We start from the raw sequence: 72,089 nt of genomic DNA, 5'->3' as shown, positions 1-72,089 counted from the left end.
AGAATGTTGAAGCAAGATGTTAAATTCAAACTTATTTTGGGTGTTTGATAAATATGTCTTTTATTCATTTCATGTTGTTTGTGTTGATTATGTTAAGTGTGATTAATGTGTTGTTATTTTTTTTTTTTAATAGATAGCACCTTTAAGCTTTCCTGCTTTTGTCATTTAATCTGCTCTTGGGTAATTTCCAGTCAGGAAAATGAAACAGACAAATTGGACTCAGGCTGGACAAGCAACAAGACACCAGAGACTGTTGTCTTACAGAGATCTGCTCTACCACAACATTGCATCATTGTGTTGCACTTGATGTGTAGACCAGTACTGAGCTGACAGGACACAACAAGCAAGACTCCAACAGGAAAAGGGAAGAAGGACTGTCAGACTTTTAATGTGAAGATGTCGACCATATCATCATCATCATCATCATCATCATCATCATCATCATCATCATCATCATCATCTCATTGCTGCTGTTTATAGTCAATGACAATGTAATGTGACACCACATTATAGAATGCACTACAGAATAATTTCCTGTGTGTTTTAATTTAGTTTATTTTATTTTATTTACGTATATCACTCGTTCTTGAGGATTTAGACAACCCATGTCCTACCAAAAAAACTTAAATATAAAATATGTAATGTATTAAATGTTTTGGTTTGCTTTACTTTTTTTTTTATCTCTAAACTTGCTCTGTGCCAGAAACTGCCCTTGTCCCACACAAGAATTCACAATTTCAAACAATAAAATTCAATTCAAAAATTCTATTACTGTTATTATTATTGTTAGGGCCGGAGCAGTGAAAAGTGGGAGGACCCTATTAGATTTGATTAGATTCTTCTTCTTTTTCTTTACACAGTATGTAAAGCTGAGATGTTAACACATATCATTCATGCTAGAGCTGAAAAATAACAATCACCTTCACATTAGAATGTTTAATTATAATTTATGTTGAGTGTAAAAAAGGAGGCCAGCACTGGTGGTAATATAGTGTAAGGACTGTATTGTCCAGATATTATGTAGGATCTTTTTTTTTTTTAACCTTTATTAGCAAATTTACAAAACAAATTGGCATAGTACAGTGTGGTACATAATTAATTAATTAATAATTAAAGTCATAGTAATAACAAATTAAAGCTGTATAAAATAAATAACAAAAAGGTCCATAAATAAATAAAAGAAATAAAAGAACTTCAGTAGGGAATAAGAGAATAGAGCTAGGGGTTCTCTGTAAGGTTAAGATCCTCTGCTAACTTGCAGTGTTTCATTGCATTCTTTTTCTCCATACATTTCAGTGAAGAAATGTAATAACACATTTCCTTGTGAAAAATAGAAATATTATGCAGGATCTTGTTTGCAGTACACACTCCCCACACATTGTTTGCTAAAAAGCATAGTAGAAAAGCTTAACGATCTACCGTCTGGATGTACGTATTTATTTTTTTAATTGTCTGATCTTACATACAGACACAAACCAATACAAACTTACAAGTACACAGGGGGTACTGTGCATAACAAACAGCAAACTAAAAACCAAAGGAAAAGGATTTTACAGATCACTTCCACAAAATTTCTCCATGATAGCGTATGTTTTGGCAGCTTTCTTATTTCTAATGTCCTTGATTGTGGCAGCATAGCAGAGCAGTTCTTTTCTAAAGAGTACAATGTTTGGTTTAGAATTGGCCCATTTGTTTTTATGGATGTGAAATCTCCCCAAACTCAACATCAACTGACAGAAAAAACTCAAGTCTTTGTCTACAGTCCAGTCATCAAACTTAATTAAAATGGTTTTTTTTTTCCTGGAAACTGATCGTTCTTCCTGTTTTTTCTTGTACAAAATGCTGGACATCTTTCCAAAAAGTTCTACTGTAAGTGCATTGATAGAATAAGTGAGCAATGGTTTCATCCTCAAGTCCACAGAAATCACACAAATATTCAATGTCTGGACGTACTGTAAAGATGGACCACCCAATAAGTAACAAGATACACCAAGAAGACCAACTTCCGGTTTCGACTTCCGGCATGGAGTAGAGATATGGCGGCGCCCTTGTCCACCATCTTCCCTGCATACGGGTCCCTCTCGGCTAAATGTGCTTGACAGCACATGAAACTTGGCACACGTTAGTTGTGGTAAAAAAATTTCTGTCCGATATAGTTTTTGGTGGTGGGTGTGGTAAAATGGCTTGGCCACACCTTCTAAACATCAACCCCTGTGGCACATTTGACTAAATGCGTGAAATTTGGAGCACACATGTATCATGCCCAGACACACAAAAAAGTCTTAGGGACTGACGACCTAAACCCAACAGGAAGTCGGCCATTTTGAATTTAGTGGTCAATTTTGGTGTTTTTTCAGGCATTGTATTTTAACAAACTCATCCTACAGAATTCATCATACTGACTTCAAAATCAGTGTGTCAGAGTGCCATCCAGACCCGTTTGTGATCAAAAGTTATTAAAAGATTTAGCTATCATTGAAGGGCATGGTTGTGGTATGGTGTTGAATTTGGATTTCCTGCCATGACATATGAAATTGCTGACTTTAGTATAAATGATCCAATCTATATAAACTTCACGAGTCCTGAACTGAACACATCTACATGACAATATTCTGTCATAGTCATAGCGCCACCTACTGGCAACAGGAAATGACATGTTTTGGGCTCTGTCGTGCTCCTCCTAGCAGGTTGACCATGTCCAACTCAAATCTGTCAGAAAGGCTTGACAATGCCATATTGTGAACATTGCAGCATATAGTCAAACAGCGTTGTCATGATGACATGGCAAACTTCTATGTTTCGCCAAAAGACAGGAAGTTGTATTAACTTCAGTGTACATGGTTGAATCTAACTGAAAATTAAAAACAATTTTACCATATCTTTACCATAGAGTATCAAATTGCTGTACTTTAATACTGTGATACTGACTACACTTTTTAACAGGTAATTAGTAACTGGAATACATTTTTAAAGTAACCCTCCCAAAACTCTGCAACTCACCAAAACTGTATAGATGGATAAATAGATGAGAAGAAAAAATTGATTTAGGGATGAATGTCCTTTTAAACATTTCACCACCAGTAGTTTTACCTTTTTTGGTACATTTCTGTACATAGTTGGAGATGCAGAGAATATTTTGCTGCACTGTATGAATGGTGTCTTTGAAAAGAGTGCTAAATGTTTGATGACCATAGCCACACACGCTAACAGCCATGCTAACAGCCACAAATGCCTCTTTTGTAGTTTTCCCAAATGTCATTGTGTCTCTGGCCTAAAGTCATGTGTGTAGTTAAAGCTTTTGACCAGTCTGAACAAGATAGACTTCATCATACTCTGTCTGGTGTCATTTAGTTTTCCTGAAGTGTAGTTTTAAGTGTTGCATGTTTATCTTGGCCAATATGAAATTACATGTTCCACTATTTCCTCTAGTTCACAATGTCCACATCAGCTGTAGCAGGTTTTTACATGAATGTCCTGCTGAAACCAGTGTGACCAGATGTCCTCCTTTCTACTTCTATTGATTTCTCTTGTTTCTCCTACTTTCCTTTGAATGCCAGCTCTAAACCTGAGGTAGATGCTGGGGGGTGGGTGCCCCCCCTTTTTTCATCTTAATACAAAAGGTCAAAGGTCAACTTCACTGTGACATCATAATGTCAGTGTACTCCTGTTTAAAATTATTCAAAGATTTGGCAGTCGTTGAAGGACATCACTGTTGTGTGGCATCAAGAATCAGGAAATTGCTGTAACTTTGTGTGTCACTGTTGAATCTGAATGTAACATATTTGATAAGATACCTAAATACAGCTACAGGACAAGATTTAGTCAGTGTTGCAAAATGGCTCCATTGCACCCCAAACAATATTTCAATGAAACAGCCCCCTTGCTACGCACATGTATCATGTCCAGGTGTACAAAAAAGCCTCTTGGAGCCACAGCCTAAACCCAACAGGAAGTCATCCATTTTTTAATTTTGTGGTCAATTTTGGTGCTTTCCATATGTTGTATTTTAACAAACTCCTCCTAAAGAGCTCAGACTGACTTCAAAATTGGTGTGTGCCATCTAGACTAGTTTGTGATCAAAAGTTTGAACAGATTTGGCTGTTGATGAAGGGTGTGGCATGATGTCAAGTTTTAATGTCTCACCACAGAACAGGAAGTTACTGTAATTTGAGTATGAGCCTATTTTTTTCCTCACAAATTTATAAAATAATATTGTTTTCATGGAACTCAACCATAACATGTCAACTCTGTAGTCCTTCTAAATCAAAGCTAAATAAAAATGATGGATTAAAAATGTGTATTTTGATTAGCATTAAAATAACTCTAAGAAACTTTATAAAATAAAATGGCTGCTCACTACTACTATGCTGCAAAATGAAAAAAAAGTAACATTTTGTCAACTCTGTAAGACTTATATAAAATATTTTCCAAGCATAATTGAAGAGTAAAAATCAAAACCCTTAAAAATATAATTTTGTCCCAGTTCTCAAGAGTGAGTGATATTTGTTGTATGTGAGTCTATCATGAAAGAACTACAATTCTCATTTCTTTGTGCAGCCTTGTGTTGTCTTATGATGATGGCCAATGGCCTTGATGTCTTGATTTGGAAAACAAAACTAAAATTGTGCAAAAAAAGTGCTTGGAGAAATATAATGTCCCGTGGATAGACATCATCTGCTGAGGATGATCCTGTGATACAGGACATCTATGAGGACCTTGTGATGAGACTAAAATGTAAGGTTGAGCCCTGCCACAGAGCAGAGTCAGAGGAGGAGTTCTATATCAGACTGGGATATATTAGGTCATCTTTATCATGTGATGTTCTGTTGTAAAGAAAAAAAAAAAGAATTACCTGCACTGAGAGATGGTGCACAAGTCTCTCTCTCTCTCTCTCTCTCTCTCTCTCTCTCTGTGTGTGTGTGTTGGGGGTTGTTGGTTGTGTGCACAGTGGGGTCACATTTCAGGTTGCACTCTGGGAAATGACAGGCCACCTCAGCTTCATAAAAACTTGATTGTTTTCGGGGGAAACTGAGAGTGCTGGCTGACAGGTGAGTATGAGGAAAGCCGGGGTCGTGATCACTCTGTTCTCCTTCCTGTCTGACCTCATTCTCGCCTCCTTCCAGCCCGTAAAACAGCAGCTCCCAGCGAGGACACACTCCATTTCTCTGCTCACCACCTCGTACAACTTTTTATTTGAGTGTTTCATGAGCTTGCACTGGTGATTTACACCACTATGCCTTCCAGGAAGACAGTTTTACAAGACCCTTGTCTACCAGAGAGCTCTGAGGTAGTTAGGACATCACATCCAAACATCACTCCTGCTTTTATTTGAAACTGGTATCACTTTTGACAGTTCAGAAAATCTCTAAGAAGCAAGAATGGGATCTTTCTTTCTTTCTTTCTTTCTTTCTTTTTCACCTGTAGGCTTTTTCTCCCATTTATTGGTCCTCTGTGTGATTTGGACCTTGGAGGTTCCAAGTGAATTGCTATCCATAAATACCACTTCAATACAATAGCCTTCTCTCTAACACTCCTGGGGCACTCAGCTTCACACACATACACATGCATGCACACACACACACACACACACACACACAGCTTAATTCCCTCCCAGTGGAACTCCACAAAATCAGCTAGCACTCTTATCAGCTGGGATTAGTGTGTGTGTGTGTGTGTGTGTGTGTGTGTGTGTGTGTGTGTGTGTGTGTTTAAGGTCAACCATCACTGTATTTATATCATCTATATAGAGACAAAAAATTGTGACAGTGTGGTGGAACTATGAATATTTGCTGTATTATCATCTGCCATAACATAGCGTGGGAAATGGATCACTAATGGAGTCACTCGCACACTCACCCTTATGCTGATTGAAGGTCAGGTCAGTTTTGTTAGTCCACAAAACACTGCTGGAATTTCACAATAAAACAGCGTTGCAGAATCTGCCAAACAATAGAAGTAAATGGTGACCGGTTTTCAAACATGAAAAACAGCAGAACCCCCCCCCCCCCCCCCCACACACACACAAAATGCTTCCATACTGCTCGTGTGGTGTAGTCCAAGTCTCCTAAAACCCCAACATGTGGTTCAGACACCATCACACCACACACACCCAGTTCAGACAGTGTGCATGTGCCTCCAAGCTAAGACTCTACAATGTAGGTTTAGGCTAAAAACATGGTGTAAATGATGCGTTTCAAGTCAACCTGGCAGGTTGAGGCGCTATGAGAGTGCTGAGTGGTGTACTACAAAGCAAGATTAATGGGTTAGCGAGCTATGTTGAGTCTAAATCCAGGATTTTCAGTGTCACGAAGGTGGCTCTCTTTTAAACTGGCTAGATCACCATGGTAACTTATGCTAAACTCATAACCTGGTCGGCAGCAGGTTATGTTCAGAGTTTATGATTAAATCAACTGTAAAAAGTGACGTTCTTTTACTAATTATTGTCCTAACAAGGTTGTTTATGAGTGATATAGCTTTTAAACTGAGGGAAGGACGTTAAAAATGAAAAGCTCCTGAGCTGTATGTTCGTAATATCACCAAGGAATCCATATAATGTAAAAATGTAACAGCGGCACAAACTGTCTGCATCGCGCTGTCATGATGGTAACATCCGTTTGGTGATGCAGAGTCATTTTCCCCGTTTGCTCCAGATCATATTAACACTTTAAATTGACATGGTATATAATCCACACAGTAAAATAATGATGAAACAACTACAGACACTTTGAATACTTTTTACTGTTATCTGTTTTGTCTCGGTGATATTGCAGCTCAGATCACTGATTAGAAAAATCATCATCATTTATCACAGACAATCTTAAATCAGTTACACTCATTTTACGTTGGTTTGGTCAAAAACTTATGTGATGTCCATGTCTGTCTCATCATAGGACAGTGTCAGACAGACTTCCTCATGTTTAAAGCTGCTGCTTTTTTTATTGTTTAATGTGCAGTTTTCATGTTAGAATAAACGGCAGCATTAAGACCACATTTAGTCGATCAGTAAGCATATTCCTTTCCTGCTTTGTTTGCAGCAACAATGTTGCTTTTTGCCATAATATATTTTGTATATTTTCCACAGCTCATAATTATAACAACTTGATCATTTTGACTGAAGTAGGAGGCTCGCGATCGCTTCATTTCATGTGGAAGAAGAGTCAAATGATGCAACAAACGCCCCTTTTTGTGAGCGCGCACAAAGCCTTAAGATGAGAGCCTGGGTTAACAAAGTGAGTTGATAATACCCATTGTGGTACCAATTATCTCTGATTGCAGTTTTAGGCTTTATCGATCCGGATCATGCAAAGAAAGCCTGGATGTGTTGAGCTTGCTTCGTAGTACAGCCCTCAGACGAGCAGTATAGAGATTTTATGTTTTTATTCTGTCACTGGTTACCGTTCACTTCCATTGTTTAGGAGATTCTGCAACACTGTTTTCCTGTGAAACTCAACAGTGTTTTGTGGACTAAAAAACTAAACCATACCTTCAGTTGGTCAGAGGATGAATAGATATTGACTGAATTTTCATTTTTGGGTGAATTATCCCTTTAACACACTAAATGAACAAATGGAGCCAAGTCGCACCCACAATGGACCTTCTCTGGAGTAAGACCAAAGCCTGATTTGCCTCCAAGCAAGCTGCGGTGACGTCTTGTCCACCACAGCCAACCCATGATAACCGTCCTCCTCCCCCTCAAACAAGCATCTGTTGCAAAACTACTAATCTGTGCATAATAAAAGTTTTAAATCACAAAATAACTGTAGACTTTTATTACTTAGAATTGGCACATTTGCTGATCCTGGTTTGGAGATGTGCAAGTCATTTCTAGCTGAAACCTGTATTATTAATGTGACCAGGGAGGGGGCGTCTGACCCAAACCCCTGACTACATGGACCTGACAACGCCACTCTGGGAGTTTCACCCAGAGAATAAACACTCAATAGGTTCACACATCAGTTCTTGAGTGAGAAAGGGGGACATGCATTTCAAGTTCAATAAAGAATAAGTGATTAAAAATCAAAGACAGTTAATTTTAGTATTGGTTCCCTGTTAAAAAGACTATTTAAGAATATATATTTCTTTATTACAAAAATAAACTTTATAATTCTAAAAACGGTTGCAGGGGTTGTATTACCAGTGCAGGGGGGTGGGGGGTGGGGTGGTGCCAAGGGAACCCACAGGTTGAGGTAAGTGAGAGGAGAAGGTCAGGGTGCTTCACCACCACCACCAGCATGTGTCATGCAACTGCTCCCATTCAACACTGCAAGACAAAGGTCAGCGAGGTTAGCAAGGCACAGCAAAATGGCATGCAGTACAAATATGTATACTCACACTCATTATTATAAAAAATGGCACACAGATTAAAAACACAACAGAGGTACATGCAAGGAGGAATCACCCACCACCAGTGGGCCGAGCCGCCCGACCAGCTTGCTACTAGCAAGACACCCAGAAACACAAAACTTTCAGACAGTTGGTTTAGCACGGAGATAAAATAAAGCCCTCATTCACCACCAGCAAAGCGGGCTGTGGTTCAGGCCTTTGTTATGATCACAACAAATAAACAAATTAACAAACAATAAAACCAAAAAAAGAAAATCCTAAGTAAACGACAACAAACAAAATCAAAGAAAGTAACCACTGGTGCCAGCAGTGGCAACAAGGCTCCTCCTAATAAAAGCAACCCCCCCCCCCCCCCCCCGCCACAATATTAACTACAGATTGATACAACAGTGGGCAAAATAGATTCCTAGGAGCTATACTGCATTACCTCAGGCAAATAGAATGGAGCTAAATCATCTGGAAGCCATCGCCATGCTACCCTGTTCCTATTATAAGAAGCACACATCAGTACTCATAATATGTATATGAATTATAATTGTTATAAAAAAAAAGGGTGTACCTTTAAGCTGCAAGTTACATGTGATCATCTGGACACAATAGCACGCCACAATTGTTGGCCTACATGTGTGTGGTACAAATGCGTTGGGGGAAGCTAACGCTAACACCGGCTAGTATGTCCACAAACAGCACCTGCAGGGAGGCCAGTGAAACCCTATTCAATTCAACATGCACAGATACATCTACACAGAAACCAGGTAAAAAGCATAACTTAGTCTGATGTTCACCCTTCAACAGCAGTAACAAAGTTAGGAAACAGCGAGGCAGTGCTCATCTGGCTGATGTAGACTCCTTTTAAGGGGAGGCTAGATTAGAAACTGCTGATGTCTGTTTACTTCCTGTTATGACTACGGGGTGGGACAAACGGGGGAAGCTCCACTCACTACATTAAAACGCACACCACTATCGCCAGTAACCACAAGAGTGACCAAACCAACCAGAACTGAGATCTGAAGGATTGTAACTTCAAAGATTCAGAAAAGAGCTAACATTTTGGCCTGAGGGTAGACTTAGAGGAAGGGACAGGAGGAATAATCCTCTGGCGACAATGAATATTCTCTGAAAAGATCAGTAGTTTGGTTTTTCATAAGTCCTGTAGTAGAGAAAAGTGTTGGACTGGACAAAGTGGCCGCTCTGCTGACTGACTGACATCCCTGTCCTCAGGTACTGCCAGCAGCACAGTAGACGTCTTCAGACAGGTCCATCTGAATGTACAATGGAGGAAGCAGAAAGAGTCTCCATTCAAACACCATCCCTTTGCCCATTTGTCCTTGAGATGAATGATCCACTTCTGAGTTCATGGAGCTATTTTGGTCATTTAGAGCAGCTCCAGTTTTTCAGCATCTCTTTATGTCTATGTCTCTCTAACAGTGAGTGAGACATCGAGAGACAGAGTTTCAGTGGCTCTCTGAGGACGATAGGAGTTCATATTGAATACATATCCCTGAGAGTCGACGAGGAGGAATCAAATTAGGCCAGACTGTCTCTGCTGACACACTGAAGGCCTGACCTTTCTACTGATGACTGCTGGAGCTTGTAATCTGCTGCTCTCAGACTCTCTCTCTCTCTCTCTCTCTCTCTCTCTCTGTCTCTCTCTCTCTCTGTGTGTGTGTGTGTAGGCAGGCCATCCTTCTCCTGCTAATATATCCTCCCCGATGACGTTTTTCCATTTTGCGTGAATGTGTGGTAAAGGAGTATGTGGTGTGAGAGAGGAACATGCAAGGAAGTGGAAAGTCAATCTGACAGCTTGTGTAAGGAGAAGAGAGAGAACAGTTTTTGAAAACGAAAGATTAAAAAGAAGAGGGAACAGGAGAAAGAAAGGCAACACACGTGTGACAGGGAACAGAGAGTCATTGTTCGGCCTTCAGCCACCTCTCAGTGTGTGTGTTTGTCTGGCAGGTTAGAGTTTAAATGGCCAGAGACGGGGCAAAGGCTTTCATGTGCCCATCCAACAGCCTGAGTCGACTTCCAGATGACTAACAACAAGGTTTCATGTTCTGTTTAATTTCTTCTTCTGCAGACAACTGAATCTAAATCTAACCTAACCGTTTTCCCATTTTCCCCAAGTTTGTTTTGTTTGTTCCTCATGTGTCCCTGTCGCTGCCAACTCCCTCTGTTGGCCAACCTTAAATGTGTTTTAGCCCAATTACTACAAATCACATGTTCTTTTCACTGCTGACAACTTTCCAAAGAGAGTTGTTTGCCACTTTCCAAAGCATCCACTGACTTCATTTCCATATTATTTATGAAAACAAAGTGAAACTTAAGAGTCAAGCTGGATCCCACACCCTTCCTGGCAGGTAAATACCCACATTTTTCAAACTCTGCCTCCATTTTGTCTAAGCCCAGTCCATCATAATTTCTCTCCAGAGCCACAGAAGACATGAGACGGCATATTCTTCATGACATGCATCTTTATAGATAAAATCAGTCAAGTGTCTCTATAAAACTTGTTTGAATTATTGGTGATTATTGGTGAACTTTCAAGTGCAAACTGTCTCTCTGGTGAAAAGTACATTATCATTGCTTTGCAACAGAGAAAGAAATACAATGCCAGGATGTTATGGGGAGTGGCCAACCCTGTGTGGGGGCACCATCTAAACGGTGACACGGGAGTGGATTTTCACTCCTGTCCCGTCCCACTCCCATAAACGTAACTGTCCTGTCCCAATCCCATGATGGAGTAAAATCCCACAGGAATCTTGTAAAAATGTCAGCCTCAAGTGCACCCAACTCTGCTGCATGCTAAACTCTGTATGTTGTCTTTCCAGTGAATGTGTTTTGGCTAACAATCACTCCATTATCTATTTGTGCCAGTGATAGCAACTCTTTGGCTGTTTACCCTGGATTAGCTCTGTAGTTTAGCTTTCAAGAGCTTCAACATCTCTGTAGAGCAGAGGTTGTGGCGGATCAGTGAGTTACAGAATCAGGCATTGCAGCAACAATGCAGGCCTTCTCATTCATTTTGAATCAGGGTTTGGTCTGTTTAGGCTACAGTGGTGGGGGCTGCTGGAGATGCCAAAAAATGCAGCAACATATGGTGAAAAAGTTGAAAAGGCTTTTGGAGCATGTATTCTGACTCACCGGATGCACACTGCATGTGTATGTCCTGTCACTTCCTTCAAGTGGCATTGTGGTGTCCACTATCTATATTTTCAAAGTCCCTGGGAAACACCCAAACACCAAATTCCCCCGTTGCTGCATCCTGGGCTTAGCTCCACCTAAGATGTTTGTGATTGGTTTAAAGAAATGCAAACAAGGCAGGGAATTTTTTCCCATATAGCAGAATGTGCATGTGTGCAGCCGGACCTTTCTCCAGTGCTGAGCGCTGTGGAGGGATATCTGGCTTTGCAAGACTAGGAGCAATGCAACCCAATGTCACACTGCAGTGGCCAATCATCAGTGGACTGTTCCACAGTCAGCCCAAATATCACTGAGTCAAGGTGATATCCAGGCACAGTTCATGGACCAAATGATGCCTCTGGCATGGTTTATTTGTGTACTCAGCTTCTGTGTCTGGCTTCAGCTGATGCTGCACAATAGTGATACCAAGGAGCTTTCTTTGGTTTGTGTCCATTTGTTTGAGAGAGGGAGTGCAGTTGTGGTCATGCGAGATACTGAATGAGGTGAGGGAGCACTCTTTTCAAGAAACCCTTGAATCAGAGAGAAAAAAAACAAAAACTAATTGCTGCAATGCCAGATTGTGTCTTGTCTTGTGACTTTCCCTGCTGAGACTGGGATCTGAATCCTGACCCCTGTGACTATTCATTTTAAGACTTTGTTTACTTATTCTTTTCAGTTGTTCTTTTCTTTTATTATTATTTTCAGTTTTGGGGTAGGTTTTGGCAACAGAAATACTTGGTCAGGTTTAGGAACAGGTCATAGTTTATGTCTGCCATGTGGATGTAGATGGCAAATTGCCCATTCACACCCCTGCTCCAAAAAGCATTGCGGGCTACTAACACCTGGGTCTTAAAAAATTGCTTCTCTGTTGTCTCAGGTTAATATTCTCTTATGAATTCAAATGTATTGACAATATCATTCATTAGCAGCGTCATTCATGTATGCACATGTATGTGTACATATCCCCCTACGCCACACCGCCAGAAATAAGGTCCCCCAAAAACCACAGTGTATTTCAAATACTGATTGAAACTGAGACATACATTTGACTTGTGCATTAAATGTTATATATTCATAGAAAAGAAGTGTGGAGTTTTTGACCACTAGTAGTTCTCTGGAGCAATGTGTTAACTAGCCAGGAAATACAGCAGGAAAAGACAAGGACGAAGCCCTGCAAGCAAACATGGATGTGAACAATGCAGATTCAACTAAATCCAAAAGTCAGCTCTATAAATAGCCTGGGAATACGTTGCACAGTCTGTGATCTCTCAGTTCATCTCTCAGGATCTCTCAGGCCAAAATGCATCTGGATGCAATTGGATTGACCTGCAGCCAATCAGAACACCAAAACATGTACGTTATCGCTGAGTGACGTGCAAGTTGTGGTGGTGCTTAGTCCGGTGTCAAGCAGGAAAAATGGTAGCCTGGTCTCAAACTTTCTGAAATTACAGCTAAACAGTACACTAAAATATGTTTCTAAAACATCTGAGGTGAGAATACGCAATGAAGTAACAGGATCTTGATTCATGTTTGATCAGTACAACGATTTGATTGTGAGCCTGACATCACTGACATTACTTTTCTAATCTAGACTGGTGATGATGCTCCTGTGTCAGTCATCACATCATCCAATATTAAATAAATAACTGTGATTGGCCCGAGCAGACCCAGGATGATTGGAAATCTGTCAGAACAGGAAGGGTCCAGAAAAATCTGCCAGAGCAAATGAAACCAGAGCTCACGGATTCATCTGGTTCCCAGGCTGCTCTGCAAATATTTGTCGGAAAGAAGTCCTTATGAGTAACAGGGGCACAATTTCTGTAAAAGACAAGATGCTTGTGATTTTTTTTACATTTCAGTGCTGTGAGCACTCAATCCACCTCACCTCCATTGTACTGTATTGAGTTGGAGGCAGATCCCCAAAACTGAAAAAAAAATATATGCATGGACAGATGCCACTATAAAGGGAGAAAATACTAATTGTTATTTAGGTGAACTGACCCTTTAAGACCCTATTACACATTGAAGCTGATTTCAATTGAATTTTGAATTCTAACTAAAAGGATACACACCTGCAGTTGTTCAAAATGCCATCCTGTCTGAGCAGAGGAGGAGTGAGGGGGAGTGTGTGTGTGTGCGTGCGTGTGTGTGTGTGTGTGTGTGTGTGTGTGTGTGTGTGTGTGTGTGTGTGTGTGTGTGTGTGTGTGTTGGTGGGTGGAGGGGGTGGAGGGGCAGGCCTCACAATGCCATGTTCACCCCTGTGAGGGTGACTGGTGCAGGCTCGTTTTACCTCTCTGTTCATGGAGACAAAGGAGTCTTTTGTGGGCCAAAAGCCCCCCTAACACCCCTCAACCTCAGAGTCTTTACTCCCCCCCTCGCTGCAGCACAAGGGAGGCACAGACAGCAGATTATATGTGTGGGCCTGGCACCAAGAAAAACATCTCTTACACACAAAAAAATGGCTGCACGGCTCTGAACAGAAGGGGGGACTTTCTATGACCAGGATTCAAATACCATGTGAGCGCTGGTCTGAGACTCTGCACTGCTGCATTGTTTAACACTGCGTGTTAAACTGCATCAGAGGAGGATGGAGCTGCATTAGAGGAGGATTTATAACATTGTAGCTTATCAACTTAAAAATCACCTTAATAAAACCAGGGGGTTAAAGTGGACTTTGACTCTCAGCCCTGGCACAGAGGCCACTGCTCCTCTATTTCATCAAGAATGCTTAAAGCAGTTACTTTTACACTTTTCTTGGTCTTAATAATTCAAGCAATGACTAAAACACATTTTCTTCATAGAGTATAGGCCAGAATGATGTGATTTTTCCTCTGGCCTGTGGTGCTTTTTATCCTTTTTCATCCTATACGATGCTGTTTTGGTGTGAGTTGCCTAGTTTTGGAGATATTAGCTTCAGAGATTTCTGCCTTATTTTCCAATACAATGGAAGCAATGTTTTTTTTTTTTTTTTTCGAGAAATCATGACCTGGGTGCCCAAATTATTACCTGTAATGCACAGGGGTGGAAGTAACTACTTACAAATACTCAAATTACTGTAATCAAGTAGTTTTTTGGGGTAGTTGTACTTTTATGAGTAGATTTTCAAGTCAGTACCTTTACTCGTACTTAAGTATAAGTACTTAAGTATATTACAAGATGTAATCTACTTAGTTTCTTTTAAAATCATAGTTGAGTGCTGAGTACAATTTGAATTAATATTCAAATCTTTCTTCTGCATTTTAATAAGGATATCTGATAGCAAACAGGCCAATGAAAAAAAGGGCATACAAACCAAACACAAAACAAAACGCTGCAGTAAAACATTTGGAGTAAGGATGTTGATGATTGATCTTTAATTGCCATTTAGAATTTAACCAGTTAAAAATGTATTCATTGATATTTAATCAATAGTCATGGCTGTAACTGGACCTCGTTTAACTTTGACTTTTTTTTGTCTGGTATAGACATTTGTTGAATAAGGAAAATTAAACTTAAGACTTAAAATGACATAAGATACAAAACATGTTTTTCCTCATTTTAATTTTTTAAGTCATTAATGATTAATAATCTTTATCAACTAGCGATTAAGGTAGAGGTCATTGTGACATCAGTGGTTAAAAGTAACTAATACTCTATTTTTTGCAACAAATACTTTGTATTTGTACTTAAGTATATTTCTAACATCAGTACTTTTACTCCTAATTGAGTAATATTTTAACAATGTAACAGTACTTGTACAGATTTTCAGTACTCTCCCAGAACTTCTTTCTATCTGATAGAAATAAAGTAGTTCCTACGTGGAACTGCTGACAACAAGGTCTCTGAATTGTCTTGAGGGTCATGATTTTTTGGAAAGAGATATTGTTTTTGAACTTTTCTTTTTCAGGTACTTTGAGCACCACAAGCCACATGCCAATTACTGGAGAGAAGGCAGCCAATATCTCCAGAACTCACACCAAAAAAATCTTCATGGATAAACAGAACTACAGGCCAGAGAAAATAAGTATTTTTTATTCTGGGGGGTGAACTGTTCCTTTAAAGATACGATTGCAGGTTTGTTTCATCAGTTATTTGTCAGTCAGTCACACACCGGAGAAAGCAGAGTGATAGGTGGATGGTAAGGTAGGGAGAAAAAGAACTGACAAGTTTAATTAGAGAACCTAAATTGCTCTGATATTCTGCTTAAACACTGGGCCTCATGCAATAACCCCATGTACAAACAGATTTATTCTTAAGTGGTTTGTATGAGTGATTTAGTAACATTCACCAGCTTTCTTGTGTTTTGAATTTTCTTTTTGGTACAAATGCAATTTATGAGGTCCAGACCTGTGGCAGGAGTCCTCCAGTCAGTCTGCTGGTATCTAAACAAAGTTTGTCACTAATGGTTGCGTATTTCATTAGCTTGAAGACATTTTGGGTTTGAAAAATAAAATTACACATAATCATGTTGACATCATCCTGTTTAACCCCACTTTTCGAATTCTAGATTCACAGAACCACTGCTGGGGGGCATCGAAGACCAGGGGAAATATGATCTATGTATGGGAAATAAACAGTCAAGAGTTTGCTGATTCTATGCTGCTATAATTCAACTTCTGAATCCATTTTTATCAGTTCCACCCCCAGTGATAATATGGGATGATATGATAACGAGTGATAAAAAAGAATGGGGGTGGGGGTCACAAACTTTTTTTGGCTTCTGAAAAAGAAAAGGTTTGTGAACCACTGGTCTAGTTTAGGTTTAAAGCTATCTAGCACATAGCCTATTGAAGTCTATCAGCACTCAGAAGAATATCAGCTGAATATCAGAGCAACTGGAATTACACCATGACACAGACTAGTTTGACCATTGTCCAAGAATAATCAAGGGAACTAAAAAAGAGAGAAAAGTCATTACATCACTGGCTAACACTGTGCTGTGCTTGGTGCCAGACTTTGTTGCCAGTTCTATTGAAGCCTATGGGAGACAAATGGAGACTAAAACCTAACATGTCAACACCTTTGATGAAAAAAAGTCTCTAACAAACAACAGAATACACTTCATAGAACAGTATACTGACTGATTTTGTTTATTGTAAGATTATATTGTTATCAGTAGACTGCCAACAGCATCTAGAATGACTGTGAGAAGTGTTTGTGTTCAGAGCAGAGGCTTGCCGGCGGTTTGTCAAATGATGTCAAGCAGATTTTGTGGTCTGACTGCAGACGCACATACCTGTGGCAACCCTGAAACCATGGAACCCCCCCCCCCCCCCCCCCCCAACATAACAAATTCCAACTTAACCCCTGATAAAACAGGCTGTAACACTGCAGTGTGAATCAGACTTTTTGGGACCTTTTTCCATATGGTAGACCAATATTTTCTTGGGCGATTGATTGGCATGTAATTTAAAAACATATCACCTTATGAAATAACATATGGAAGAGGTAAAATACACTCTGATGTAATCGTAGGTGGGGTCAACATCCACCCTATTGATGTGTTTTGTAACCTACTTTTTTGTAACCCTCAAGGTGTCTGTTAAACAAATGTTCATGTTCTCAAATCCTGTTTTGCAGTCATCTGTGGGGGCTTCTTGGATTAGTGCAAAAAGAAAAAGGACATGAGTTTTGAACTGAACATCATACAGAAGAAAACAAAGCTAAAAAGCCTCTAGTGATGACAGGTTCTTCATTTCATTACCTTAAAATAACAAAACTTGTTTCTTTTGTGAAAATAGATTGAAGGAATGAAGGTCGCTTTCTTGTAATAACAGAGTATTTATTTTTCTGAAGTTAACAAAAGTTGTTTTCTTGTGATCTATGAATCAGTCATCATAAATGGATTGTCAACAAACTGCTGACACACAGGAACCCAAAAAACCTGCTCCCAAGACCTGCTCACACCCGCAGGTTCTCAGATCAATTCTTTGTTCCAATATTTTTATTAATGTCTCAACACTGAAGCAATACAAAACAGACACCCACAGCTTAGACAAAAATACACAGAGCACCACTGAACAAAGACACAAAGAACCACAAAATCAATCAAACAAACACACAAAAGGTAAGAAAAGTAAAAAACAAAAATAAAAAAATAAAATTTAAAAAATTAAATAAAAAAGTAAGCAATAGGAATTGTCACAACCAGGGAAGATTACAAATTCTATATAGATCTATGTTTTAATTCTTACTGCAGTAGGTATGTTTCTATTAGGGACCAGTCCTTTACAAACTCCTCATGAGTGCTTCATAGCACATCTGATCATTTCTCCAACTGCAAGAGAGAAAGTTTTTCATACCATGCTGAAATATTGCGATACTTTGTCTAGCCATTTTTGTAATATTGTGAGGTGTGCAGCATACAAGACAACCCTAAGAATGTACCTGTGTCTACGTTGATAAGTAGAGTCTAATCCCAGTGCAAAATGATGTGGATTTAGAGGTATACAGTGCCGTGCAAAAGTATTCATCCCCCTTGGCATTTTTCGTGTTTTGTTTCCTCACAACCTGGAATTAAAATGGATTGTTTGAGGGTTTGCATCATTTCATTTACAGAACATGCCTACAACTTTGAAGAGGTACTTTATTTTTTTTATTGAGAAGCAAACAACAAATAGGACAAAATAACAGAAAACTTGTGCATAACTATTAACCCCCCTAAAGTCAGTACTTTGTAGAGCCACCTTTTGCAGCAATTATGGCTGCAAGTCACTTTGGATAAGTCTTGAGCTTGCCACATCTAGCCACACAGATTTTTGCCCATTCCTCAAGGCAAAACTGCTCTAGCTCCTTCAAGTTGGATGGATTCCACTGGTGAACAACAATCTTCAAGTCTGACCACAGATTCTCAATTGGACAGATGTCTGGGCTTTGACTAGGCCATTCCAACACATTTAAATGTTTCCCCTTAAACCATTCGAGTGTTGCTTTAGCGGCATGCTTAGGGTCATTGTCCTGCTGGAAGGTGAACCTCTGACCAGAGCACCTTCCTCCATACATTTGGGGAGTCTCCCACATGCCTTTATAAAGAAATATTCTTTCTTCTTCTTTTAGGGTTACCTTTGGTCTCTGTGTTGCCTCTTTGGCTAGTGCCCTCCTTGCCCGGTCTGTGATGTTTGGTGGCCAGCCCTCTCTTGGCAGGTTTGTTGTGGTACCATGTTCTTTTCATTTGATGATGATGAATTTGATGGTGCTCTGGGGATCATCAAAGATTTTGATATTATTTTATAACCCCACCCTGACTTGTACTTCTCAACAACTTTGTCCCTGACTTGTTTGGAGAGCTCCTTGGTCTTCATGTGTTTTTTTTTAGTGGTGCCTCTTGCTTAGTGGTGTTGTAGCCTCTGGGGCCTTTCAGAAAAGGTGTATATATACTGACAGATCATGTGATACTTAGATTGCACACAGGTGGACTTTATTTCACTAATTATGTGACTTCTGAAGGTAATTGGTTGCACCAGAACTTTTTAGGGGCTTCATAGCAAGGGGGGTGAATACCTATGCACACACCAATTTTCAGGTTTTCATGTATATATGTATATATATGTATATATATGTATATATATATATATATATATATATATATATATATATATATATATATATATATATATATATATATACATTTAATTTACATGTTGTAATGTAACAAAATATGTAAAAAGCCAAGGTCTATCCCAAATTCTTTATCAATCTCGTCCAAAAATTTTACATTTTTTGGGCATGTCCACACAGGATGATAACACGTACCAGAGCTGTTTTTACATTTCACACATAGAGAAGAACACATAGGATAATATTTATATATTTATTGCTGTCATCAACAACAGAACGTAATCTTTTGCCACACCCTTGGCTTTTAATAAACAAAGGATTGAGAGGCCTTTGACAATGGTCTTGTGCTGATCTCCGTCCTACCCAGTGACACGTTAAACTTTTATCTCATGGACGTGGCTGATATCACTTTAATCTCAACAAGTGTTTTACATTTTGCCCACTTGTACTATTAAAGGATCTCAAGGTTTAAACTGATCACCCCACGTCTCATGAACTGTTCATAGAATAGTCACACACCAGCCTATGGACCTTTGTAAATTACTGATATACACTTTTCTTCTGCCATATTCACCAGCTAAGATTTTAGGATGTGGTGCTCACAGCCAGGGCTGTACAAGGAAAAACAGAATCATACGTTGACTGCCGCTTTCCACAAAGTCTCAGTAATGTTTCACTACTGTGTACTTTTTCATATTTCATCTATTGAGTTAGTAGCTCAATTACATTTTCTACAATTGTAATTATTATAATTAAGCACTGCTAATAAACTCCACTAACTACACTCAAATACAAGTTTCAGAATGTAACTTTTTTTTATCCTAGAATTAGTCTCAAGTTCCATAACTCTTTTCAGAGAAACACTGAATCATTTATAGATTTATTTTGTTGGCCTAAAAGGAATTAAGATTGTGTGCTGACTGGAATTGGAGGTGGGGGGGTGGGTCACAACATGATTGACAGCTGTATGGGTAGAAACTTGATTACTCAGACCAACCCTGATCACTACTGCACAGATTCTGGCTCCAGATGACGTCACCAGCACAAGATGGTAGCACTTGTATCAGCACTCGTTTATTTTGGCATCATTTCTGTACAGTGAGAGGAACTGGAGACCATTTTTATTTACAGTCTGTGGTAGAATCTAATACCCTCAGCTACCCACTAGGGTTTCCCAGAAAAAATCACATAAAATACTCACAGTACTGAAAAATGACTTTTGAAAATGAAAACATTTGCTCTCTAATAACAGTGTTGCTGCTATATGGAATAATTTACTGCTGAGCATAAACAGAGCCTTTAATGTCTGATTTGTTAGCTTTGTCCTGCTACAAGTGTCATTCCATATCCACTGGCTTTCACTGCTCTTTATCAAGGTGGCATGTTGACATACTGAATGTGATTAAGTGTTATCATACAATCATAGCCTATTTGTGTGTGTCTCAGGTGAGTGTAAAATAGTTCAGAGTGGAGGGGATCTGTCTATGGTTAGTGCATGACTGCTGAGTAGACTGCTCAGTGAAGCTAAATTCAGTTATTAGTCACTACCGACAAATAAAAGGCTATTTCTGGAGAATGAGCCTGCAGGGAGACATCTATTTTTTTCAAAATGGTTTACTCTGACTACCGTGCTGAGGATTTATTCACTGGGCACCACAGACTGGAAAACACATCCAGGCTACTGGAGTTTATGGACGAACCACAACCGTCATTTTACTTTAAAGGCAGGATACTTGATGGTCTCTTAAATGTCGACAGGCTCATATAATAACCAACACTTCCAGTATAGTTTTCTAGCAGAGTCCTGATGGCTGACCATCACACTGCTCTTATATGGACCACCCTGACCCAGAGACAGACCCTTGAATGCAACACAGGAACTACCTCCATCTGAAAAACTACAAACTCTATCATCTCTACATCCAGTGATAGCAGAGCAGAGAACTAAAATCTGTAAACTGAGACCAAGCACATCAGCAAATCATTTAATATAGATTTGATTATTTCCTATCTTTTTATGTTAAAAAAAATTAATTCAATCCCAGAGAAGAACTTGGTTTAAATTCAGTAGAAATAAAACTACAAACCAAGCTTCCCCACCTGTGTACCTGTACTGTACCAACATGGAGGACGTCACAAACTAGTAGAGATCACTCAGTAGAGTGCAGTGGTGGACAATAACAAACTACATTTACTTGAGTAGTGTACTTACATACAGTTTTTGAGTATCTGTACTTTACTTGAGTATTTTTTCTTTTTTGGGGGGGGGGGGGGGGGGGGGACTTCTGCCACACACTGTGTTCCTCACAGAAGGAAACCAATCACAGTACCTGCTCTCAACTGGGATTGATGTAAAAGCAGAAATAAGTCATACAGGAGCTCTATAACAAGAACAAGCAAACTCTCCCTCTTTCATTCAAACAAAACTCAGTAATGGTGACGGCAGGAGAAAGACTGAATTAAATCTCAAGATGTTATTAGAATTAGAAAAAGAGAAATAATTCTGGGTAGGCTTTTAATGTTGGGTTGTTTTTTTCAGGGTGAAAAAAAACACATAATTCATGTATATACTGCCCCTGAAGACAAAGAAATCTCAATTATTTAACAGACTTGGAGAACTCCTTACAGTTCTAATTTTATGTGGTAAATTTTAGACTGATGAGTCCAGTAGTGTCTGAGATTAGCTGCACACATGAAACATGCAAATATGCATAACCTATCACATTATCTGTGAGAACTAAGCTAACTTTACAAATTTAGCAGCATTATATCCGACTCTACTCCACTGTACGTCTGAAGTATGACAGGTTTGAAAACACTGGATTGAGTGAGTTGGAGGACCTTCAGCTTAGATGGTCAAACAGCTGTTTCCAAAGTTGAGAATGGACTTTCAGGACAAGAACTTGTAAAGTCTGAGACCAATGGAGAGTTTCAACAACAACAGTTCCATGACTGTGTGATATTATTATTGATATTCCTTCAAAAAAAAAAACCCCAAAAAACCCCCAAAAAAGCTACTAAGTGGACTTCAATTGAGTGGTTTTAGAGTCACCAAAATCAGTCTGAAAAGTTAGTGATGTTTAGTTTAGTGATGAATTACTCTTTTACATTTTATAGCCATTTTGATTTGATCTGTCTAGACTTTATTTTCAGATATTGTTACTTTAGATTATAATTTTGTCTTTTGTCTTTTTTTCACTGCAGTGCTTTGTGTGTTACCATACTGCCATGCAACTAATGTGCACCAAAGTGGACTTGGTATTTGGACAATACTCGAGCATTGACTGATTCTGTTAAGATCAAAAGACCAGACAGACAAGAACACACAAAGAGAAAAACTTCTTCTGGCTTTTTTTTAAACCCTATTTTCCCATGGTGTTTTGTGTTTAAGTGCCTAATGGGGACAACAGTTTCTGAAATCGGTGCAGTATGCAGACCGCTGCACCCAGCAAAACAGGCTGCCATGCAATCTTTATGGTCAATGGTGAACCATCAAAGTGCGCCCAACTAAAAGTGCTTATTTTGTGACTGACAGGCTCAGATTGTCATTCTAAGTGTCTGACAACATTATGGATCCCTGCAGAGATAGACCTTTTTCTTCAAGAGGAAGATGATTTTGTTTAACCAAAAATAGCCAATTCATTGCTCTCACCAGAGCCACCCGACTCGAGAGAGAGATAAATTTTTATCATCATTGTCATCATCTTTATTTAAACTGGACAGAAGCAAAATAAAACTCACCAAAATGTCTTGATTTGTCTTTCCACTGTTCAAACAATAACCAACTGTAGTTTGGTTGAAACAAACTCTTAATTCATAGAGTTAGATGTGAAAATATCAAGAGAGGAGCGAGAGGAAGGCCTGACATGAGAGAAACAGTGGAGAGAAACAGTCAGAATATTTTCACATTTAACGGAAAGATGAATCAAGATGTTTTCAGTGAGTTTGATTTTGTTTTTGTCCAATTTGAATTATGTGTGTTTTACAATGATAAAATTACTGTATCTTTTAATAGAGTCTAATGGCTTTGAACAGTGTGATGTAACAGCTGTTTCTGGTTAAATAGAATGTATCTTACTCTTTACTCTGTAGGGATCCTTTCCATAATGCTGCCAGACACTTAACATAACAACTTGAGCCTATCAGTGGTAAAACAAGCACCTTTAGGAGACCCAGTAACAATACATGGGAGAGTAGGGTCCAGGCTGAAAAACACCAAAATTACCCTTTAACCAAATACAGACTGGGTGATCACAGCCTGGTCATTTAGACTGCTTGGATGCAGACACACATGGTGAGCCAGAAAAGACTAAATCAGTTCTGCCAACAACAAGAGAGACAGAGAGCAAAATGTCCTTCTACACTGCAGTCTTCAGAAAGACACAAGAGCCAAGATATTTACCAAAATAAAACTCAAATAAGAAAAATTAAACACACTGAAACTAAAAGTAAATCCACCAGTCACTTGGAGGCGAAAACTTACTTTGAAAGTGCAGCAGCAGAATGTGTCAGTGCATGTCTCAGCCTGAGGGCAATCCGTAAAACCACTGAACGCCTTCAAAAACACACAGACTCCTCCTTTAGGCTGTGTTATCTTCTATAGGCTCTCAAACATTCCTACCACAACCACTTGTATCTACTGTATATATCCTTATAGGATATGACAAGGAGGAATGTGGCCTCCAGATGCTGCATAACATCAGCTAAAATCAAAGGTGTCACATTGTGTTGAAAAGTGATGAGGGTTAGGGCTTCTTCAACATATGCTATTTTAAGCAGTGTAAGTGGAGGTGTGAGGTCAGAGTAGATGAATATGACGGTCAGGAAAAAAATGCATTATAGAGCTTCAAAACAGCACAGACTGGGCTACTACAGAGTCAACAATGTGAAAGGACTCTGCATAAAAATACACAACAATACTGACCGCACAAATCACCAGCTCGACCAATCAAACAATGCCAATATCACATCTACTGTAGAGAGCAGCAATAAAGATATTAGGGCTGCAAACTGTAAGCGCTGTCTTTAATCGATCATTGGTAAAATTAATGATCAATTAATCAATGAATCATACCTGCAAAATGTTTAACATGTTGTATTTACCAAACAATACCTCAGTCAAAGTTTTATTTCCACAGCAACATGTTCCACGTTCTCTGACAGTGTTACATACACCCTTAGAAATAAAGGTGCTAACTAGAACCATATAGGGTTCTTCAGGCATTTTATATAGAACACATGCAGGAGGTTCTATGGAGAACCTTTTTATATTCTAAGTGTGTAATCTAGAACGCATGCAGGAGGTTCTGCTGAGACCCTTTTTATATGCCAAGGGTTTTATGTAGAACACATATTATGTAATAAAGAACCTTTGATGAACTCTTGATGAAAGAGGACCCTGATTTCTAAGAGTGCAGCCTATGAAACATATAAAGAGCTACATGTTTCAGATGTTTATTTGATAGTAGATCAATAAAAGTTTACATGATCAATCAAATTCTTAATGACCAATCAGTCAATCACTGATTAATTGTCATCATCCCTAAAAGATATAAAATATGAGTGGTTTAATATGACAAAATAGAAACAAGGAATGACATTAACATTAGTTAGTCATCCAAAACTAAACCTTCAAAATGATTAATACCAACACAAAGTTATTCTTTAAGATATTATATGAAATTCATGAAATGTTTTGTTTTTGTTTCTAAACTTGCTCTGTGACAGAAAACAGCCCCATCCCAGACAAGAACTGACAGCTTCTAACTATTAAAAAATGTGTTAAAAACCCTCAAAATATTAAACTAACAATACCTCAGACCCTCCAGGATTTCGCAGGCTGTTTTTGAGATTGTTGCAGTCTAAAATGTATGATTTCATGGCAGCTTTTCTAAAAAATTGCAGTATATGTTGCAGCGTTTTTACAACACAACATCACAACTTCTGGGAGGGACTGATGTAAAAATGTTCTGTTATAATCATCTGTGTTTTCAGATTGATTTTTTAAATGTTGGTCCTTTAAAGTTGTGTCTCAGATTTCCATATCAGATTTTTACAAAAACATATTTTAATCAGGCATAAAAAGGGTTAGCTATACACTAAGGACCCCTGTCTCAATTCCTGGTTTTAAAATGGCAAAATTCAAACCCCCCTCAAAATACCCTACAGTTTTGTCCCAGTTCTCAAAAACAAGTGTAAAACAGTCCAATCACTTATTTATTTTATTGTTTATTAATTCTTTTAAAATATTACACAATTAATTCTTTTCACACAATTAAACTCAAATACCACTCAAATGGAGGAGACATTAGTAATTATTACTGCCTGCAGCACCGTACTGTAAATAATAAAACCTGCCAGATAAGACTCAGTGATCATGTTTGCAAACCTTGGGCTATTTCTGGGTGCAAGCTGTTTTTCCAGAACATTTTTTAATCAAACTGTGCTTTTACAAAGTAATGGTGATGAAATCAGCCATTTAAAAAAGTGTTGGGGATGTTTATGGCTAGAATAGTTTGTGTCTTAAAGGGACAGTTCATCCCCAAGATTAAAAGTACATATTTTCCTGACCCAGTTACTTAAAACAATTCACAGACCTTGTTGTGAGTGGTTCCATGTAACTTTTTTTTCTGCAGTAGAATTCACTGGAACTGCTTTCTTTCTATTAGAAAGAAAGCAGTTCCTACATGATTTCTAGAAGGTGGCATTGCTGTTGAGTTTTTAAATAATTTTTTTGTTTGGTGCTCTGAGCACCACAAGTTGAGTGACATTTAGTCCCATTATATTAAAGAGAAGGCAGACATCTGAATGCCAATTATGCAAAACTCCAAATATGTCTTTTTGAATTTGGGGTGAACTGTTCCTTTTCGTGAAAATAACATGAACTATTTTCTTCTGAACTTTTATACTTTAACTGTAACCTTGTCCAGCTTGCTCCTCTGTGTTAAATTAAGGTCATGTCAACGAAGCAAACTTGAATCTGACAGAAGAGGTTGAGCCTACAGCTCTCTCTCTCTCCTCCCTCTTGCCTAACGTCTCTCGACCTCTTTTTCCCTCTCTGAGCGTGAAAGTGATGACAAACCAGAGAGAGAGAGACACGGAGACACACACACACACACACACAGAGACAGAGGACGCAGACAGGTCGGGACAGGACAGTGATCGTGGAGACAGTCGGGTCGGACTCGGCTCGGAGCGGGACTATATATGAGGGGTTTGTGGGAGATGCTGTCCTCACCGCTGAGATGGAGCAGAGAGCAGCCTGTGAGCTCCGCAGCCTCGTAAGTCCGCTCATCTTCTGCTTCCTCTGTTCACTGCACCGCGCTGTTAGAGCGTCTGTAGACCGTGAGACAGCCTGAATGTCTCAGGTCATCATTCCTCAGTAAACACCATCCTGACTGCTGACTGACAGCTGCTCTAATGTTTCCTCCTCACCGACACTCAGCAGCTCTTCTTCCTCACTCTCCAGACAACTACTGACGCTCCAAACTCAACTCATGCAGGCTCCGCTCCTCCGTATCATGACTAACACTTCTGTTGTTGACGCGTACAAAGTCACTTTCAACTGTATTTAAGTTGCATAAGCGGTTTTAAATCAAAATGCCCGGGCTCAGTCAGGGTTGAGAGGGTTGCTTTAAAAATGTATTCTAATATAGTTAATAATTACCTTTTAAAATCTGTAGTCAGTAATGAAATTCAAGGATCACAATAATAAAGTAATATAACTTGATTACTGTACGCTACTTTTAGATTACCTCAAAATAAAATATGGAAAAATTGCCAAGCCTGTGGTTTTAGGGCTGCAACTATAATCAAATATATTCAGTTTACTGTCAGAGAGGAGTGAAGAAACCAGAAAATATTCACATTTAAGAAGATGAAATCAGAGAATTTTCACTTTGTTGGTTGGTAGGTTTATTAGTTTGTCCAGCTGTTCCTTCCTTTGTTGGTTGTAATTGATTGATTGATTGATTGATTTAAAGACAAAAATGTTGAAATTTCCACCCAGTGAAGCATTTTTTCACTAGCGGTCATGATAATGAATTGATAGCTGTGTGTGCACTGTGCATGGTAGGATACCGTTCTTTATTTTAAAATCTTAACCCTACTAATAAATCTGTAATCTGATTATGTCTTGTTAATTGTAACTGTGATGGAATACAGTTACAGTTACAGAATCTTGTTACATGTAATCCATTATTTCCCAAGCCTGGGCTCAATTGAGTTAAAAGTGTGTGTGTGTGTGTGTGTGTGTGTGTGTGTGTGTGTGTTTATTTTGAGCTGAGATCTGAGTTGTAGTGCTGAAATGATCAGCTGATCAATCGATTAGTGGACTGGCAAAACATGAGCTTTCAATAGATTTTACAATCAATATATTACATATTATTTATGAAAGAAAACTGACCTCTCTTTTGTTCCTCCTTCTCAAATATAGATGTGCTGCTTTCCTCTGGTCAGACGTCCCCTTGGACATTTAATGGAATAAATGATCAATCAGTCAATCAGTGCTCCCTGGTATTTAAATACCAGTGAACAGATGTTATTTCTAAAGAAAAAAAATAGATAGAAACAACAGAACAAACAATAGAAACAATCGGACCAACTAGAACAGTGATACACATGATATAGTTTACAGAGATTTTTAAAAGCAAATTAAAATGATCAAGCTTCAAAAAAAAAAAAAAAAAAAAATTAAATACCATACTGGACAACTCATGGTTAATTCATTTGTTGTTTTTATTTTATTTTATGAAAGCGCTGCTACTGACTGCTGCATTGTTTGTGTACACACATAATTTAGGAAAACATTTCTTGCCAAGGGAATTTCAGCCCAATTCTTTGCACATGCTCAGATCATGGCTGCTTTTTTTTTTTTTTTTATTAATTTAATTAAATATAGAAAAGTAGGAGCAATTTAAGTTAAATGAAAAACAGATTTTACATGAAGTAAAATGCTGTACATAAATCGAATAATAAAAGGACATTTTTCAATTTATTATTTCTCTTTGTTTTTTTTAATATCAGGATATATATTGCATCATGGACTTTATATCCTGCTATCATCGTACCTTGAGTTGGTTATCGTTACATCCCTGTCATACAGCTATCATCTCAGTCTAACCACTTCCAATAAGCCCGTCACTGACAACACTGATAAGAAAGGGATATCAAAAAACTGTCAAAATAATAATAATAAAACCAGTTTACACAAAATCAAATGTTTAATATCTCTGATCTCAGCAAAAAGTGTCTTCATAAGTTACTGGGATGTCTGGATTGTTGTGTGAGAGATGAACCAGTGCTTGTGTGTTGGAATAGTTCTCAGATTTTCAGTGTGTCAGTTACTTTATGGTAAACTGATTAAACTTTTATTTGGGAATATGCACCATGTGAACATCATATAAACTGAAATGATAAATTCTGCTGCCAGTCATGAGTTCTGTTTCGACATGGTTTTCTGTTGTCTTTGACTTTTTTTTAACCTGTCACAGGTGCTGTAGTGCAGAGCAGGGTAGGAAGTCGTAATCAGCATTTTATTAGTCCTTTTCCACACACGTGTGCTGGCTTGGCTTGACTTAGTTTGACTTGGCAGCAATTTAAATTCCCAGTTAAATCGGGGCTACCTGCCTGAAGGCGTGCCTTTCATCGTGGAGCTGATAGTTTGTCTTTCTCTTTTCTCTTTGCTTTTCTTGAGACACAGTTGGAACTAATAAAGTATCTCCTGTGTCATAGCAGTGGATGCTTTTTAAAGGGATAGTTCACCCAAAAATGAAATTTCTGTCATTATCTACTCACCCTCATGCTGATTGAAGGTCAGAGTTAGTTTTTAGTCCACAAAACACTGCTGGAGTTTCACAGGAAAACAGTGGTGCAGAATCTCCCAAACAACGGAAGTGAATGGTGACCAGTTTTCAAACATAAAAAACAACTGAAAAAAAGCCTCCATACTGCTTGTCTGTAAAGATGGTGAACTATCCCTTTAAGGATGTTGCTGAAACATCATTGCTGGCCCTCCTGATTTTCCCAGGAGATTCTCTTTTTTCATTGCCCTCTCCTGGTTTCCTCCCAGCATCACAATTCTTCCAGATTTCTCCTAATGTCTGACAAATGTTTACACCTTTTTTTTTTTTTATTATTTTTTTTATTTTAAAGAAGAGGTTTACAATTTTAGGAGCAGCCTAATATATAGCCTTAGAAAAACATTTGTAAAATGCTCATTATATGTGTGATTACAATCAAATTTGAAATGAGAGTATTAGATAAAGCTAAATGCAGCAGTCCTAATGTGTTTTTTGTAACTAGTAACTGTCAGCTATGAGTCATCTGCAGGCATCTGTTTGCAAAGTTTGTTGATTCTTTACAAGTCAACAAAATGCAGGAAACCACTTATTCCGGAAAGGTTGCAGAGGGCTGGCGCCTATCCCAGCTGACATCGGGCGAGAGGTTCACCCTGGACAAACTAATACAGGAAACAAAGTCTATGAAACGCTTAACTTTTTGGGGGAGACTTTGAAGTCTTCCCTGCTTTTGAGGTCTCAAGGTTAGCAAGTATGACTGCAACCTGCCACTCTACATGGTGGGGGATTGAATTGACTTTGACAGGACTCTGGAGGGGGTCCACCTCCAGAGGATTACTCATAATAACGTTAATATTCCGGTAATGGAAATGTACATTAACGCACCACTGCATTTGGAAAAGCCCTATAGAGAGACTCTTTACAATTCAGCCCTCACCATTATCAGAAAATATACCAAAAATAACATCTCTGAAATGTTTACTTACTTGGATTGTTTATATTTTATTTGTTCACCTTTATTGAACTGCTCATTTTATTTGCCAGCATTGTAAATAGTGTTCCAAAGCCTTCCTCTGGGCAGAGATGCTGAAACCTTTATTCATGTTATGAGTCCAAAAATACTGCAGTCAGCTGCTAAAATGTCCACCACCAGCAAGTTTTTATTTGTGAAATGTAAAATCCTTCTGCTTTGCTAAAACCCACAAATTTGCAATGAAATAACATAGAGTCTATTTGCACCTGGATGAGAATAGTCACATGGGGGCTTTTTAGCTATATGCACCTGGCCCCTTAGTTCAGCAATGAAGAGCAACAAAGTGTCAGTGGAGAAGAGGTTGTGGGAGACAAGGGTTTGAGTGTTGTCTCTAGGCAGACTCATTGGTTAGGACTTCATCACAGGGACAGAAGACCACAGCCCGTGTGTTTGTTTAGGAAGCAACAGGTGAATTAACCAAATCACATTTAGGGCTGGGCGGTATGACAAAATTTTCATATCACGTTTTTTTTTTTTAAATCATATTGGTTTCATGGTATTTGATGGTATTTTTTTTTCATGCAACAGTGTTCTTACCCACATTTTCCTCTACCGAGAACAGAATTACTGCAGTTGATTGTCTTTAAACAGCCCATTTTACTGTCATAAGGACTGTATCATGTTTTTTTCATGTCCACACACAGGTAAAAGCATGACCCCTTCAAAGTATGGTTACCATCACATGGATGACTATACAATTAAACGTCCCCATCCACGCTAGTCGGCACCAGAAATACTAGTCATTTAAAATATTTTAAAATAAAATATTTGTCAATATTTCATTCATGCATGCACGGCACTAGTCAGGGCTGTGGCTCTGTCAGACGGCAGCCCCGACTCACTCAGCGCGTATGAACCGATTGCCGTGGCAACCCCGGATGTTTACATCAGTGAAGTCCGACAGATGAATGTAGACTGTGACAGAATAAGCTGATATATATTCACTCGACTGGAGAAATGTGACCACATTAAGCACATACACAGACATAAACCTGCAGGCGGAGCTGCTGCTGCTGCTGCTAGCACTGCTAACGTTAGCCACACTGTGTGTCAGGCTGGCAGCTAACGTTAGCTCTGGGTCCTTTACCTGCAGACACTGTGACCCTCTTCAGTCTGAAAAGGTGAAGCGTCAGCGTGTAAGGTTTGTATTGCACAGCGTGAAGTAGCGCACATTTCAGTGGCATTTCAAGTACAATTTGGCGATTGTAGAGTGTGAAGACATTAGTCTTCAAATGGCTCTTAATACACACAGTCTTTTTTTCGGACAGTGTTTAACATTATAAATTAATAAATTCTGCCTTGTGTTTTCTTAGTGACTATTCTAAATTAAATTTTGCATTTAATCAACAGAGAAATTAGTCACCAGGAACATCCCTAGTACACACGCTCAAGCAAGCACACCTGTGGTGTTGGTGTGCAGCAGTGAAATGGGTCCCCGCTGAAACACTTTCCCACCGCGCACGTTCTGGACGTTGTTTGGGCTATTCACCGGTTGGCGGTATATGAAAAATTCATATCATAACGAAAATAAAGACTGATTTTCGGTACGAACCGGTATACCGCACAGGCCTAATCACATTTGATTTAAATGGATGGCTGGTTAAGCCCTCCTGAAGGACAGAGACATTTTGCTTGAGACAAAGCAGTCAAAGCAGTTGCTTGATAGTGCTGCCTTTTTCAAGACAGACTTTCGCAGCGTAGTGGAGGATCTGAAAAGGACTGTTATTTAGGAGACTGAGATTACACTCGTCCACGAGTCTGTTAGAAAACAATTTTCAGACATTTGAATCTTCTTTTTTTAAATCTCCTTCCAACAGTGCAGCACAGCAGACAGAGCTGTGTTGGTAGAGAGAAATAATAGAACTGCAAATCTGTGCTACATGTAACTGTGTGTGTTACTGAAACAGAGAAACTCAGAATGATTCTTATAAATTATTACAGCTCTTAATATCAAAAACAATCTTAATTATAACTTACTGAAACAATACCAACAGAGTAAATGACAATTATCTACTGTTTAATACAAGTTTAAGTAAAGAAAACTATAGAAAAAAATTATTCTGCTATGAATGTGTGGTGTTTGCTGCCCTCTACTGGATTTTTTTTGTGGCAACTACACACTGGAAACACATGTCACAAACTACCTGCTGCCTGCTGCTCATTTCAGCAAAATCTTTTTCCATTTTGCTGCATTTTTGGTGTGTCTGGCTAAGCTAAGAGTGTTTGGCCAAACTGAAGTTCCAGCTCTAATACTCACGGTTCACCACTGCTTATAATTTATCATTACTTTCAGTTTTTTAAAATGATCATTTTCAGTTTTCAGTCACAGGTTGGTTAGGTACAGGCAAAAAAAAACTACTTTAGGAAAAGATTGTGGTTTGTGCCTGTCATGTGGGCGTAAATAGCCACATTTGCTCCTTGCATCAATAATACAGATAGCATTATCGGCTAAAGATACCTCAGCGTTGTTGAAGTGTTATATTACTGCCAGCGTTCACAACTGCACTTTAAATCTGGTGGATTATCCTCAGGTGTATGTGGCTCTGACTGTTCTGCAGTCTATTTCAGATAAGTTTAATTTATGTAGGTTGAGTCCAAAATTGTGGACCTCCAAAGATCTCTTAACATAAACCCGGGCTGAGTATTTCTTTCCCCTGACTATACATTTCACTGCAATTAAACCAATTAGAGTCATTTCCTGTGAAACTAAATGACTGTCAGGAAGTGTGTCAGAGTGAAGTATAGTGTGGCTCAGTGCAGCCTGCTGGAATGCTCACATATCCTTGTACTGAAACACAAATTAAAAACAGTCATTTCAATGTTCCAAATCCAGTGCACCATCAAACTGTCATGTGAACAGCACCGAATCAAAAGGCCAGCTCAGTGTCTGCAGGCCCACGTCACTCAGCTCTGCTGATATCCTATCACAGGTTCCAGCCAGTGTGAAGTGTTAGCTTATCAGCATCAGATTACAGTCTGCTGATTTGATCTGATAAGTGTAACAGTATTCCAGTTTGTGCGGATGTGGGTCGCTGTTGTTACCTTCAAGTCCAGTCCAAGGTCAGACAGTGCTATGGGCTGGACCCAGAAAGTTTGTTTTGCAACACGTCAAAGGCAGAACAGACATTTTAGGTCTCTTTTATGTCGTCAGTCTGGACAGAACAGTTCACTGATGTTTTCCCTTTAATTTGAGGGAATGCCATTTCTGCTGGTACCATAATGCTAAAACCGAACCTCAGCATTCTGCAGAGTTGTGGTTATGGCTTCGGTTACACAGCAGCTGGAGTTGGTTGGGCTTGTTGTGCGAGGGCAGCTTGTATACAACCCAAAACCTGTCTAGTCTTATGTGGTGTGAGACTGTAACCCATTAACTAGAAGACAATAGGCCAAACTAATCAACTCCAGAAAGGTCCAGAAGCCAGAAATGGTGGACTGATGAGAGCGCAGCAAGCAGCCTCAATCCTGAATTTCCCCCTAAAGAGGATTAATCAAGAATGTGTTTTTCTTCTCCTGTGTAACAAGACAGTTCACCCCAAATTCTCTAGTGCTATCTGTCCATTTAGATTTCTTTGTTGTGAGTTGCAGAGTTTTGGAGATATCAGCCATAGAGATGTCTGCCATCTTGCCAGTATAATGGGACTAAATGGCACTCGGCTTGTGGTGTGTCTTTCCAAAAATCATGATCCTGTTACTCAAGATAATCCACAGTCCTTGTTGTGAGCAGTTTCATATAGGAACTACTTTCTTTCTGCTGTAGAATCTATCATAACTGTTTTCTCTCTAATAGAAAGACAGTAGTACCTAGAAAGTAATATTGCTGTTGAGTTTTGCAAAGGTATTTTTTGGCACTTCTAGCACCACAAACAGAGTGAGATTTAGTCCCATTATATTGGAGAGAAGACAGACATCTCTACAGCTGATATCTCCAAAACTGCAACTCACACCAAAACATCTATGGATAAACAGCACTACAGGCCAAGGGAGAAAAATATGTATTTTTGATTGTGGGGGTGAACTGTCCCTTTAAGATACAAAGTATTCTAGCCATGCACATCTCCAACACCTTTTTAAATTTCTGATTTAAATAATTTGAAATAGCTCAGACCTCTCTCTGGTCGAGAGACGTTAGGCATGAGGCAGGACAGAGAGAGAGCTGTAGGCTCAACCTCTTCTGTCAGATTCAAGTTTGCTTCGTAGACATGACCTTAATTTAACACAGAGGAGCAAGCTGGACAAGGTTACAGTTAAAGTATAAAAGTTCAGAAAAAAATAGTTCATATTATTTACACTTAAAGGGACAGTTCACCCCAAAGTCTGTCCTTTAGTGCAGTTTATCCATGTAGATTTTGAATTGCAGAGTTTTGGAGATATCAGCTGTGGAAATGTCGGCTCTCTCTCCAGTATAATTTGACTAAATGTCACTCAGCTTGTGATGCTCACAGCACCAAAAAATACCTTTGAAAAACTCAACAGCAATGTTGCTTTCTAGAAATCATGTATGAACTACTTTCTTTCTAATCGAAAGAAAGTAGTTCCTTTGGATTCTTCAGCAGAAAGAAATTAGTTCCGACATGAAACTACGCACAACAAGGTCTGTGAATTGTTTTAAGTAACTGGGTCAGGATTTCTGGAAAGACACTGGTGTTGAGTTGTTCAAATGTATGCTTTGGTGCTTTGAGCACCACAAGCTGAGTGGTATTTAGTCCCATTATATTGGAGTAAAGGCAGACATTTCTACATCAGATATCTCAACTCACACCAGAATAATCTAGATCAGGGGTCCCCAAATGGCGGACCGCGGTCCGAGTCCGGACCCACACGCCGTCCTATACGGACCCGCACCTATAACCAATAAATTATTAAGAGATTTTATTTTTTTACGGGACGCTTCTATTGGCGCAACTTTTCTAGTCTTTCCAGCGCTGGTTTATCTGATCAGGAAACGCACAGACCAACTGCAGAGAAGCTGCGTGTGGAGGAGACTGTTGTTAATGACGGAGTTTATCACAACAGAAACTAACGTGATGGTTAATGACATCGACACCAACCAGATGCACTTATAAAATTAAACAACTGTATAAGGAGGCCTGTACGTAAAACTCTGTGAGAAACTTTCAGACCTTCTCACAGCAGAGTGAACAGGTGAGGGAGGAGAGGAGGGCAGACTGATCACTAATCAATCACTGATACCGTCGTCCTCTCGAAAAAAATAAAAACCAAACCTGGGTGTCCACACAAATAAAGTCTTTGTGTGAAACACTGCAGAGTGTAACATCGTGCTGTTTACAGACAGTCTGCTGTCTGTAGTTTGACAGAGACAGAGGGTCGTGTCTAGAAGGGAACCCTAGACCCGCGAAAGATCGCGCAAGTTTGATTATTTTAGTAGAAATAACGAATACAAATCTCGTGAGAGTTGTGCAAATAAAGCGTTACCTTCTAGACACTACCGAAAAAGATGCTCAGCTCCCAAAATAGAAAATCATGTCATGGTGCCGATGTTTTTAATGTGGCGGGCCGCCATAAATAAAACTATTCACTGATCCACAGAGAGTCACTGAAACACTGATCACTGACCTGCTGTGATGGAAAAATACTCACATTCTTTACTTAGGTATTTAAATTTAAAAATCTTGCATGTTATTGTTTCCTTTTTTGAAAAATCAACATTTTTATTGCTGTTGTTGTACTTTAATGGTATTCTTGTTGGTATTTTTTGATGACTAAATACAGACGTGCAAACTCATAAGAGGAGAAAAAGGTGTCATGTTGGTAAACCAGTCCCCTGTCCTCTGTCCTCTGTCCCCTGTCCTCTGGGGGTCTGGGAGCGTCTGTCCTGCTCCAGAAGAAACATGTTGTGATTTTAACATGTGAACAAAACATTCTGGTGACTGTTTCAGTTAAAAGAGTTAGATCCATCTTCTGTTTGTGGTTTCTGCAGACATTACTACCTTTACTTTTACCTTTGTACTTGAAAAAAAAAAAAAAAAGAAAGTAAAGTGAAAACAGTAAAAGTAAATCTACATTAAAAGTAAAGTTACTTTGCTGAGTCTTTTTACTTTTACTTTAGCAATTTATAGTTGTTCATTTAATAGACCTGTCTTATCTTTTCTTTTGTATGTTACCATTGTTGTTAAATAAAGCAAAAGTAATGTAAGAGAAAAAAATGCAGAACAATATTTCTTATCTGATTACTTGATTAATCGGTAGAATAATCGATAGATTATACTTAAATTTTACTGGTTCGGCCCACTCAAGAAAGTTAGACATTATGATGTTCTGGACCTTTGCTTTAGGAAATTTTCTCTAACTGGACCTCATTGAATTTTAATTGAATACCCCTGATCTAGATGGATAAACAGCACTACAGGGCAGGGGAGAAACAATGTACTTTTAATTTTGGGGATGAACTGTCCTTTTAAGACACAAACTACTCTAGCCATAAACATCCCCAACAATATTTTTAAATGGCTGATTTTATCTCTATCACTTTTTAAAAGTGTATTTTGATTAAAAAATGGTCTGAAAAACAGCTTGCACCAAGACGTAGCCTAAGGTTTGCAAACATGATCATTGAGTCTTATTTAACAGTTTTTATGGTACATAATGATTTACGGTACAGTGCTGCAGACTGCAGTAATTATTAATGTCTCCTCCCTTTTTTTGCTTTTGATATTGTGCAGTTTGGGTTGTTGTAGGTTAGACTGCTGCAGTTTTAAAAAAAATGTGTAGCTACTAACTGTACCTTTCTATAATTATTTAGCCCGTGGGTGAGACTGACGGGAGTGGTATTTGATTTCAATTGTGTGAAATTAATCAATTAAGTGGAATTTTGAAATAATGAATAAATAATAATATAAATAGTTATCTTCCATTTAGAGAGGAAGTCGAGTGGATGGACACAGGACTTTGAACAAGAGAAAGAAACATCTTTAAAACATATTTAAAAAGACAGCAGCAAGATGATAGACTACTGATGAAGGCGTACCGCTGTGAGTTGATAACACAACTAACAGCGTGAGACAATGACAGCAGGAATAGTGAGCATGCATGACAGGAATGAGTAGATGAGTGAAAAAAGTACAGCCAAAGCATGCTATAGTATAGTCCTTCTGACTGAGCTTTCACTGTAGCATCAATAGTTGACAAAAGAAAATCTCATCGAGAGATCCATTTAGTAGTTGTGTTGGAGCTTTTGATTGTACCACATGATGAGTTTGATTTGTTCTCTTACAGCTGTAGATGTGCACGTTTTCAGGTTTCTGTCTTCTCTAGAGTTGGGCCAGTGGTCGATGCCATCATCCATCACCAATGGCTGACAGTCGTCAACCACTGAGCCCTCTACCATCGTAACATTGTGATTTAAAAGCACTCTGTGTTTGAGGTGGTGTGTCATCTTCTGTTTCCTTTTGTTTTTGACTTGTGGGAGAGGGAAAAAAGAAGCTGCAGTTAACATTACATCTACATGTCCAGTTTATTATATTCTTTATTAAACCTGTCCGCTTTGGTGAACCCAAGACACAGTTACATTTGTGACAGCGGTGTTTCTTTTCTTTCAGCAACTGTTAGTGTGCATCTTTCAATCATGCTGCTATTGTTTTCATCAGGGCTGCGCAATTCATTGCAATTGCAATGAAATTGCATATGGCCAAGTGCAATATCCAAATTGCAATTTTTTGAGAAAGTAAAAATGTGTGAGAAAACAGCATTATAATGAGGTACTGTAGTGCTGCAGGTCGGCACGGTGGTGCAGTGGTTAGCACTGCTGCCTCACAGCAAGAAGGTCCTGAGTTTGATCTCCCAGCTGGCTGGAGCAGGGCCTTTCTGTGTGGATTTGGCATGTTCTCCCCGTGTCTGCGTGGGTTCTCTCCGGGTTCTCCGGCTTCCTCCCACAGTCCAAAGACATGCATGCTAGGTTAATTGGTGACTCTAAATTGCCCGTAGGTGTGAATGTGAGTGTGAGTGGTTGTCTGTCTATGTGTCAGCCCTGTGATGAACTTGTCCAGGGTGAACCCCGCCTCTCGTCCAATGTCAGCTGGGATAGACTCCAGTGACCTTTTGGGAATAAGCGATTACAGAAAATGAATGAATGAATGTAGTGCTGTAGAGATGACCTGGACTAAAAATCTTGTTCTACAGATTAAAGAAAACGTGAAAACACCATCATGATTTTAATCCTTTTTTTTTGTGAACATGAACATTTTTAAATCGCAAAATTGATTATTTCCACTAATCACAATTGCAGTTGCAATTTCAGTCAAAATAATTGCAATATGACTTTTTTTTTACCAAGCTGTCCAGACCTAGTTTTTATAGCTTAGCTTCTTAACTTTAGCTACTTGGCTAACTTTTACACTTAACACAACTAAAAGCTTAACTTGACAAAGACCCGTTTAAACCCAGTAGCAGGATGTGTCTGGCGAGTGTGAGAGTAGACCTGACTGCTCCTGTTGGAGGTTTTCTCGGCTGAGTGATACAGCTGGACCTTGCTGTCAGAGTGACAGTGGGAAGTGGAGGTGAATATACTGGAGACGTGGTGTGTAAGTTGACTTTTCTGTTAGCTAACCCCCTACTCTCCCCAAGAACATTGATGTCAGTGCTGATTGTCCATCAGCGATGTTTCACCATGGACATCGTCATATGCCAGATTGGTTGTCTTGTACATGTTGGCTTTGACCCTGGAAACAGGATAAAATATTCTGATTTAGTTCATTTAGGAACTGTTTTAAAGCTTTTGATTTTATGGCACAATGTTCCTCAGCAGATGGAGTTGTAGAGAATGAACATTCAATCCTAACTGATCTTGTAAATAGTTAATAATACGAAACAGTGCTTCCTGAACAGATGTAGTACATCAAAAGCCTCCAAGCAGCTCAAAGGACATCATTCTTCACATTCCCGGTAGGCATTTAATGTGAAATATCTGCTGGATGGACTGAGCAAAGTTGAAAGTACTAGAGATAATTATTGAGCGTTGTTATATTGATGCTATTAAAGCTGTGGAAATGGACATCATACTGAATGTAACATATGATCAGCCTTTGTTTGCTTGCAATAGGGAATAATTGGGGATGAGGAGTATTTGAATATTAAATTGTACTTGCTGTTACATGCCTTTGTGTGGGCTGTGCTGGTTTCACATTCTCCCAAGGCTTCAGATCAGCAGTCCAGTGTTTAGTTAGATCATAAATGTGATTTCTGGGTTCAGGGTGACCTGGCAGAGAGGATATCTGTGTCCAGGGACAGATTGGAAGCCGTGTCAGTCCATTCCTCTGTGAGTTAGGACACATCGATCTGCACTCACACCGACTGAGCTCCAGCCCACTGCCGGCTGAGCGATGCCAAAAATTCTTCAAAAAGACAGATCTGCCTACCTGGAGCTCCCTCTTAAATTACACGCAGGGGTGAAAAGTTCATGTGTGTTTTCTGCGGGCTGCAGACGGAGGCCTGGAGGAGGAGCAGACCAGCCTCCAGATGTTGCTGTAGCCCCGGGAAACCTGTGGCTTTTTACCCTCATTAAGTCCTGATGTCTGCAAACACTCTGTGCCCACCTACCCTAACAGCACACTGAGGGTCAGAGGAGGGTCTCACTTCACATCACGGCTGACCAGTTTTCACAACATATCAAAGCATTTGCAATTTCACCTCATTTCCATACAGTATGAAAATCACCCTTCAGATCTGAGACTGTAACACAGACTGAGCTTGCTTTGAACCGTACAAACCCAATCTTGTATGTTCCTGACCATATTCAATTCATAAAGCATTTCATTTTATTTATGCCCCTTTATACCTCTAGAAACACAGCTTAAAGTGTTAGCATAATGACACATATGCTAAAGAGTTTTTATGGTTATATTTGGGGAACTAGCTTCGTGCTAAAGCTATAACATTTCATATTGAGCTCAAGGAAACATGTTAAGTTGAAACACTTGCCTCACTTGACATGAACACTTTCCATTCTGGGCTGGTTTTGTATGTCACATTAATCAAAGCGGTATTTTTCTAGAATGGGTAACTGTGTCTGTTTATGAGTCATAAGAAATCTTTATGTATGTATGTATGTTTGTATAATGTATTAATGGAGTTTGGAGACAACTGACAGTCATGAACAGCTGTTCAACTTACAATGGAGGACTTGCTTGTTATGGTCAGTTTACTAGGTTGTGCGCATCCTGTGCCCTTGTGGAACTCCTGCAGCCTGCCTGTCTCTGCCGTGTCAGGGGAGGAGCGGGTGGGGGGAAACAACTCGCCTCAACCATAGATCGTTCATTAAACACGATTACAGCCTATTTTTATATACAGTCTATGGCTCCAACTTGCTATTTGGACTGCTGTACTCATTTTGGCACATGTAATGGGTACATACAGTATTTAACACAACTAAAAATGCAAGATTTACGTTACAAGTTTTTCAAGTTGTGTACTACTCATTCAAACCAGAGAAATCCGTAATTCATTTAGAGTAACGCTGTGTTTCCTGTTTAGTCATTGCCAGTTAGCTGCTATAACTTACGTGAAAACATGGGATATGTCATATAGATTAGGGAGTGAGGAAGAAAGATAAATAAATAAATAAAATAAAATCCAGGCCATCCATCCACCCCACCTGTTTTATACAATATATGGACTTTCTCGCTGTTTAAACTACATCACCTGACTTCGATGGCACATCAAAACATAAAGCCAGAGGAGTACCTACAGTATCATAGTTTGAGGCATAGGGGCACTGACCAAGCCAAAAAAGATCAGTAGGAACCACTGAGCTGGGAGCTGAAAGCCTCAGACAGGGTAGAGAATTATTGAGAGACATGCTAACACATTGTTGGTTTGGGTATTTTTATGATTTATTGACAATGAAAAAAATATTGAACAACCGCAGCTTTATCATTTAAACACAGTTAGACTGTGAAAACTTTGGTGAGCATTATTATTTTTGCTGTTTGTTGTTTTTTTCCAAGCAGATAATCTCTCCACATGAATTCTGTCTTACCAGCGTCTCTATGATCCTGACAGTGAGAGTTGTAATTTGACAGTGGTGATGTGATCAGTCAAACATGGGGTGATGAAGCTGCTGGATTAGTGGATGAAGGAGGAGCACAGAATTGATCTACATATTGTAGAGTAGATCAGGACATGTATCATTTGTTGGTTGTGCATTAAAATATACTTCATGCTAGATGAGTGTTCCTGCATGTCGAAAATACTTCTGTCTGCGCGACTAGCTGCCACTGTGATAAAAAGACAGAATCATATCACTGTCTCAATCAGTGCATGTAGCACTTTGGATTTAGCGAACCATATCAGTCATTTCTTTCCCATGTGGAGCTGTGGTTGGAGCTGTGGCTGGCTGCTCAGCTCTGTTTATAGAACCCTTTAGAACATGACAAACCAATGGCTGCTGTGTGGAGACAGACATGGACATGAGGGGGTCCCAGCTATGTGATCCTTAGACTAAGATATGTGGAGAAAGCAGGAAATGGCTAATGTTTGACATTTTAAATTGGACTTCTGCAAATTCTGAAAGAGGGCTTTTATTGAACCAAACATTTATTTGAAAAAGGCTTATATTACAGACAAACCTTTATTTTTGATTTTCTCTGCTATCTCCAATTATTGCAGTTAATCCTGTTTATTGACTTCATTTTTAAAATTTTTGTTAAGCTACCATCAGTGAAGCTTAAAGGGATAGTTCCAAAAATGAAATTTCTGTCATTATCTACTCACCCTCATGCTGATTGAAGGTCAGGTTTGTTTTTAGTCCACAAAACAGTGCTGGAGTTTCACAGGAAAACAGCATTGTAGAATCTTCTAAAAATGGAAGTGAATGGTGACCAGTTTTCAAATGTAAAAAAACAATGTCTTTTTGAAAACCAGTCACCATTCACTTTCAGTTTTTCCTGTGAAACTCCAGCAGTGTTTTGAGGACTTAAAAACTAAACCTGACCTTCAACCAGCATGAGAATGAGTAGTAATGACTAAATTTAAATTTCTGGGTGAGCTAACCCTTTAATTCTCCCTAAACATTTAAGTCTTCTAATGGCTAAATGGACACACCCCCCATCCTCCATTCTCTGGTAAGATGTTACTATGAAAAGTATGCAACAAGTGTTGAGTTCATTGATATGTAATCAAAAAACATCAAATTACTGTATATTTATATATATGTTTACCATATTAAAGCTATTTGCAATATTATCTTATTAAATCCAGTTTTGCTATCTCATAAGCAATCATACACAGTACAGGATACAGTGAAATTCTTAGTTGCCTAAATTCTAATAAGATAATAGATAGATAGATAGATAGATAGATGGATAGATAGATAGATAGATAGATAGATAGATAGATAGATAGATAGATAGATAGATAGATAGATAGATAGATAGATAGATAGATAGATAGGCAGGCAGACAGACAGACAGACAGACAGACAGACAGACAGTTGCAAGGACAACACAGACCATATGACTGATATAGAGAAACTGACAGCTTGTCAAATGTTCTTATCTATCTATCAGTTCTAAAATCTTTAAAGAAATTGAAATCCTCTTGCTGCCTTCATTACGCTTGCAGGCTTTTTCAACAATGTTTTTAACTGCATGGCTTCAGATCTACAAATAGACAACACTTCTCTGCTCTGCGGCTATTTCCCAGAGGTCCTGAAAACTGCAGTTATTAAGCCACTCTTAAAAAAAGAACAATCTAGACAACTCACTAATGAACAGTTAAAGCTCCACATCAAAGCTCCTGTTTTTAAGTACAACCCCTGAAAAGGCTGTTTTTCAACCGTTTAGCTTTCTGGCCTAAAACAATTGTTTTGATGTTTTCCAGTCAGGATTTCGGCCACACCACAGCACCAAGACTGCTCTTGTTAACGTCTTGAATGACATCCACTTAAATACAGTCAGTGGAAAAGCTTCAGTGTTTTTGTCTTATTATCAGGTCCCAGTGCTGCAGTTGACACAGTCGACCACAACATATTACTAGAAAGGCTGGAAAACTCGGGGGAAGCCTCACCCATATCTCTGGCAGAGGTCTCTGAGGTTGACCAGAATTTCCTTCGACACAAAGCAATGGATATGAATGAGATTCAGCCTGAGATGCTGAAGGCTGTGAACTGTGTTGGACTAGTCTTTGCTGACACACCTCTTCAGTGTCGGGTACCTGTGTTGGGGGGGTACCAGATGTTATGCCCCACTTATTGGGGTATCACACTGGCCAGCCTGCCAGGAAAATTTACTCCAGGGTGCTGGAAAGGAGGCTCTGACTGACTGCTGAACCTCAGATTCAAGAGGAAACATGTGGATTCTGCCCTGGCCATGGAACAGTGGACCAGCGGACTTGCTCTTTATCTTTGTAGGGTAACAAGGGGAGTCATGGGAGTTTGACCATCCAGTCTCCATGTATTTTGTGGACTTTAAAAAGACTTATGACCCTGTACTCCTGGGAATCCTCTGGGGGTTGCTGTAAGGGTGCTGGGGCCATTGTTACAAGCCATTGGCCCTTGTATAACCAAAGTGAGAGCTGTGTCTGTATCCTCGTACAAAATAAATCATGTTGTCAGTGGGTGTTGAGCTCCACTAAGGTTGCCCCTTGTCTCAAGTCCTATTTGTAATGTTCATGGACAGGATCTCAAAGCGCAGCTGGGTTGAAAAGAGTGTCCGGTTCTGTTCTTCCTCAGACCGTGACTCACAGCACACAGTTGTGAAGCAGCTGAGTGAGAAGCAGCCAGGATGAGAGTCAGCGCCTTCAAGACTGAGGCCGTGATTCTCTGCCCAAAAATTGTTCCCCACAGGTTGGGAGGGAGTTCAAGTATCTCTTAGTCTTGCACACGAGTGACAGCAAATTGGAGTGTGAGATCGACAGGCAGATTGATATGGCGTCAGCAGTAATGTGGGCATTGTACTGGACCATTGAGGTCAAGAGAAACCCAATCCTTTCTTATGGTCATGAGCTTTGGGTGGTGCCTGAAAGAATGAGATCACGGGTATAAGTGGCTGAAATGATTTTCTTTCGTAGTGTGTCTGAGCTCAGCCTTAGAGACAGGGTGAAGAGCTCAGACATCTGGAGGGAGCTCGGAGTAGAACCGCTGCTCCTCTGCAACAAAAGTAGCAAGCTGAAGTGGTTCTGGCACTGGCTGATTAGGATGCCTTCTGGACCTGTTCCTCTATGCTTGTTTAAGGCATGTCCTACTGGGAGGAGACCCTGGGGTAGACCCAGAACTACCCCAGGGTCTCAGATCTCCTCTGGCCTCAGAGCTGAAAGCATTGCTGGTGGAGGGACATCTGGACTCTGCTTAGTCTGCTGCCACCGTGACCCGACCCCGGACAAACAAAAGAAAATGGATGGATGGACCAGAAAATCTTGGCTGAGTCATATTTCAAAGTCATATTCTAAATTTCAACACCCATATTTCAGCGTGCGTTAGAAAAAACAACCATTTATCTTCAGTGGCTCAACTAGTATAACGCTGTATTTACAAATCTCTCTAAAAATTCTTTCACACAGCTGCAGCTCATTCAGATTCAGCTGTTGAGTCCCCCACTAAGGCCAGCAGAGTGAAGTACATCCCTCCTATTTATGTCTTTTTATATAGTTTTAATATTTTATTTCTTTGCTGAATGCCTTTATGTCTTCTGTAAAGCACTTTGAATTGCGGTGTTGATGAAAGGTGCATTGCAAATAAACTAATCTAGACTTGTGTTTATTCTATCAGTACTCACAGCTGTTAAGTAGTGCCAGGACTTCATGTTGGCAGAAAAGACTCAGTATCACTCCAACAACAAATCCATACACTGACACAGAGACAGACTCAGGGTGCTCGAGAGACTTGCTGTCTGGGTTAATACAGAGAGATTTGCATCAGTGTTTTGGAGGTTGCGGGGTGATACAATATACAAAGGAGCATTTCTTGTTATTTATTTAACCACTAGCTGAATTAATCATGAAGAGGATTACTTTTTTTTGGCTGTAACAACAACACGGCCTAAGCATACTAATGCTGTATAGTTAGGTTGTTGCTCTCTGTCCACTGTGGTCCAGAGCATATCTTGTTTATTACTGGACATGACATCTGGTAAAGATCATTATGATTTCCAGAGAATGAATCTTCAGGCTCTATACATGAACAGTACAGAGCTGGTTTATGTCATCAGCTAGACTGGGTAGCAGGACAGTGACAGGAAAATTGAAAACAAAAAATAGTCAACAGAGCAAAGACGTTTTATCTAGTATGTATTTCAGTGAAAGCCAAAACAAGGCACTGGCAAAAATCCTTCAGAGGACGATGGGTCAGAACCCAAATATCAAGAATGGTTTGGACATCATCCATCATGGATCATGTTCAAGTAACATCACAGACAGCTGTCATCTCGTTGGTTGTATTTGGAAGAGTCACAATGTCAGAGTGCACTACCACTACCACAGTTGTTTAAACAATCTCAACTCAGGCTTCATTCAGACATTTTTCTGCTTTTAGTCAGTAAATTAGTTTGCTCAATTGATAAAGGACTGTCTGATGTAGGCGAAAGAATAGCTTGGACCTTGAGATGACATTGTTTTGTTAGCTGTTGTTTCCAATGTCAAGCATGCACTTGCAATTTCAAAAATTAAATTTAGAGTAAATTAGTTTACAACAAAGCAAATGACTGAGTGAACCCACTGTTCTGGGGGCCTTGTGTATCTGGTGTCCTGGAGAAGTTCAGCCCATCCTCATTCTGAACTCATTAAATACTGACGCGTTGTTACAGCCCCTACAGACATGCATGGTACCTGTTAATGGCTGACAGAGACGTACTGGGGTTTTCAAGAAAACCCATCTGCAGCTGTATGCACCCTGTAGTATAAAGAAGGAAGAAGTCCACATCTGGAGGAGGTGAGGTGGATGGATGGCTCAAACAAACACAGGACTTTTACTCAGGAGAGCGGGGTTCTTGTCCTGAGTGAAACCAATGTTATTAAAAGTTGTAAGATACATAAAGCTCATGTGCCTTTCGTCTTGTGAGCCACTTCAGTGAGGTCACATGACATATATATAACGTGATGTGCTTATTGTGGCCCCAAACATGGTCTCATCCTAAACCTACCTATGTTGTTTTTGTGCCTATACCTAACCAAACTGCAATTATGAGATGCCAAAGGGGCATGACAGGTAGGGATGACAATTGGCTGGGTAGTTTTATGTTTTGCCTGCTTAGTGTTGGACTAAGATGCTATAAATCTTTTCTTTTTTGTAGTTCATAATAAGCACAAACTGTCCCCAGTCTTAATCCTCCTGTGGTTGTCATGGAGGGATAAATGGAATAATTATTAATAAAATCATTGAACTTTCAAAAGCTCTGTCATTGAAGGTAATCTTCTCTGTCTTTCAAGGGAAAATATCCACAGAGCATTCCTGAGTGTGTGATGAAGGTGCCAAACAACAGCTGTACATCGTTATCCTCCAAACTTTGGTCAGATTTATAAAGAAGTAGTTGATTTTGCTTCAGGTGCAAACATCAATAAAAAATGTGTTATGTAACATGGTTTTGGTCTTGACACATTTGATATAACTTCTTCCCAGTAAATCCTGAACAACAGAATTGAAGCTTGTAGTAGTTATTCAGCCTGATTTAAAGATTTTCACTTAATAGAATATTTTGTAGACAATAAAGGTTTAAATGAGCAGAAAAGAACAGTAAAGAAATGTGTGTATTGGAGGCAGAGAGTTTCTAAGTGTGGTGATCATCTGTCGCCTGAGAAACCACGAATAGAGACTGCGGTGTTTTGAGAGTCTGCTAAAATGGAAAATTCATTCCATTCCATCATATTTTGATATATTGTTTCAGCCAGAGGCAGCGTGAGTTGCTGGAGGACCGGTGATGGTGAAAGGTTACTGGATGTTCTCTTATGCTGTCATTACCTCCGCTCTGAACCAAGTCTCCCCATGAGGTGGCTGTCCATCTGCAGCTGCTGTCACAATCTCTACATCAATTTTTAAGATTTTCAATCCAAAAACGTTTCGGTCCAGTTTGAACAAGAATGTTGATTGATGTTCACAATGTTCAAACCATCACATCAAACTGTTTCTGTTTCTGGATTGTAGCTGAAAAATGCTGCAGATGGGAAAGATAATAGTTATGATTAATAACCATCAAAATGTTTTAATCCATGAAATTATATGACAGCACCACACCAGATCATATTGTATTTAAACAGCTATATCAGAACTATATCTGGCTTCACCAGGAATGCTTTCAACAGTGTGTGTGTATGTGTGTGTGTTTGCTGTGCCCCCTGCAGGTGTGTGAGGAGAGGGCTGTGCAGCAGGCGCCACTCTCTGTGGATATTAGTCATCCTGTTGGTGGTCTTTATTGCCATTCAGACCTTTGTAGCCCGCCAGGCCAGGTGAAGTCACACTCACATCTCTGCATGGACACACTATGATAACAAACCTTTGACTACAGTCAAGTAGTAAATATGTGAGGGTTTTTTTTTCTTTCATTTTTTTATGTAAGTTTATCACCTTCCCCACAAGACAAGGTTCTAAATTTTACAAACGCTGTGTAAACCGCAATCTAATTCACACAGCAAACCGACAACAATATAAGTTCCTTTGCTGGTGTAGTGACTATTTTGGAACCTAAAAAAGTTGAAGGACTCACCTGTATAATATTTCAGTGCTCTACATTATATTACATCATACTGACTGTGTTTATGACTTCTTCCAGGAATGACAAGCTGACAGGACTCCCATATTTGAGATTCACCGTCAACAAGGAGCACCTATTTCCCACTGTGCAACATGTCTGGGAAGACCCCCTCTCTTCAGAGTCCCCAGAGTCTTCACTGGTGAAGTCAGACACAATACAGACAGAAAGAACTGCGGATCTTCATGATCAGAATGAGCAGGCTGTCACGGGATCTCGGGCAAGAAGAGTTTCGCCCATAAACCTGCTTCTGACAAAACACAGAGACAAGGCGAGTGTTGGACTTCCAGGTTCTCTGGTCTTCCACAGCACTCGGAAAGAAACAGCAAGCACAGACAGGCTCAACACTCCCACTTACAGCAACACTGTCCACACTAAAGCAACCTGTCACCCCAAGTCTCACATTGTTTTCCTCAAGACACACAAAACAGCCAGCAGCACCATTTTAAACATCCTCTATCGCTATGGTGATAGCAGGAACCTGACCTTTGCCCTTCCTCTGAACAAACACAGCCAGTTGTTTTACCCAATCTTCTTTGCTTCACATTTTGTGGAAGGTGTCAGGAGTGGGAGTGTGAGCGAGTTCCACATCATGTGCAACCACATGAGGTTCAGAAAATCTGAGGTGAGTTTACATGTCTGTGAGGACCATATGGGCTAAATGTTGAAACAAATTATTTTGTCTAATGCTCAATTAAAGGACCAGTATGTAAGACATAAGGGATATAACCATAGGCGCTGACTTGAGTTGAATATTGGGGTGGTAAAAAGTATTGGTCTATATGATGTTGATGAAATGAGGGGTAGGGATTAATATTTTCCCGAAAATGACACATTATGATCACATGACCACTTTAGTCTATTATCTGGTGATATTAATAATTATTGCTGAGGCAGAAGAATGTCATGTCAACATTAATCAACATTATAATGAACATAAAACTCTGCAGGCTGCGTGCAGCTTGACCTTTGCTGTGGCTGCATGTGAGGATGAAATGTCTGTGATCTGTCACTGTCTGACTCAATAGCCTCATGGAAATAATATTTTACATTTTTTCATATTTTAATCTAACGAAATTCGTTAAATCAAGTCATTTGGTGTTTTCGATGTCATGTTATTGAGCTAAGACGGATTCCGAAGTCTGTTTACATTCAGAAGGTGCTGCTAAGCGCAGTAGATGGCTGTCACCGTGTGCGCTTCAATGTTCAACAAAGTTGGCTTAATAAAGTTAATGATCACTGAAAGTTCAAAAGTAAAACTATAAAAGTTCTCACTCACTTTGTGTGAGGCTGTGGATGGATTCTTCAGGAGATTTTGTCATCCTTCTTCTGTGAGGGGTGTTTTTTGTCACAGCCAGCTGCTGAAGGTAAATCCATCCGATGTTTCAGTATTTCAATATTAATATTGTGAAGTATTTCCACACAAAGCTGGTGGCACACATGTTGTGTGTCTCATTCAGATGGCAGAGCCACAAGTTACTGTACTAATGGTATTAATGATCAGAGGTGTTTAAATTCGAGGCACTTTGTGCTTGGTTGTGCTCATCTGGTAACACATAAGAGCAACAAGACACAGCATGAAAATTAAATAGCAACAAGCTATGACTTTATTTTAATTTCCTGTCAAATGCACAATTAAATTTATTAGTCTATGACTATTTTACAACTGCATTTATTCCTGCTTTGCCCCAAGAATGAGTGGTCGCTGCATCCCCAACTTCAACTTTGGCAGTTTTCATTAGTGTAAAATCACCTGAAAGTAAGAATTAAAAATAAGAAAAGGAAAATAAGGACGTGGGTCCTCTGTTATGTTATGGAGTACTGCTGTGTTTCTACAGTAGTCCAGACAAACCAAACACTGGCTCTAAATACAACCTTACATGAGAGACAAGTTGTTTCCAATCTGCAAACTCATCACTAGATGCCAGTATATGCTACACATTGGTTTGTTAATACATCTTCTATGAAGATGGTTGAAAACCAAAAACATTGTGCAAAAATTTTCTGGACCAATGAATCCAGTCAACAAGTCCATGTGGGCCCCACATTGGTTAATACTGAATTAGCATTTGAGACCCATTGGGGAAACCTGAGTGAGGTCCAAAATGTGTCAATCAGATCATGTGGGCTCAAAAGGGCCTGTACATGTGGGCCTCTAATGGGGCCAAGGTGGGCTACATTTGAAGCCAATGTGATCATTCATAGGGCCCATGTGAGACTTTTTTGTGTCCACCTACAAAATGTGGATTACAGTTTGGGCCACAGCATGGCATTAGTGGAGTACTTAATATGATATCAAGATGAGTTAATATGATGGCACAGGACACTTTTTATTGGCCCTAAGTTCCTAATGGGGCTCTTGTGGGACTCTGAAAGACATATTGGCTTGGTGATCACCTGTAACCTGCTATTGTTTCATAGTGGCTCATATTTTCTAATGGTATTTAAAGGTCCAGCGTGTCAGACTTAGTGGGATAATATGTCAGAAATGGAACATAATATTCATAAGTATGTTTTCATTAGTGTTATCTGACTGGCCAGGTTACAGATGCTCTATCTATCTATCTATCTATCTATCTATCTATCTATCTATCTATCTATCTATCTATCTGTCTGTCTGTCTGTCTGTCTGTCTTTCTGTCTGTCTGTCTGTCTGTCTATCTATCTATCTATCTATCTATCTATCTATCTATCTATCTATCTATCTATCTATCTATCTATCTATCTATCTATCTATTATCTTATTAGAATTTAGGCAACTAAGAATTTCATTGTATCCTGTACTGTGTATGATTGCTTATGAGATAGCAAAACTGGATTTAATAAGATAATATTATCTATCTATCTTTATATATATGTATGTGGAACTGTTTTTGCTTAATGATGAGCTGGCATTTGGGCCTCCTTAAGGCAACCTAAATGCGAGTCTGCACATGTGGACCACTAATGGGGGCAGGGTGTGCTGTAGGGTGTGCACAAATGATGTGCTCCCCACTTAAGGTACATACTCACATATACAGTGGAAACCACTTACAGGGATCAGCTGCTCATACAAACAGAAAGTTTGGGACAGAATCATTGCTTGCAACTATTATTTAAATTCACTTATAGTAATGAAGTATTCAGTGTACTGTGGCTATTTAGGGTCTTTTCATAATACCTAACAACATATGAAAAAAACCCACTTTAATTCTCTGAGGCTGAAATCAAGATGGGAAAAAGAAAGTCAGGCAGAAATTACTACAAATGCAACATACGTATTGCTGGAGGGTAGCAGCTAACAACATTTGCTTTAGCATAACTACCTCCAGAACACTTAAACCATTTTTCTTAATGTCCACTTACACAATGGCTCCAGTGTTTGTTGGTTTCTGGCTGTAGTAAGTAAAAGGGCTACTTAAATCACACTACTGGGAAGTAAATGTTCCTGAAGAGGTTCACTTGTAGTGTGCTCCATTGTTCAGAGCAGGGGAGCTTTTCACATTGAGTCCATCCAGAATGTTTCATGAGGTTTTACTGCCGCCTGCTGAACTGGGGAGCAAAACAAGATTGTGTAATACATATAAAGAAAAAAAAGGTTATAAGGAAATGGCTAGATTTAGGTTTAAATTGGAGGATACATTACAGATTAGATTAGATCATTAGATTCTCAAACTGTGATAAGTGTACCACTGGTGGTATATGAGCCCCCTCTAGTGATACACAGAGGAATATCATAAATATATTTTTTGATGAAATTAATTAATTTAAAAACAAACCAAAAAAAATCATCAAAATACTACAAAAAATTTGAATGAAACTACATAAAATATTAGATCACTGAAATGAAATTTAAAATAAGTTTTGTCTTTCCTCTATTTTTGTTTCAGTATCTGCCTAATTACCGCTAGTTCCAAGCTAAACTGGAATGATGAGATAGTAAGCGGAGGTAAAATGAAGTTACTGAAAATGAATGCTTTAAGAACACAGCAATCATGGCTCTGAATGAGAAATATTACAATCAGAGGCAGAGTAATTTGAGCAAGCCGACAGTGATCCAAGCACAAGTGCTAGTGGCTGCTTAAAGTGATAGTTCACACAAAAATGAAATTTCACTCAATATCTAGTCACCCCTGTGCTGATGTGAGGATGGGTGAAGATCTCCAGTTCACAAAACACTCCTGGAACTTCAGTGGAAAACAGCGTTGCAGCCAAATCCAGTACAATTGAAATGAATGATGACCAGTTTTAAAATATGAAAAAATAACACAAAAAAACCCACGAAATGTCTTGTGGTGTAATCCAAGTGTCCATAAGCCACAACATTAAAATTTGACCCAAAAAGACACCATTTACACCATGTTTTTAGCTTAAATGTCAACTGTAGCCTCTCAGACCTGATCCACGTGTACACACCTGAAGCAGGTACACAAGCTCTCACTCAAACAGCGCAGCTGAAGCAAAGAAATGATGTTCCTCTTCAATGTCAAAGTCCTCTGACATTTTCTTCTTTGTTGAAAGTTTGCAAAGTGAACTCTGTGCGTAACAAGTCACTACTTCTGAGCACATCTCTCTCTGTTGTCTGAGGCGCTTCCATATTGTGATCAGTTTGACCTGCACAGATGTGATCATATAAGAGGTGGTATGGAATCAACATGAATTAAAATGAATTAAACGTGGCATGACTAGGCAAACTGTGTGGGCCCTACTTAGTTGCCCAAAAACATCTTAAATGACTTTTTGTCTTTAAAATGTGTTTCAGTGAATGTGAAGTAGAACTTGATTTTTTTCAAAATGCAGAGTCTAAAATAAATTTCTTTGTGTGATATTTCCCAGGTACAAAAAGTGATGCCTATGGATACCTTCTACTTTTCTATCCTGAGGCATCCTGTGTCCCTGATGGAGTCCATCTTTATGTACTACAAGGCCATCCCAGCCTTCCATAAGATGAACAGCTTGGACGAGTTCCTGGACAACAGCCGGAGAAGCTTCAACTCATCACTGCCCAACAACCACTACGCTCACAACATAATGGCTTTTGACTTCGGCTTCAACAACAATGTTGCAGCTGAGGCTGAGGACCTTGAGGAGAGAGCCAGCATGGCTATTGCAGCCATTGAAGAAGACTTCCATCTCATTCTTATTTCGGAATACTTTGATGAGTCCATGATCCTGCTCAAGCATGCCCTCTGCTGGTCCCTGGAGGACGTGGTTTCCTTTAAGCTCAACAGTCGCAGTGACCAAACTCGTCACAGACTTTCACCAGACACTGCAGAGAAAATCAAGAGGTGGAATGCTTTAGACTGGAGGATCTACCTGCACTTTAACACCACCTTCTGGTACAAGGTGGATTATCTGGTGGGCCAAGAGCAGATGAAGAAGGAAGTATCTCAGCTGAGAGAGCTGCAGGCCAAGCTAGCAAACACCTGCCTGAAAGGTGGCGGGGCGGTTGACCCTTCGCAGATAAAAGATGCTGGGCTGAAGCCGTTCCAGTATGGAGCAGCAGTCATTCAGGGCTATAACCTGAACACTAACATAGACAGACAAACCAAAACAAAATGTGAGAGATTTGTAACTCCAGAACTGCAGTACACAGACCGGCTATACACCCAGCAGTTCCCAGAGCTAGCTGAAAAGCATAGACGAGCAGCTAGAATGGCTGCTGCACAGCGCCAACGCTCAGCCAGAACCGGAATAGCCAGGGAAACCCATCACAGACACTTCATAAGCCGCAGAAACTCAAATCTTAAGAACCAGAAGGCCTCCACAAGTGCTCTGTCAACACATAAAGAAGATTACAACAAACCAAGTCAGCTATGAGTGCTAGTAACCACAGCAAGATGTTAAATGTTAATACCATGAGATATGAAAGCAGCTGTTCCGTCTAATGCTCACTTTCTATAATTATGAAAATTCTGAAGCAGCTAGTGACCCCTAGAGATGGAAGTGTCCATTATAAACCACCAAATGACGGAACAAACTACATATTGTTTGGCTGTTCTTACAGTCTTGCCTACATTTAAGCTAAAAATGTTTTCTAAAGGAGAGGAATTGTCTCAGTGTCTGAAACTGAAAGGGTTCATCCTGTGAATAACATGAATTTATATAAGATATCTCTGATGTGGAAAAAAGGAAAAAGTCATATTATTACCAAAAGAACATGGTTCATCCTCTTTTGATGATGAACATCTGCAAAAAAGTTCAGCGTTTTCTGATCGCATGATCCTAGTGTCAGGATTACATTGTTTATTCGTGCCTTCCAAAGGGAGAGACTATTATGACTCATGGAGTGTAAATACCCAGGAGGCTATGCCTACCCCTACTCTGTCTCTGAGACATATGCTTAGTGCTAATGTTTGCCTGGCTATAATGCTGGGGTTATTTCAGCTAATAGAAGTGAGATAATGTGAAACACCAAGTAATGATAGGCTTCATGTCCACATGCATGTTTCTCTGAGTGGCAGTGTCTTTTTTTTAATTGTTCCAAATGAGGAGAGGGCATCTGCGGCCGCCTTTGTTCAGCTTAGCACTTCTAGTTGAACATTGTACTGGTGTTGTCACCGTTGCTGTTTTTCAGGCAACCAGTCATATTTTAGATGGGGACTAGGGTTGAGCTGATGGACGATGCCGTCGTCCGTTGTGATGGCTAAAAGTCATTGACCACTGAGTCATTTACTGATGTGAAAGACAGCTGTTGCTGTTGGTCATTGCACTATGTCTCCATTCATTATTTTCTTATCAAACCTTGCGTCTCAGGCAGACTGTTAGTGTGTTTCTTTCATTCATGTTGTTGTTATTTTCACTATTAGCTTCTCAGCTCTAAATTTGTATGCCCCCCCAACAACAATATAATCACCCATCATGATGTCTCACTGTTGACATCATCACATGGTCAACATTTTCTTTTCTGATGTGTGCAGCAGCTTTGAAGTAACTGTGATTTTCTGTGGTTTGAAGTTTCTCTCCTGCACCACTGTTTGTACTTTCAGATATCTGCTTTATTTTACTGTTTTATATTTGCTTTCAGCTGGTAGGAGTCATGTTAAGTTACAGCTGATGAAGACACAGCATTTTACAGCAGTTTGATTCAAGCCAAGCCTGTATTAAGACACATCTTTGAGCAGGTAGCCCAGATGCAAATCCCTGCTGCACTGGTGTGATATCAGACTTAGGCGGCACATCTTCCTGTGTGAAAAAAAAAAAAAACATCAAGCAAATAAGATACAAATAGATTATACAAACCAAGGGAGTGATGATAGACTGTGCCACAATGGCGATCATAGGAAATGTAAAGATAGTGTTATTAACACAAAACCCATGTGCAGAATTTTTTATTTTATTATTTTTTTTTTTTGAACAGCAAAATTCCATTGCAGCGCGGGGGGATAATCTTTCCCAACAGCACAGCAACCTGTCAGTGCTACAGGAGCAAAAACGTGAGCTGCCACGGTTCAGTCACTCTCTTCCTGGGCATGTCCAATTAGCATTAGAGCTATGCAAACATTAGCATTTAATGAATGCTTGGAGCAGTATAGCCACTCAGAGACAGGGTAGGAATGGGTCCTCCTGCAAGGCATATTGGGTAGGCTATCTACCAAGCATCAGTGATATCAAGGAGGTAAGGGTGCCTGTGCAAAGCCCAGAGCAATGTAGGCAGGGCATGACCAGTGGTCTCTAATGTCAAAGTGAGACACTTTGCACTCATGGCCATCCTCCCTGACCTCCTGTGTCACTACTTCAACCACTGCTTCTCAGAGACAACAGTCATTATTCACTCGACCGCTACAGGTGGAGAGACAAGAAGACAATCTAACTTTGATTTAAGTGTTTGACCAAAGGACTGTTGTTTTTCTGGTGAGGACAGTCCTCTAATATGATGCCCAATCTTATAGAGACCTGACCATTAGTTGGCAATGTACTTTGGGGTGTCCAGTTGAACATCAAGTTACCAATTTATTAGGCACACTCAGGTACATCCAATCGAACAGAAATAAATCTCACATTTTTTGTAGCATATCATATTCTATTGATTCAGTTTTCATGGTTAAGGTTGGTTCAATTTGTGGTTAAGATTGGGTTAAGTTATGGTTATGATTATAATCACTGTAGTTTGTGTTAAAGGTCTTTCAGTTGACTTTATGCTTTCTATAAGTACAATCTCATGTTTGTGTGTTAAGTGAGGAGCTTAGTTTAGGCATAAAGACTGGAAGCAGGAGGAAAAGCAGGAGAACAATCGTCTTTACTTCTATCAGAGAAACGTTCTCTTTGTTAGAACACCAAATGACTAACTGCATTTAATTTATGTTTAATTTATGTTACTCTGCTTTAAATATTGAAAAAAATGTTTGCTCAAAACAACATGTATGAATGATGTTCAAGAAAGGAAATTTAATGATTTATGATGACCTTATGACTTGTGTACTTGACTGTAAAATATAAATTTTCTTCTTGATCAATATGCTGAATATTGACAAATAATAATAAGCACACATCTGAGTTGCTGTAGGTTGAGTGTAGGACTAAGAGTTAGCTGGTCACAATCTTAAAGCCCCCCTTTAAAAACTTGCAGCCTGTTGCACCAACTGAACACCACTTAATGTTTGAGCATAAATTGGAGCACTAGCTATTGCATTGTAACTACCTAGTTTTAGTTGAGTACACCATTGTTTTAACTTTTTCATACTACTTGCACTACATTTTAACAAAGTTGACGGTATTAAAAACTTGACACAGAGCGATCATCGTCCAGCTCAGCATTCAGACAGACACTGTTAACTGATGGAAAGTAAGAAATCTACAATATACTGTTGTAAGAAAGTAATATATGCTATCATGTGTGAACTACTGAAAGCAGTTTTCATGTGGATGTCCAGTCAGTGTTGATGGTAAATGTAGTCATTTGAAGTTATAGATTCCTCTGTGCTGCTACACTGATTGAGAAAGCTGAGTTCTTTTGCTCCAAAATCTGTTCTTCCTGCATCCAGTGATGTCACAGTGATATCATTGGTGTTAAGGAAAAACTACAGGCAATTTCAGCTTGAATTCATCTAGTCTTCTCTTCTCTTCTTTCTAGTCCTCCTCCATGTTGTCAGGGTGTGCTAGATGAGTATTTTTGTCATCTAAGACTAGGTTCTGGTGAACAAAGTAATAGCTATAAGATAGGGTGACAATACTTTACACAAATGCAATGCATCCTGGAACATAAAGGCACTGCTGGCATGGCTCAGTGAGCAAAAGAACTGGTTGACCAAGTTTACTTGGTCAACATAGCAGCACTGAGGAATTTATTTATTATTATTTATTATTTTATATTTACTACCAACACTGACAAGACATCCACATGAAGAGTGGCATTTTCCTTGTAATAAATATATGATAATGATAACATTATACAATGTACCTGACCATCTAACATAAACTTATTATTTAGAAATTCAAAGGTTATTTTACAACTGGCTCCAAGATACTGGTTTGTGTTTCTGTTTTTTACTAAGAAGATGTGTGTAACACATAAATACATCAATCGAAACAACATCAACAAAAATCTCTGGAAAAAGATTTCTTACACATAAACAGTTAAATATCAAGAAACTTTACCTCCCTCCCACCCCGTCTCATCTCTCTAACTATTTAATTACTTTTATTATTATTACTTCATCTTTACATTATATGTAACACAATGCAACCTGTTTTACTTAAATAGTTATAGTAGAAGTGCCACACTATGTTCAAACTAAGCTACATTTGATTTGACATGTAGCTGGTGCAACAGACTGCAGCTCCCAGCATCAGGCTGCTCTTATTAACTCTTATTAGCTCTTATTAAGAGTTGCAAATTGATCATGTGACCATATGTAGCAGAAGTTCACTCACTGGTAAAGACAAGGGGATCAAATCTATGTTTAACCTGTGATGTTACAAAATGAAAAGAAAGACGCTCCACTGATTGGTTGAAGCAGCCTGTGTGTTGTTACATGTCAGCTGTCACTATAGAGAATGGAGATGATAAAGATCTATTTAATAAAACATAGTGCACAATTCACCAAATGTTAGAAAGTTGAAGTTAAAGTCAGTAATCTAAACTTTGGCCTCATGAAACATGTTCAGCTTCACCACATTGTTTTGTGCAATGTACTAATGGTGAACTCAGAAACTGTCTTCATTTAAAAGCTCACGAGGAGCACCTGAATGCACCATGAGTTTGGTCTCTGTGAGACTGGGAGCACAGCCCGCTGATGTGCAGATGGATCCTCTGTAAATATTGTGCAGGAGGATCAGGTCCAGGCCAGCAGCCATCAGTCCTCTGAAGGACACATCCTCATAGGCTGAAACCTTCCAAGAAGGTGGAGCCTGGTGTTGGACAGAGCTCCACATTTGGAACTGATTCATAAAGAGGGAACATTATTTTTGGTCTTTTCATTGGTAGTGGATATTTAATTTCACCTCTTGGTTTTGTTTCTACTGGTGCAGAATAAATTACAGAACTACAAGCTTGTCTCCGGAGTCTTTCTTCACCTTTCATGAATTGTAGATCTGCTGTGTGTCCAAAACTTGAGTGGAAGCATGATGGAGGCAGGTATTAGTTACTCCACCCAACATTTATCTTTTCAATATTTTAAACTCTCACACTGTAAAAGATGAATGTGAAAAGTTTGTAGATTTGCATTTCAATCACGCTGATGATAATATTCCAAAGAAAGATCAAAGCTTCATAGAAATCCATCTGTAGGCTCAATATGATCAAGATATTCATCAGTCCACCAACATAAAAAAAATATTTTCAGATTTTGTTTTAGTCCTCACATGCTAAATTGTAGTGGGTCTTTTAAGGAGCATTTCAGAATCCAAAATCAACGAAACACGTTTCCTCTAACCTGTGGTGCTATTTATCCATCTAGTTAGTTTTGGCGTCAGTGACAGAAGCCTGCCTTCCTACAATGGAACTAGATGTCACTCAAAAAAAAAATGCATTCACTCAATATTGTCTCACTTGAGGTTATTCAAGATAATCCACAAAATTTGTGTGCAGGAATAATTTATGCTCTACAAAACTACACCTACCAACAGTATCACCTTACAGGAGGAAGCGTGCATCTACTAATGGACGGGAGGTTAAAGCTCAGGCGAGGAGGACGCCAGTAATGTTTACATCCTGCACTGTTATGAGCACAACCCTCTCATCCATGAGTAGATGCACACTTCCTTCTACATGGTGATATGATTGGTGGGTGAAGCAGTTACCTGAAACTGCTCGCAAGAAAGTGTGTGGATTATCTTGAGTGAGCTGGGCACAATTTGTGGAAAGAGACACTGCTGTTGAGATTTTTAAATGTATGTTTTGACACTTTGAACGCCTCAAGCTGACTGTCATCTAGGTCCATTATATTGGAGACAAGCTGATATCTCCAAAACTCTGCAGCTCACACCAAAACTGTCAAGGTGGATAAATAGCACCACAGGGCAGAGGAAAAATATGTACTTTTGATTTTGGAGTGCACTGTCCCTTTAAATAACAGGAACGTATACATTATATTTAACTCAGCATCTGGGTTCTTTTGGTAGATTCATCAAACTGCTCTCCCCTCCTCACTGCAGCACTTTGACTTCCTTTATTAAACTTCACCAGACATTTTTCATAACCACAATATGAACACAGCAACAGTCAGCACATGACCTCAGGAATCTGTTTCTAATGTTTCTGGGAACACAGTTCAGCACAGTGCTGATGTAAAGGAATATTTATGCAACCACTCATTTCTTCATGCACTCAAGTTTACTGAACACATCTGAGATCATGAATGTAAGTGTGTGTGTGTCTCTCTCTGTGTAAAATAGGCTTAATTTCTTTTCAGACTCCAGGGGGCAAATGAATATGAAAATAAGACAGTGACATGATTCAGCCTCTAGATGGGGATCTTGTCCATGTTGTGATCATTAGAACACTGCTGAAGGGATGAACACTGTTCTCTGACTCCAATCAACTGTCTGTTTACTGTGGTAATGAGATAAGTCTGATATACTGACAGCTGCTGATGTATGTCTCTGCTGCAATACATGAATACAGTCAGCAGTGTGTGTGTGTGTGTGTGTGTGTGTGTGTGTGTGTGTGTGTGTGTGTGTTGTGATGAAGCTGTGCATTGTCTGCAGAATCCTGTTATCATTTTCCTCTTCATTCAAAGTGATATGTTTCAGCTTTTTATTGATCAGAGACACACAAACACGCATGTTGTGTTGTTATATTTAACTTTAATGAAATGATACAACTGACACATTTTAGTAGGAATTTAGTAGAAGGAATTTTTCTTTCTTCTTAACATGAAATTTCTATTTTAAATAATTTAATGACTAGGTGAAGGTTAAAGAGAATACTGAAGGTTTAAAGCGATAGTTCACATAAAAATGAAAATTCAGTCATTATCTGCACACCTTCATGCCCATGAGGGTTTTATTTTGTTAGTCCACAAAACACTGCTGGAGTTTCACAGGAAAACAGTGTTGCAGAATGGTCAGTATAAACAAAATAAAGTGTTTCATTAACATTAAAGCCTGTTAACCTATTCTATTAGAACCCCCAATTAAAAATAAGAACCCAAAAATGAGCATAATATGTCTCCTTTAAACATTCTGGATAGATTGGGATCGTAAATAAAAAAAATTTCAGTCAGGGTTTACTAACGTAAAGTAAGTTGCTGCAGAAATCTGTCCCACTTGACAACTTGTTGTCACCTCCTCTAACTACAGCTGTTGTATTGAGGCAAAACTCATCTCAGACCAGCAAACATACAGCAGTCATATGGAAAGTGGCTGTGCAGGAGGGAGCAGAAGGTGCTGCTTATAAAGCTGACAGCTGAGGCAGCATCTATGTCTGTCATTATTATTTACAGTGTTTCTGTATCTCCAATCCAAAGCTCAGTATATGCTTCTCCTGTTGCTTTCACACAGAATTCAAATGCATAGGGCTACATATCTTCAACTGATACCCATTACTAAGTCTTGGTGTTGAAATGCGGGTTACATTGCTTTTTAATGTTTTCTGAATTACTCTCAACTTGTTCATTATATAAGCACTTTGCAAGTACAAAATATCTGAGCCAGCTGTCACCACCTGTCAAATGACGTTTCATATGTTTGAGTAATCTGGTAGTGTCACAAACAGTTCAGTCTTTTACTAGCTAGGAGCAGCCACAACAACATGTGATTTAAGATTAAAGTAGCGGATGCTGACGATGGATGGATGAGATCCATCTCAGATTCTGTGTGACCCAAGATGATTGCAAGCCCCCCAAAGATTTTTTTTAATACTATTTTGAAGTTCCTAGTAGTGTTCAACCACAACCACATTGTGATCAAAATATGCATGTTTTAGCATCAACATCTATTTTCAAGACTTTCTAAAACCATTTCTCTATATGACTTGACGCAGGATTCCACATGAGGATGTCACTTCATATAAACCCTGAGGTTCAAGGTGCACTGAGTGATTCTGGAGAAAGATAGTTGATTACTGAGTGTCATTCTGAGGTCATCAAATACCAAGCTACCAACCCAGAGTGTTGGTATTTGATGACTTGGGAATAAGACAGCTGAGTGGGAGTTTTCTTTTGAAATCCTGCAGAAGAACATAGATGGAGTTGCCCTTTAAAAAGGGCTGAGGTGAGCATGAGCTTGACAGAAATCATTAAGACTGTTGCAAATGTAGGAGCTATATGCCTGAAATGACCAGCGAGTGAGGACTTGAATGGTTTAGCTCCTGCAGTAATGTGGAGGGAATGGCTGGAGTTGTGTTCTTAATATATGCCAGCTTTTTGGAGGACTTGGTAAAGATGCTTGTGAAACCAGAAGTAAGGTAGCCTTTCTCCCTGTTTCCTTGGCCGCATACCTGGAACTGTATTTGGTCAGAGGCTGCTATAGGCTGACTTAGGCTAGATACAAAATATAGAATGATTATGATGGGTAGATGAAGCTGGTGTGAAATCAGAGAATTCAGACACCATGCAGAGGTCATGATCTATTCTCTCTGTCACTGCCCAAAGCTTGTGATGTTTGGTGAGAGCCTCCATTTCACTACACTGATGTAGGACTTCCCTGAGAGGCTGACTGATGCCCTCATAATTTGAGCACACCCTACAGTCCCCCTTTTTAAAAATGGGATAAAGGAGCATCAAATGGACATCATCCCAAAATCAAAATACATATTTTTTCCCTTACCTGTAGTGCTGTTTATCCATCTAGGTTTCTCCATTGTGAGTTGCAGAGTTTTGGAGATATCGGCTGTAGAGCAGCTTCTCTCCAGCATAATGGGACTAAACGGCACTCACTGGCACTTGTGGTGCTCAAAGCTCCAAAAAAAAACTAAATAAAAAAAATGCATTTTCGTAAATGCAGAAAATTCAAAGCCAGCTTCTCTTTCCAAAAATCTCTTTCAAAATAATCCACAGACCTTGTTGTGAGCAGTTTCATGTAGGAACTATTTTTTTCTGCAGTGGAATCTAACAAACTAACTACACAATCTACTAGAAAGAAAGTAGCTCACAACAAGGTCAGTGGATTATTGAGTAACTGGGTCAAGATTTCTGGAAAGAGACACTGGGATTTATTTTTTCAAATGTTTTATTTTTTGGTGCTTTGAGCACCACAAGCTGAGTGCCATTGAGTTCCATTATATTGGAGAGAAGACAGACTGATATTGGTTGACATCTCCAACCCTCAATAAAAACAAACAAACAAACAGCACTGCAGACGAGGGGAAAATGTATATTTATACATTATCATATTTATCATATGATCACCATGAACACAGTTTGTGTTGTTAGATTACACTGTTTTTGGCTGACTGACAGTTACTGTAATATTCTTACAGAATATATTAGTAAGATGTGTTAATTAACTATAATGTTGAGATAGTAACTATTGGTTGCTGAATGATGCTTGATTGTGATTGGTCCAGAGCTCAACCTCAGTGTACTTTGTCAACACAGCCACAGTGTGTGTGAAGTCAGCCTGTATGTCACCAGCATGTAAATAAAAGCTTCAAGTTACAGTACGTCGTCGTCCAGAATAATTTGTACACATTGTGTAAAACAAGACAGTTATGAAAGTGTTGACATCCTGCCTTTATTTAAATTATGTAGTTTGTGATAAAGATCTTTAAAATTGTATTGTTGCTCTGTGTTATTTTGTACTCCATACCACGATGTGTGGTCTGGAGTAAAATGTGAATTGGAACCTGAATACATGCCCAACATGTCTCCTCCTCATTGGTAAAGGTGACAGAGGACCTCTGGTCCTCCAGGTCTCTCTGCAGTCTGAAATTTTCATTGTTGACCTTTTCCAGCGTAACCTCTCCTGTCTCTGCCTGAATGTCCAATGTCCCAGTCTGAGTGTCTGCATCTTTGATGCTGAGAGTGTAGTACTGCCATGTCATCCTACTGTTGTCTCAGACACATGTAGTTAGGAACATCCAGAATGTATGTCGCTGGAAATAATCAGAAATATATTTCAGGTTTGATTTGAAGGGTGCTGAGATACTATAGCTTAGTTAGATTTGCATCCACTGTCAGGTTTCTGAAGAAACAAAGGAGTCCTGCCCTTTGACATCCAAAACCAGTCCTGAATGTAGTCCACCTGCCCTACATTGCATGCACTTCATCATACTTGACTTCTCAAGTCTTTAAAATCTTTATCTCCAACGTCTTCTGTGTTAAATGTCTCCACTGATGTACTCTTAGGTGATAAAATTGTGTTTTTATTTTTATCTTACAGCTTCAGATGAGGGAACAGCAGTGGTGGATTTATGCTGTCCTCAAAATAAATCAAAAAGGAATTGAGTGTAACCTTTTAAAGGAATAGTTCAGGATTTTTGAAGTGCGTTTGTTTGAGGTACTTATCCATAGTAAGTTTAGTTGGCAGTCGGCTCACTTATGGTCCTGCTGCAGACAGGATCAGCAGAAAAACATATTTTAGCCACATATAAAACAACCTGCCTAAAACATTCAATATCAATTTAACTGTACCTTATATTTAAAATATTTTACCACTTTACCTCACTGTCAACATCCATTTACCTTGGGCTATACTTTTTTCAACCCTTGTACTAGGGCTGCGCAGTTAATCAAAATTTTGTCAAAATCGCAACATGGCTTTCAGCAATTTTCACAGAAGCTGCAATATCTGTTAAAGGCAAAATGTGTGTCAAAAAAAATAAATAAATGACTGAATGTCGTGAGTCAGAGATGTCCTGTCATACACATCAGATACTACAGAAAAAACATCTTTATTTGGTTCAGAGTCCTTCAAAAAAATCACCATAATCATTTTAACATGTTTTTCAATCAAAATAAGAATGATGGAAAAATTATCATTACTTCTAAAATTGTAAGTCATCTCGCAATTGCAATATCACTCAAAATAATTACAATTAGATACTTTTGTAAAACCATTCAGCCTTACCATGTACCTCCATATTCCTGCTCATAAGCACACCTGCCTGTGTCACACACTGTATTAACTCAGACTTACAGAGGTTTATTATATTGTTCACTGTGGAGACACGAGGAAACCTTTATGAACCGGAGGATAGAGAAGAAAAATTATTGCAGATGTAGACTTGGTGGCTTTTCATAATCCTCTTTGGAACTAAACACATCTGTCTGACCAGTATCACTCACCACAACACAGTGAAAATATATATGGTGACTGGGACTAATTTTTGATTTCTTTCTAATCTCACAACTTCATGACTGAACAGCTGATCTGATCTTGATACAGCAAGGTAAAGTGGTGAAAACATTCAAAATATAACGTGCACTTAAAGCTACAACAAGGAGGTTTTAACTCATTATGAAACAGCTTCAGCATAATGCTGATGCCTCTATATGAGCTACATAAGCAAATAAGAACACTGGAGAGAAGATTGGCTATTTCCATGTAGTTATTCTTGATGTCTGCCACTGGGTTGGATTGTCCTTGAAATCAGATGAAACATGCCTGAATTTAAATTTTCCCAGGCAAAGTTACAGTGAGTCATACATTAGCCAGTGAGGATATTTTTATTTGGATCATTTTATTTTTGATGGTATATTTTGTAGTCCTGGCACAGGAACCACTACCACTTTTGTCCACAGGGGGCTCCAAAATCAACATAATGTGAAAACTCCTTGTATTAACTTTAAACTGATATTGATTTTTCAAGTAGGCCTTTTTTATTAGGCTAAAATAGGTTTTAGGTTTTAACTTTCATGCTCCAAACTGGGGACACACCAACCGCCACCTACTGGTTAAGTGCTTCATACAACCACACTTCAATAAAACCAGTTAGTTTAGTTTGACACCTGTGATAGTGTCACCTTCATAAGTATACACAGCGAAAGATTTTAACTTTTTAAAATTAATAAAATTAGTACTTGTTTATAATAATTTTTTTTATTAAGTGTCGACTGTATCCGCTATCTCAGTGGCTGGAATTCACCTCACTGTTTTTTGAAAACACAAGCAAAAAAAAAAAAAAAAAAGAAGCAAAATATTGAACATAAAAATTCACCATTCATTCATTAATTGTCCTGCAGGGCTGTGCAATACATGTGTAATTGTTGCATATTGGAGAATATTTACTATATTTACTATTTACTATCATCCCACGATGTCATTTATAATGTGTAGCAGAGTGCAACATCTCCATTTCTCTTAAATTACTCTGTACTTATTTTTAACTCGTACTGTACTTTACTGCTCCTATTGTATTTGTACCTTTTATTCTTAATTTGTAGAGCATTCTTATTTTTACATAACCTTAAACATTTTATCTTTCCTTGTTCCACTGTGCTGTATCACCAAGTTAAATTCCTGTGTACTTTATACATTTGGTAAATAGAATGATTCTGATTCCGATTTTGCTTCATGTTGATGTCATGTATGGCTACCAGATTAGGAGAAAGAGGCACAACTTGGGAATCAGGTCTAAAATCTTTTTTATTATGCAGCAAATGGAATATTCTTTTCATCCAGAACAACTTCAGAACAGAAGTAATGTTGTCTTAAATGACCTTCTGGGTTTTTCACCGCTGCGTTTACTCTTCTTGCATGTGCAGGGAGAACATGGAAATATGTTAAAATCAGTAACCAGAAAGATCTTTCATCACATTTCAACTTTCTTCCTTTGAATCATTTGTCAGTTGGAGTGTGACTCCTCCAGACAGGTTAGGCTCATTCAAGATGAGGCAGGCCTGCGCAGAATCGATCAACAGCAGGTTTTAGAGCCAGATGCCTGACTGTCACCTGACTGATGAGCTGACAGGCTCCAATCACTTCTTAGTTTTGACAACAAACAGCATGTGTTGTATTAAATGTGTAAAATTTAATGCTGGATATATTAGTCTATTGATTTTGTGCAACGAAGGTTTAAATAGTTAAAAAGCATTCATTTTGTGGCTGATAATAATAACAAATGTTGTATATATATGACTTATGATTTGAGTTCAGTTCTTCCATTTTTTAAAAAATATTTTAATATCATTTGAAAAAGAACCAAGGATGCTTGAGTCTATATAATGATGTCATACAAAATGCGTGATATTAATGTTTTTGTATTATTAATAATTATATAAATAACGTGTTTTTATTAATTTGAATGGGCAGGATTACTTATATCTATAGTTATTAACAATTTACCACAGTTTTACACTACAGCAGACAACAAACTTGAACACCAACATAATGCTGAAATTGCCAACTAGAAACAATTCAAACTTTCCAGTTCAAGTTGAACACACCATAATGCATGAGAATAGCATCTGAGACTACAAAGATGAGAGGGGAGGAGCAAACATAATGTAACACAGACATCAGTCTGCAGTGGAGCTCATACACTTGATGCTGCATGATCAAATAACGTTTTTATATCACATCAACATTTCTGTCCATATTCGCACGCTCCCTCTCTCTGCTGCGATCACACTTCAACTGATTTGAGCACTGTTAACTCTCTAAGGCGTTCATGGTCATGAATCGCAAACTGACTTGTTCACTTCGCCATTTACCAAAAATATCAGCACATTCAATGCACAACACTGGTGGTCTCCAAACAGGTAGCCTACAGATGATCTAATAGGATATCAATATTTGCTTCCTGTATATTCTCAGAAGTCTGCTGGAAACAGTCAGACTTGACTGAAGCTGTTTGTCACCACCTCCTGCTGTGGCCTCCTGGGTTTGTCTACTTTCCAGGCGAGGCGCAGTTTATCTCAAATGAGCCTAATGTCACACATCACGCCGTCAAAAATCAAAACACAAGTTTATTTCCAGATGAGGAAGGTTAAGGCCTGCTGAGAGAGGTAAGAGTTGTGCTGTGTGGCTCATGCTCTCACACTACATACTGCTATAAGTACTAAAGTTCCAGTGATATCTGTGTGAGCTGTTATGATATGTTTGACTGTAACACAGTGTATAGGTGCTGTATGACTGTGTCTGCTCTGCATTCTGGGCTGATATTCATCATGATTAATTCTGAAATGTGTGCAGCTGTACATCCTGTCTGCTCCACTTGCTCTGGCTCAGTTTGGACTGCAGCGGGTAGATAGGGGGGTTCTACCAGTAATCTGTGTTTGCCCTGCGTCCCTCCTTACTCAGGATGGACAGATTAACACACACATGCTTTGCCAAACACATTTGGACCGTGGCAAGCATTACTGTGCTTTGCTGCACCTCACTGCACTCTGCATTCCTTCAACTATTCATTCTCTCCATCTATTCACCTTTTTATCCATCCAGCATGGCTGCTGTTCTTTTTTGTTTTTTTTTTATCACAGTGGCAGAACTGTTGTCACAGTCCAGCTATTAGACTGGGACAAAGAGACACACAAGCCGATCCAAAGAACATTTACAGGAAAAACAGAAGACACTCTAATTTAGAACAAAGAACTGTTATACCAACTCAATCAATCATATTTTATTTACATAGCCAAAAATCACAAATCATAATTTGCCTCACAGGGCTTTACAATCTGTACAGTGTGTAACACCCCCAGTCCTGTAGACCCACTAAAGCAGTCGTTGCCAAAGACTGGGTTGGGACCCACAGGTGGGTCACAGGAGATTTAATTTGGGTCCCCAAATAAAAATGAGCAGGGAAAACATTCTCTAAATCTAAGATTTATATCTACAGTTTATAAAGCATATAAAATGTGTACATTGTTTAACCAAAGAGAGGAAAAAACTGTTAGAGCCTGTAAATTCCATCTGAATGCACTTATTTTGTCTCATTTCTGAAGTAGTCAAAATGTTCCATTTTGTTTTTATTTCTTCTCAAGTTTGAACATGTATATAGAAGTGTCAAGATAATATGAGGTGATGCAGAAATGTCAGTAAAAATATTCAGACATCTTCATTTATGCACAAATAAACCCTTCACATAATTTATTGATAAGGCTTGTTGTGAATTGTGTGGTGCTTTTGAGAGGACAGCCAGCAGCTCTGTGGCAGCTGATGAACCTGAGCATCGCAACATTTTTATTTCACTCCAGAATCCAAATGTTCAAAATAAATATGAGTAAGATCAGATGAACCTCATATATCTCTATGATGTTATAACATGATATGTTTGACATTAGATTAGATCCTGAGTGATACTAGATTTTTTGGGGGTAAATGCAGTTGATATGATTTTTGGGATTAAAAGGATTAATCTACACAACAATTTTACAATTTCATTCAGCAGATGCGTTCATCCAAAGTAACATCTGAGAGCTGAAACAACATAAGCAAGAATCTAGTCAGGAGAGAACAACACAAGTAAATGACATAAAGCGAAGTTCAAGTCTGATAGGAGGTAGGTGCCTACAGGCAGTGCCAGTGGCAATGTGCAGAAACGGTCATGTCTGGAAGGGAATCCTAGATTTGTGAAACTCTCGCTCTCATAAGATTTGTTTGCATTGTTTCTTTTGTTGCACATTATGCATTATGAGAGAACTAGAGACATGACCGTACTGGACTAGACTCTTTACACTGAGGTCTACATCAGCCACACAATTTAAACATACAAGGATGCTTCTGCCTGATTTAATCTCCAATCAAATCCTGACCTGACCTGTTTATATAAGGCCTGACACATAATCAAATATAGCCTCAGAGCTGCTGCTGGCCAGTTGTCTGTGTGTGAAAAAGGATCATGGTAGAGGCATATAACAGCCTGGAGAAATAAATAAATGACAAAAAGGAACAGCGTACAGCGTACACCTAAAATGCACTGAAAAGAAGTACCCTCCATGTTTTCAATCAATTATGTTCACTTGTGTTTCCTTGCTGACAGAGATGCACACTCAGACCTTGCCAAAATCCTATTTTCTATACACACAGCTGGCACAATGTGGATACCTTCATTGACTATTCAAATATTCTGACACAGCACAGGGATTTAATGGTTACTGACTTTGTAAGCCTCTCTAAACATCATTCTGTGTTTGTTTGTTTAATGATAAAAGGACTGTTGGAACGAGACTGGTAGGCGCTACAAAACCCTGTATGCCAAAACATCCAGACACAAGAACAGGGTCTTTCCACAAGCCACCAAACTGAGTCAAATCACTTTCAGTTAAATACAGGTTCAAAATCCATGTAACACTCAACTCACGTACAAATGATAAATTATATATTCACACACTGGACCTTAACATGTACATATGGTCCATGATTGTCACTGTAAATCCTCCACATTGTACATAATCATAACCACCCGCTTCATGTAGGAATCTATTATTCTCCCCATTCAATTCATTTATTTCTCTGCACTTTCTTTGGTATTTCTTTACAATTTACAGAAAATATCTGACTTGTACATAGACAATAGGCCTCATGCCAGAACCACTCATACTAACAGATTTGTTCTTAAGTGGTGTGTACGAGTGATTTAGGGGAACTTTTATGCAGTTTACAAGGTCCAGATCTGCCGTTGAATCAGGTCCCATTAGTCTGCTGTTATTTAAACTGAAGCTTTTCGCTAATGAGTTTGAGAGAGACATTTTGAGTTTGAAAAATAAATTACACTTAATAATTATGTCGACATTATCCTGTTTGACTGCCTTTCAAATGATAATACACTTGTAAATTGACACATAAAGTCTCTCACCATTAATTTAATGATGTATTATTACATACTGTCAGGTGGCAACAGTCAGTAATAGGTTGGCCATACATCTTCACATGCAGATTTATTAAGTCTCTGTCCAGGAACATCCTCACTTTATTCTCTTCATGATTGAAACTTCCCCTTGACCCCCTCCTCCTGTTGCAGTTTTCAGACCTTACTGTGGTGAGGCATTTTCTTTTCTTTGAAGCCTCAGGTAACCCTCAGGTAACACGGTATTGACAGCCTTCAGTTTTTTTGTTCTTTGTTCTATCATTTCCCCTAATTCCACTGCTGACGCTGTTGAAATGACAGATATTCCTTTATAGCTCTCTGAATGCAGGATATCAGTCCTTCTTTTTTCTCTTTGAAGCCATTTTCATGACTGAACACTTCCTGACATATGGAGCTGGAAGTGTAGTCTTGTGTGGTATTATTGGAGAGTTAATTACACTAATTTACAGTTGTCATGTACGTGCACTCAGATACGGACGGGTGGATGATTACCACAGTTATCTAAAGTTACGAGTGTTTGTTGAATCTGTTTGTACGAGACCTTTGTAAAAGAAAAAGCAATAGAAATTAAAATAATTTATGAATACGAAAATGTTCTAGTGTGAAGCCCATTGTATGGTTTATATATATATACATATATATATATATATATATATATATATATATATATATATATATATATATATACATATATATATATATATATATATATATATATATATATATATATATATATATATATATATATATATAGTTCTTTACTTACTTATAATAGTTCTATTTTTATGTCTACCCATCTTTGTTAAGCTCAGTCAGTCACCAAACCTAATTGCCAGTCCTGAGCCCGGATAAATGGGTAGGGTTCCAGCAGGAAGGGCAACTGGCTTAAAATCCTATGCCAAATCAAATATCAAATCAAATCAAATATTTATATCATAAGAGAGATTCCTATTCTACCTTAGGCCAGGCCTGGTGATAATCTGTGGTGACATCCACAAGCTCACCTAGTGTTCCTCCAGCAGAAAAGACAAGAACCAGAGAGAACATGTGAGCACTCTTAGACGTCAGAGTGAGGAGGAGAGCTGATGTTGGGAGTAACTATCGTCTAATCACAGCAGCACTGAAGGTGAAACTGAGGAGAACTGAACAAAGAATAAAAGGCCGCCCAGCAGTTTAATGTGGAGAAACTACATGACCCCAGAGCGAAGACTGCATTTGTTCTAAATTTGAAAAATAGATTCCAAGCTCTTGCAGACACTGGCGACTACACAGAGACAGGCCCAGTGGATGCAAACATCAAGTTGGAACAGTTCATCACATATGAAGCAGCCAAGGAACAAAACAAAAGAACACAAAGCAGTGGATTACAGCAGTCACCTGGCAACCCATAGAAGATAGGAGAAAAAGCTAGCGGAGGCCAAGTTGGAAAGGCTACAAGATAAATACAAACTAGGGAAGCTGATTGAACATTAATGGGATAGCAAGAGCAAACAAGAAGGTGCATGTCAACATCTTGCAAACCAGAAAGAAGAAGAAGCTGACAGAGGGGAACAAGGGAGTGTACAAGATCATTAGCAACTTACTGACAAACAAGGATGAACTCTTAGATCAGAGGCAGAAATCGAGGCAAGGCATGAAGAACACTACAGCCAGGTCCTAAACAGACTGTCACCAGAAGAAGTCAACTCAGCTATCAAGAATCTAACTGCTCTCCTAAATGCTGGCCTTATCAACGTACAGCCAGAGCTTTCAGCCAAACTGTGTCAGCTACTCTTCACTGTTATATGGATGAGGAAGGAGATTCCAGATGACTGGTCAATCATAAAGATCCCCAAGAAAGGTACCTTGAGTATGCTACAGTGTGTCAAAATAAAACTAGATGGTGGACCCAAAAATGCAGACAGTGAAGCAGAAACAGTTCAAATGTATTTAATAAAGAAAATGAATGAACTCAATACCTACATCAGATCAAACCTAGAGCCAAAAAAAAAACCCAAAAGAATGCACACGGGGCAAAATGAAGAACACAAAGCACATGAAAACGAATCCAAAGTCCAACACATGAAAGTAAGATCAGGAGTATAGAGAATGACATACAAGGACGATGACGAACTGACACAGAAACAGAAACACAAGGACACGCAACTAATCAGACACGTGATGCAAATGGCAGTCAAAAAGGGTGGGAAAAGGACAAAGACAACAGGAAATAACTTACAAAAAACCCTAAACCATGACAGAGTAACTGCATCAAATGTCACTGACTCAACCTCATAAAAAAATGCAAAACTTCATAGACTTCCAGATGGAATTTGAGAGCACTGAGAGGTTCATGTCAAATATTATGCATGTACTTTAAGATTCAACAACAGACTGTCCTCATCATCGAGAGATCTGACACCTTC

The 72,089-nt window shown here is 39.0% G+C and overlaps 1 protein-coding gene across 1 annotated transcript; it reads left to right on the top strand.

Moving 5' to 3' along the window:
* Positions 1-26,171: 26,171 nt before the first annotated feature.
* On the top strand, positions 26,172-54,063 carry gal3st2 (galactose-3-O-sulfotransferase 2). Its single transcript, XM_084716309.1, has 4 exons — positions 26,172-26,339; positions 47,170-47,274; positions 47,598-48,201; positions 52,392-54,063. The coding sequence occupies exons 1-4, from the start codon at positions 26,266-26,268 to the stop codon at positions 53,373-53,375; spliced, it is 1,767 nt and encodes a 588-aa protein (XP_084572435.1). The 5' UTR covers positions 26,172-26,265; the 3' UTR covers positions 53,376-54,063.
* Positions 54,064-72,089: the final 18,026 nt, after the last annotated feature.

The sequence above is a fragment of the Lutjanus erythropterus genome, chromosome 4 (genome assembly GCF_056507025.1).
Source record: "Lutjanus erythropterus isolate fLutEry1 chromosome 4, fLutEry1.hap2, whole genome shotgun sequence".
Lineage (NCBI taxonomy): Eukaryota > Metazoa > Chordata > Actinopteri > Lutjaniformes > Lutjanidae > Lutjanus > Lutjanus erythropterus.
The sequence above is the reverse complement of the archived record's forward strand: the minus strand, read 5'-3'. Positions and strand labels throughout refer to the sequence as shown.

Bases quoted from the DNA above. Each gene is read 5' to 3' on its own strand.
- gal3st2 (XM_084716309.1), top strand. From the start codon at position 26,266: ATGAGGGGTTTGTGGGAGATGCTGTCCTCACCGCTGAGATGGAGCAGA. The intron at 26,340-47,169 runs GTAAGTCCGCTC...TGCCCCCTGCAG, and splicing joins CCTGTGAGCTCCGCAGCCTC to GTGTGTGAGGAGAGGGCTGT. The intron at 48,202-52,391 runs GTGAGTTTACAT...GATATTTCCCAG, and splicing joins TGAGGTTCAGAAAATCTGAG to GTACAAAAAGTGATGCCTAT.